Here is a 60,088-nt window from a genome sequence, read left to right on the forward strand (position 1 = left end):
ATAATGAGTCAAATCCTGGCCCCGTTTGGAGAGGTGTTCAGAGAGGGGCTGTAGGCACACAGAGGTTCTGAGGCAGCACTTCCCAACCCCGCTGTGCACCTGCCTTTTCCCAAGAGACCCAACCAGCTCCTGCCTCCCCCCGGGATCTCTGCCCTGCTGTGCCAGCCTGACTCACAACACGTCTCCTGCTCTCCACTTGTCACTCCTCTTAGTCCCTCGCCTCCTGTCTCACAGATTGGAATGTCACTGCTCGGAATGTTGGTAAAAAGAGCAAAAATACATCTTCCACCCCGCAGGAGAAACGGCACGGGGTGCAGCACTGCCCTGGAATCTTTCCCTGCTGCCTCCCCGGCTGTTCAGCCACCCCTGGCATCTCCTTGGTGCCACCAGAACACAGTTTGCCCCTGTCCTGCTCAGCCACAGCCACAGGACAGGGCTCAGCTGGGGTGACAGTGTACCCAGCGTGGCGATGGCAGCCCCACAGGGACGTGTGGCAGCTAATGGAGTCCCAAGTCTCTGGCAATGAAGTCAATGTTTCAGGCAGAGTCTGACAAACAAGAACTGACAGAGTGATTTCCCACAGCCTGAGCTCCTGGTGTTGGGGGACTCTGGAGCAGTCACCATCCCATCACTGTCCTGAGGAGCACCCCGGGGGGAGCCCTGTGTGGGGACTGAGGTCAGGAAGTCACTGTAAGTATTCCGACCTTCTGGTGAATTATTTGGGAATTTCTGGTGTAGTTGTTCTGCTCAGAATCATCAGGCTTGGTTAAAATGTAGGTTTTTATGTCCTTAATTCATCACGTGATAATTTAAGTGCTCTACTGATAGTAAATAGATGCAACACTTCTGGAAACCAGCTTCATTACCCCCCTTAGAAAGAACCTTGCTCCTTTTCGGGAGCTGCAGTGACATTTACTCACTGCAGCTGGCACGGTGACCGCGGTTCGACCCAAAACACTCCAAAGGAGGGTGCCTATAGCGTGGCAGCCTTAACATACCCTGAAGTGGTGCAGAAGTTGCCCACAGCCCAATTCTGTGTTTTTCTCTCCCTGCAGGTCCCGTGTCCCCTGCAGACCTCCCAGGGCTGTGTGCGCTGCCGGTCCCGCCCGCCCCGCTGTCCTGGGGGGTGGTACCAGCTGTGGAGCTCGGTCCGGGCCAGCCCAGCTGGGGGTGACCCCAGCCTGAGGGGACCCTTGGGTGCTCCTGCTGGGGGGTGACGGCTGCGGGACTGCCGGGTACGGCTGAGCTCTGGGGGGAGGTTCCTCTATGGCCCTGAACTGGTGACATAATGGGGATGGCCAAGGGGGTCTGAGGGCGGGACCCCCAGATCGGGACCCCCAGATCGGGACCTTCAGCAGAACAGGAACATCACAGCGAGACCTGACAGACCCAGATCGACACCCTCGGGCTGGGACCCCCCACGTCGGGTGGCCCATACCCGGACCCGATACCGGGTCTCGTACATCGGCACCCCGTACCGGGTCCCTCACCCCGATACCCGGTACCGGGCCCCTCTCTCCGGTACCCCGGTACCGGGTCCCTCCCCCCCGCGGGTCCCTCAGTCCCCGCCCTCGCGCCGCGGACTTGCGTGGGCAGTGCCTGTGCCTGCCGCCAGGGGGCGCTGCTGGGCGGTGCGGTGCGGTGGGGCGGAAGTGACGCGGGTGCCGGGAGTGCCGGCTGCCGGCGGCCATTGTCGGGGCGGGCTCTGCCGCTGCCGCCGCCGCCGCCCCCGCCGCCCCGCCCGCCGCCGTCCCCTTTGTCACCGCTCCGGGCATGCCGCCGGGACGCGGGCAGGGCGACCGCCGGGCCTAGAGCGCGGCGGCTGAGCCGCCCCCGCCGCCCATGGCCATCCCGGCGCGGCCCTAGCGCCACCGCCGCCGCCATGAGGAGGTGAGTGCCGCGGGGCTGGGGCCGCCACGGGCGGGTAGAGGGGCCCTGCCTGACCGGCACTGCCTGACCGACCCCTCCGGCACAGCGGCTGCCCCCGCCACGGGCCCTGCCCGGGGGACGGAGGGACGGAGGGAGGGAGGGAGAGGGGGCTGCGGAGGGAGCGCCGTGAAGCCCAAGAGGGAGAATTGGGGTGGGCTGCGGGCGGGCAGAGGTTCGGTGGAGGAGCGGCTGTCCCGGCGGAGCAGGACCGCGTCCCGCCCCGAGCTCCGGAGCCGTGACCGGCTGCAGGGAGAGGCACTGAGGGTTGGGGTTCCCCGGGGAGGGGGCAGCCGTCTGGCTCTCTTCGCTCCTTAGCGGCGTTGAAGCCCCCCGGCCGGGAGCTGCGGAGCTGTGCTGCCTCAGGACGAGCTCGGTAAGAGCGGCCGTGCCGTGCCAGCCTCCTGCTGAAGGTCTCAGCTCGGGCAGGGAAAAGGAAAGCTCCAGGCCAGGGTCCCTGTCCGGCAGATGAGCCGTCTGCAGGCGCTGCTCCCCCTGTCCGGGGTGGCGGGGGCTGGAGCGGGGCTGGGTGTTCACAGCCAGAGGCTTCGGATTTCGGGAGGAAACAACGGGGTGTCGGGGCTGTTTGCTGAACCCCTGTCCGGGCTGTTCTGGTGGCAGAAGGTCGCTAGAAGCTGGCAGTCACTTCAGCCTGCTCGGAGCTGCTTGTTAACCTCCAGGCTGAGAAAACCACATGCTGGGCTGTGAAATCTGGGCCATGAGTGTAAGCAGGGGAAGCTGCCTAGGCAGCCTTTCCAGCTCGGGTTGTCTGCAAAAAAGCTTTAAAATTACTTGTTTGCAGCAGTATTTTAACAGTAAATTGGGAGCGAACCACTTTATTTTTCCAAAATCGAGAGAAACTGATCTTGAGAAGGCTTTGAAAGCAAGGGTTTATGTAGGTGTGCTGCAGGGGTCAGTTCCTGAGAACAGTCTTGTTACTGATGGTATCTTGAGGTGGAAACTTTTGGATTCTGGGCTGAGCTGGCACTTCTGTGTAAAAGCACTTCTCTAGAAATGATGCACTGAGCTTTCAAAAGAGAACAGGTTCTTTTCCCAGATCTCACGTGTTTTTGTGTACGTGTTGAAGCTCATCTGTTGTGGATTTCAGCCTTTCATTTAAGAAAACTCCTGTGGTAGTACAGTTTGCTGTGGGCAATGGCATGTCTATTTTTAAATCTCCAGTTTTCTTTTGTTTCCTGTAACAGGATCTTTACCACGATCCTTACGCTTCATCTCAGAAGCAGTAGTGACCTGGAATGCAGCAGAGGCTTTGTAAATGCTCTCCAAGTCGTGTCCTTGAAGGTCTAGTGCTGTTTGAAGAGCACTGGACTGCCTTGAAATGGAAAAGCTGCCATCTGGGATGTGGAAAGCTCTCAAGTGCATGCCTGGTCTCTTTGATGGCTGTTTTGGAGGAGGTGCTACGGCTCTATTTTAGGGGAACAAAAAGTTCCTGTGTGCACTGTGCTCTCCCCCGGAGGTGTTAAGTGTGTGATGTCCTGAGAGGTTTGCTCTCCATCCCCGGGTTTTGTTTGCTGGGATAAGGGCTGCATTCCTGGGATAAGGGTGCTGCTCCTCGCCCAGTGGCACATGGTTTGGGAGTAGTTACTGATTGTAAATCTGTTTATCTGTCTGTAATGGCAGGTGTGTTTCCTTTTAGATGATTCTGTCTCCAGTTCAAACTTTAGGGACAGTTGCTGTGACCTGAGCTCTCAAGTGTTTTGGTTGGTAATCAATCGGCTTTTACAGGCCTGAGCCAGGGTTGGGTCAGAACTATAGAAGGCGAGGCTGTTGTTTAAATGAAACAACCTGGGGCAAGAGAACTGTTGCACATTTTTAGTTTGGTCTTATAACATCTTTTAAAATAGCAAGCTGAGAAAAAGAAATGGGACTGATCTGGGGCTAGTGATGTTCCCTGAGACAGTCAGCAGTGTTTGTTTCGGTCTCGCTGCACAGCCACTGTTAACTCCTTTTCTCATTACTTATTTTTGTATCTACATTAGGAAACTGGTGATATTTCTGTTGTGTAGCTGTTGAGGTTGTTACTTTTTGTTTATACTCTGCCTAGGGAATACTGTGTCTGTGCCGGTTAGTTACAAACTATTTGCATTCAGGTCTGGAATGGTGCATGCAGAGGTTCAGCCTCCCGTCCCTGAACTCCACTCACAAAGCACCTTTGGCTCTGTTATCTTCTTGGAGCTTGCAATTTAACAGCCTGGGAGAGGTGAGAATTTTTGCTATGCCTTACTAGCTCTATAGTTGATGTTCTGATGATTGTTTACACTATTCTATATTAACACACATTAAGCTGCTAGCATTTTTTCTCCTGAGGTGACCTGCTTGCCTCTTACACCATTTAGAAAGATTCTTCTGCAGGAAAAATGTGGATGTGTTGAGGAGCTGAGGTTAAAGGGGAGGCCTAAATATAGCCATTTCCTGCAAAATTTATCTGTACTTGGGACTAGCTCTCCAAATGCAGTTTTATGTCTTCCCAAGCCTACAGAGAGCCTTTCTTTTCCTGTTTTACTCTTTACTGGTAATGTAGTTGCTCACAGCTTGGCTGTGGTTGGGCAGTGGCAGTGCTGGTGTAAGGGAGCACACAGGAGCTGGGCCTGGGGAGACGGGAGGCCGTGAGGACAAGTCCCTGGACAGGGTTTTGCTTGCTGGTCTTTAGTCTGTCCAGCAGTGAGGGAATGGAGCCGTGTGTCATCTTGCCAAAACTGCCAGGCACAGCAAAAGCAGAGGCATCAAGTAGCTTATTTGGGAGGGATGCAAATGAGCCTGGGAAAGGGATAAAAATTGCGTGGAAAAAGCCCATCTCCTTCCACCCCTGCTCCCTCCTTGCTTTGCTCTTTCAGGAGCTGCTTGGGAGAGAAAGCAGAGGGCTGTTCAGCAGTGATGAAGCTCTTGGGGTAGGAAGAGAACACAGGCGGGGGAAAGAACACCAGCAGGGTGCTGTGGGTTGTGTTTGTGGTTTTTGTTGGGTTTTTTGGCCAGCTGGTACTCTGCAGTCATGCTTAAATTTAATAAAGCCTGATGCTAAAATAGGATCTAGGGACAGCCGTTGTAAAGTCATTAGGCATCCTTTTAGCCCCCTTGTCCCTGCCAGAAAAAAAAAACAACTCAACAAGAAAAGCTGCTTGCATTCACTTGCATTCCCAGGATGGGCATCTCAGTGTCTACTTTTGTATCTTTCTTCTAATGGGTATGATGGGCAAAAAAGCTGAGCCCTCTCACTTGAGCAGCTGTCTAGAGCTCCAGAAGGCTACAAGTAGTGGTGCTGAATGCAGTAGATTTCCAGGTGATAACTTCTCTCTGTCAGCCTCTTGGTGTATGAGAACTGATGGAGATCCCTTGGGCTGGATTGCAGGTTGGCCTTGGTGAGGGTGTGTGAGGGCTGGGGGATAGTTTGTTTGCTTTCAGACCTGGGGGTAGTCAAGACAGACAATTTAAGAGCATGTTAGTTACAAAGGTATCCAACACTGTCTGAAAAGGCACCTTTTAAGTCCTGCTGTAGACAAGTTCAGCAACTACACATTAAGGGCCTGAGTAATTTATAGCTTTTACATATCTGTGTTTATGTACCTGTAAAATAAGGAGTGACAGTATTTCTTAGCAGCATTGGAAAGCACTTGCATTTTTACAAAGTGTTTTGGGATCATGAATTTAGAAAATGCTGTTGGCTATGAAATGCATGGAATTCCATGGAAATGCTTTCAAGACATTATTTTTTCCCTCCACTATGTTTGCAACCAAAACACAGTTTTAGACTAATGCTTTCAAAAGCATAAAAATGTAGACAAATAGCAATAAGTAGCTGTAATGAAGCTGTTTTCTTTGTAGTGTTGGACCATGAGTACACACGTGACTGCTTCAGTTGATAAGTAATCCTTTTGCAATTGCATGGATTGCAGCTCAGTGTTCACAGGTTCCTATTTCAAAGTGATCTGCATTTGTAACTTTTACTGGTGATCTGTACATGCTCCTGAAATTTTACTCTCATAACAACATCTGCAGTGATCTAGCAATGATTATGAAGTATCACAGAGAGTGGCCTTTGACATTAATCCTGTGTGATGCTGGCCATTTCCTAGAAGGAACATCAAGAGTGTGCTGATATTCCCAGTGAAATAAGTGCCTCATTACTTTCTCTCACGTAAAAAAGTAATAATGTGTTTTAGAAATGTGGTGGTGTTCTTTGCTAGCAGTTAGGATGCTGACTTTTCCCTGGAAGGCCAGAGCTGACCTTATGATTCATCTGCTGGTGAATAGTCAACATCAAGTGCTGCATCACAGTCTTTGCTGTCTTTAAATAGGTTCCTTTGATCTGCTCTTTTATTCCATGCTGCATTCACCCCGGTTGCTGAACCGGTCCTGGCCCTGGCTGTGGCCCTGTGGCACAGTGGGGATGCTGGGCCAGCCAGGCTGCCTGCTGGGCCCCAGGGCCTCTTGCATGGAGGATTCTGACCAGCTCAAGTTAGAACATGTTTTGTGTTCAAATTAGTGTGCTACCAGCTTTTGAACACCTCTAAAGCCCCCTCATCTCAGCGATGGTGCTTTGCTTTGTTTAAGTAGGAAGGCAGCTTGAGTCTTGAGTTACAGAATGGTTGCTATGGGACATTCGTGAGGTTGTTTTTTGGTTTTTTTTTTTTTGTTTTTTTTAAAAGAAAGGAATTAGCTATGTTCTGAGGTCTGTGGGTGGACCATTAATTGCAGGGATCCAGATGCAGTTTTGAGCTTGGGAATTTACCTCTGACTGGGAAGCATGGGATCAGGGGGCAGAGGAGAGTGAAAGAATGACCTTTGCATGCTGTGTCCCAAGCATCAGCTCCTAACCTCTTCTGGAGTCAGCAGGTTGTTGTTGAGTTAGGTGAACACTTTGTTGTTCTCCTGTTTACCTGAAAAGGCAGCCAAATGGTTACTCATCCCCACAAGTAATTTTTGTCAGTGCACCTCCCCCTTGTGAAATGCTCCTGGCAGCCACTACTGCTAGTTGCCTGTAGTGCCTCTGAAAAGATGTGTATGGAAGTGTCTGAAGCTCGTTGTAAATGATCTCAAATGTGTTTTAGGAAAAGGAAGACTGTGGCTTGATCATGAGGAGCTTATTAAAAGGGAATACCTCCAGTCTGGTGGTTGTCCAGGGCAGACTTTGGACTCTCCATTTGCCCTGTCAGACATGAACAAAGATGGAGGCAGGAGGTGATGGAAGGGAGCACCAGCAGAGTTAATTTAGGCCTTTTTACAGAAGAGATGATGACGCTGCAGCTGTTAATTTTCTGTCCTCTAAGTACCTGGAAGATTCCTTCTCAGCATGCAGAGGCTGCTGATTGATTCCTCATTGACTGGAAGCTGGTAGGAGGACTTCTTCCTCCTCTTGCAGAGCAGTTGTAACTGGTTGTGTTCACTGGAGGTCAGGCATTTCTTGTTCTGACTGCAAGCCTTACCTCTCTGCTAATAAGCTGCAGAAGAGCCAACAAACACCTCTTGTAATTGCAGGTCTGCCGTTTGTCTGGCAAGTATCCTGTAACAGTAGGAGCAGGTTGGCAGCTTTTCCACAGCCGCCCTTGGCTGGGCGGGTAGCTGGGGGGTTAGAAGTGGCTTCCTTTTGAAGTCCTGCAAGCTGCTGCTCTCTGTGCTGGTGTTGCCTCAGCAGGCCCCCAGCCTGATGGCCCCGGGTTCCTGGCTCAGCACTCACTGCTGAGGTTGCACAACCCTTTGCCCTGGCTGCTGGTGCCAGGGAGGTAAATGGTCCTGCCTGGCCCTCTCCTGTGCTGTTCTGTCTTCTGCTCTGGCATCTCCGTGGCCATGTGATGAACTGGATAGGACATTAATTTGGTTAAAACTTAGTCTGTCTCTGCCAGATTAGTTGTAACCTGGATTCATTCCTGTTTGGGTTTTTCTTGCGTGCTGGTGCTAAGGAGGGGTCTCAGGGTACGGGTGGCTGGACAGACATGGAGGGAGGACCCTGTGTGCTGCTTTACTCACTGTCTGGGCAAACATGGAGAGAGGACTCATGGAGGGAGGACTCTGCTTTACTCAGTGCTGTGTGGGTGCTGTTTGCTGGCTGAGCCCCAGGCTCTGTGCAGTGCCTTGCCCTGCCTTGTCGGTGCCACAGTGGACCTGCTGTAGTCCCCTCCTCCCGAAGGCTTCTGTGCTGCCTGCTTGCTCCTGGTCCCGGTTGTCACACTGGAATACACTCCAGCACACCTTCTTGGGAGTTCTGAGCCCCACATCTTTTGTTTTACATCTCTAAGCCTGCCTGCCCTTCCTCCTGCCTGGGACTGTCACCAGCAGGGTGGGCAGCCGGTCCTGGGGGAGATGCTGGCACGGTGGCACTCCGCCTGTGTTACTCATCCCCTTAGGGGTGGAGAGTTTCCTGCCATGTCATTTAGTATTGAGTTGGAGGTAGAAGAGATGAGATCAAAATCTCCCTAGGAACAAATGTAAAATTAAACAAAATGTTTGTATTAGTCAGCCCGAAACAGACTGTGCTATTTAGGGCTCTCTGCTGCAGTGAAGTTGTCTCTTGTGTTTGTGTGGGTGGACTGCAACAATTAAGTCATTTTAAGCCTGTATCTTAAAAGAGAAAATAAAATTAAAAGATAATGGCTTGGTTTAAGAGAATAAATTAATTGTATCATGTTATGGTACAGCAAGAGATGGTACCTTGCAGATTGCTTATTCTTGTTAAAAAATTATGTCCGTGTTGCACCTTGAAACTCTCCTTGGCTTAATAGTAATTTTTTTTTTTTTCATTAAATTCCACTCTTTAGTGATGCTCAAGTGTAACTGCCTGTAGAAGCTGCAGTTCTGTGTAGCAGCCTGCTGAAACATCAACTTTGATTGCATGGGCTGAGCAAATCCCAGGCTGTAGGATGATTTGGCAACGGATTTTATGTGTCAGTCAGTTTTGTAGTATTATAATGTGTCACTCCTTATTTTCTATTGTCAGAATGACAAGATATGTGGCTTGTAGTGCACTAGTCTGACTATAAAATTGGCTCATCTATATCTTAGGAGTGGAAGTAAAGTAAATTGTGTGCTTCAAAAAAACTGCCTTCATTTTGACTTCTAAATACTGGCTCAAGGTAAATGATTATAAAAAAAACATTTTAGATTTACTCTTATCTCATGAAAAAAGTGCTGATGCTCATGAGTTAAAACAAAGGGGTGTGTGGTTCTGGCGATTGGGAATACAATAGAAGAAAAGTAAGTATTTGGAAAACTTAGCTGAAATTGTTCTCTGGACATTCATTCTGATGGAGCACTGATCTAAGTAACTTTTATTCCGTTTGACTCCAGTATTTTTTGACTGAATTGTAAAACTGTGTGTCCTGAGTCTAAATGAAATGGTAATGATAAAAAGATGCTTGCACGGCAGTTTTCCCTTTGTCTGCTTTTCATCTGGAGGTGTGAATGTGCTGTGGAACCATCTCTGCACTGAAGAGGCAGCACAGGGTCTGCTCTGATGCAGCTCTTCTCTCTCTGGGACGGATCCCTTTGCTGCAGTTCAGAGGCAAAGGGTTCCTGATCCTTTCTGTCCAGACTAACCAAACACACGGCTGTGTAGGAGCAGATGCACGGCTTTGCTTTGTGGTTATGATGAAGGTTAAATTATTTGAGTATTGGCTATTCTCCAACATCTTTGCATAATTTGAACCCTTCTCTGTCCAGAAAGAAACGTGCAAGTTATTTCAAGTTGCTGAGATAGGAGAAAAAGCTCCACCTGAGAGGCTGTGAAGAAACCTGGGCTATGTTTCCCCTGCCTGCAAATTCCCACGTCGTGCACGTGCAGCACCAGCATGGGCACAGCTTGGAGAGGGGCTGGTGGCCTCCTCTTTCTGATGTCTCATAACTTGGTATTTCCCTCATGTCTGTTCTCATGGGCTCTGCCCCTTGGCTTTTGTTGTTGGGACTCTGCACTTCTTGAACAACTCCTTGGCTTTGCGTTTTATGATCTCTCTTAACCTCACATTAGTTGATTGTCAATTAGCCCTTTACAAATGTGCCAGAAATGCCACGTAGACACTTTTGTGTGTGTTTGTGGACCTGGAGTGTTTGCATCAGCCTTTAGTAGAGAATAATCTAAATGAGTAGCATGTTCCAACTTGCCTAAAGAATAGGGTGGTTTTTTCTGTCTTTGTGTAGGCACTTTACACATTTGGAAGACTCATGTCCATACTTCTGAAGCAAACTTGTGCATAATTGTTCAGCAAAAAATCTGAAGCTGTTTAAACCCTTCCCTCCATACATGTTCATCATGATACAGATAATATCTTGAACGAGTGCATTGATATGACTGTTTCTAAATTATGGAAATAAAAACCTAAGCACTGTTAAAAATAATATTTGTAAGAGGTATACTGTATTTCTATGCCTTGTGAAAAAGTGTGGTTTGTTTTTTTTTTGGTGAGTGGAAAAGTCTTTGATTTCACCTTGTTAGCTGGGATTTGATCTTGAGTGTTGGTTAGACATTCAAATAAAACAATCATTGGACTTTACCGTGCAGCAGTGTCCAGGATTTAGAATGAACTTTATCTCGTTTGTCCACTAACAAGGCCAAAATAACATGGAGTTATGAGCCAGAAAAGCAATCTCACTTTTAGAAGCTGTCAGTTTTCTCCTGCAGTTACTGGAGACTCTGAGAAATGAGTTTCTGATACCGTAATGGAGGTTTGTTTTTGTTTTTTTCTGTCCTTAACAAAGGGTCTTCTAGGAGTAAAACTTTCTTTATTCCCAGTCTGGGGATTTGTGAAACTTTCACATGTAGACCACTTACAATTATGTTGGTTTAGTCCCTAATGTGGATGCTTTTTATTCTAAAAGATGCTCTACTGCATGCAAACAAGAATATTGAAAGCCCTGAAATGTTAGCATCTGAATAGTTTTGGCTTGGCTTTAAAATAAATATCTACTGGATGTAGAGCTCTGGGGAGTGGACCAAAGCAAGTGGAAAAGGTGAAGTAATTTGAAGTTGTTAAAAGAGCCACAGCACATCAATACAGTGGCAGATGGAGACAAAAGAAAGGGACTCTGAGAGCTTGTTTGTATTTTGAGGCTGTTCAGAGGGAAGTAGATGCAATTCAGAGGTTACAGTTCCTCTGCACAGAGTCCACTTGTCACCTTTCTTATTCTGCAGCATCAGTCCCTGTATGGCCTGAGGGAGCTTCCTGTGAGGCCCTGCTGCAAGGAATAGTGAGAAACTCCTGGCAGTGCCCTGGTACAAGGAAAACTATCTGGCAGCTTTTGAAAGGCTGTGGTGTTCATCTCCTGGTACTTGATGGCTCTCGTGAGACCTGGACGAAGAAACCACCAGGTTGAGTTTTTTCTGGCTGTGAAGGGAAGCAAGGGCTCTTCTTTGGACATGTCTGTGCCTTAAGATGACTGGAAGGAAAACAAATTGGCAAACCCCACTTTTTTCTGGAGAGGAAGAGAGTCCAACTCAACTTTCAGCTGCCTCTTAGTAGGAATGCTGGAGTCTGGTAGCTCAGGGTGAGTGGAGAAGGCCCTTTTTTCCCAGATGCTTCCTAGTTAAAAGCAGCTCATGGTCCTTTTGTTGCTAATGAGAACTCTGTGCTCCTTTTGCTCCAGAAGGTTTGTGCTGGCCAGGACCCTCTGCAGGCTGGACTTGGGGGTTCCTCAAAGGAGCAGGGCTCAGTGAGCATCTGCTGAACTTGTGCACAGAAGAGGTTTCTTTCTAAAATGCTCAGCAATGTGAGCACAATGGCAAATCCAACAAAACTGCAAACAGAGGTGAACAGCCAGCTGTAAAACAAAGTCTGATGGTTTGGTGTGCTGTGGGAGTGAAAGTGTACTCTTGTCCCTCAAAGCTGTGAAATTTCCTTCTGAAAACTTGACGGCTTTTTTTGGTGTGATTGTTGTTTGGTCTGTTTGGATGCAAAGGGAGGGATTGTTCTGGAAGTGAGCACATGGCAGAAGTCGGTGCATAAACGTGTCATGTACAGAAAATGTTCCTGCTTATCCTGAGCTCCTTCCTGTACAAGGTGCTTTGGGAACGGCTCTTCCAGTTTCTCTGGAGCTCATCTTTTGGAGCTGTACCCCTCCTGTAACAAGTGCAGAATTAATGGTTCACTGTTTAGTTTGATGTCTTAGTGTTGTGTTGTTGAATCTGTGCTGTGCTCTGGGTGGCTCCGCACAGAGAGGTGGCAGTGCCTTGGGGTGCCTCCTGTGCACCCTGTCAGCACTGCTCAGCAGCCCAGGAGGATGCAGAATGTCCCAGATTCCATTGGTAATGACATATTAATTTAAAAATGAATGTTGGACAAGCCAAAACCATGATTTAACTAACACTTGCAATTTACGTATCGCAATTGTATGAAAAATATGTCTGTTAAAGGTGTTGTTTGACAATCTGATGCAGTTCAGTTTCTACCCAAATGGTTCTTAGGGTTATGGTCTATGCAGTCATCTTTGATTCTAACAATGGGGGGAAAAAAGTATATTTAATGTTATTTTGGTTTTGGATAATAATGATTGGTCAAGAAGGCTCCAGGAGCTACTGTGTCAAGAAGCAAGCCAACACCAAAGGGGAAGAGCTCAGGCTTGTGTGGCTGGCCATGAGTTACAGCTTAGTGTTACAGTGGGCTTTCTCACACAGTAAGAGGAAAGCACAGCGGATTTTCTGAGATGGTATATGATCAGTTTCTGAGACACTGAGGAGATATTTAAGTATCTAAATGTTACACAGAGATTCTGTTGACTCTCAGTGTTGAAGGGCCACTTTTCTTGCAAACAAACCCCCTAAAAAACATGTCACGTTTCTTACAAGTAATTTAAAATGTTTAACTAAATGAACATAGTAAAGGCTTTACATGTGAAACATGCAAAGAATTAGCCTTTGGTTTTACTCTGAATTGTTTTAAAAACTGAAAACCCCAAACTTAGACCTCTGTGAAAGCATCTGAGGCAACGATGAGAATTTTGGTCCCAGAGCTGACCTGCCCCTGAAGTAATAGGGAGGTGGAGATCCTGAAGAAACAGACTTCTCCTTTGCTGTTGTATGCTTAAAGTATGCAAGGTAAAATTAACCTAAATGGTTGAACTGTTTTGAGTTTAATTTAATTTGTATTTTTGTTTGCTTGTTTTTCATAAAAGAACACTGTAAATGCTAAATAAAGTTTATTAAATGCTTGTTCCATCTGTGTAATGAAGATAATTTAAAGGTGATTAAATACTCCCTCCCAACCTAAGACATTCCTAAACAGTTCCTCAGCCCTTTCCTTGGGGATGCTGCACAGGCTGATGGGTGCTCCCTGTCCAAGGGGCTGGGGTGCAGGCAGCTGAGCCCCCACGGCAGGCGAGGGTGACAGGCTGGGCACGGGTGGGTCGGGATTCCAGAAAAGTGTTTCCACCTGATCCTGGAACTAAGAACTGTCTGCACCACCCCCAGGGCCCCAGACAGCAAGAGCAGCCCTGCAGCCACCCTGTCCTTTGCCTGATGAAGGGACTCCAAGAGCAGAAGGTTTTGATGATATTTCTTCCCACAGTCTTGTTGTGAGCCTCTTTGCCCGTAAAGGTAAACTTTTGAAACATCAATCAAAATAAATGTATCAATTTCTGCCACAACAGAAAGTGAACTGTAAAACCCAGGGGCCTGGGGGTTCCTGGTGTTACAGCATGGAGCTGCTGGCTCAGGACAGAAGTGACTGGGGCTGCCCCTCCATCTCAGCTGCTTTCCCTGTCCCCTCCTTCCTGTGCTTCCCTCACAGCATGCCTGCCCCTGCCTCTCCCTCTCCCTGCTGCTCCTCATGCTTTTTCATCTCTGCCCGAGTTCTTGGTTGGGGTAAGCACAGCTTTGCAGTGGTGGCATTAGGGACTGCCCTCACCCTTGCTGCAGGCCAGCACAGCATGCTCAGTGACAGTCAAAAGTCACCATCTTTCCTCCCATCCCTCTTACTCTTGACAAGATGGCTTTTTTCCCTAGGAAATTGTCTTTAAAGTCCATATTTAGTTAGTTTTAGCAGCATTTTAATTTCTATTGGACAATAAGTAACCTTCCTGTAGAAAAGAACCAAAAAAAAAAGAGGGCAAAATCAGATGTGAAGTTGTCTATTTGATTGTGGCTCAACTGGCTAATTTAAATCAACTTGGAAGTATTTAGATACCTACCAAAACCTGAAATGAATATTCCACTTGTGCAAATATAAAATGCTGTTTTGAAAATTTTAGAAAACCAGATAAAATGGTTTGGGGTTTTCTTTTTTTTCTTTTCTTTTTTTTTTTTTTAACTTTGTATTTTGCTTAGTTTTTCTATGACTCACAATTACTCGGTAGGGTTTATTTTGCATTTCTGTAGCAGTTTTTTTCCTGGTAGTTGTCCAAAGAAGCTTCCATCCCCTGCATCCATGCTGGGTGCAGAATTCCCTGTTAAAGTGGCTGCATCAAAAAGAGGAGTGAGACTGATCTTGGGGGTGTTGGATGTGCATTCTGTAGATTTTTCTGTGTGACCTAAGGAAGGCTTGGGGTCTGAAGGGGTTGGAGATGTTGGCACTCTCATTTTATGCATTTCTAAGAGTAAGATTTTTAAGGGAAGAGGCAGGAAGAGGGTGAAGATGGAGTAAAGTCTTAAAGTAGTATGGAAGGTCTAAAGAAACCTTTACCCTTCTAGAATAAAATCTCTCTAATGCCAGTGTGGTGTAACACAGCCCCTGGAGCGGTGCTGCAGAGAACTGGAGCAGTCTAAGAAGGATGGAAATACTCTATATAGTGCTAAAATAATTCTGTGCAGTGTTTCTTGCCTGCAGCAGCTTGTGCAGACTGGCTGGATTTTCAGGTGGCCAGGGATTGTTTTTTTCCTGGGGTGCAGTGCAGACCTGCAAAGATCCCCAGCTTGTACAGCCCTCCCCAGAACTGCTCATTTGGCAACTCTGCCCCTAGGAAGTTTACCACAAAATTATTTGAAGCCTTTTGATTTCTTTGCAGTTCTGCTTGTGGGAACCTCTGTGTTTTACAGCTTTGTACCATGGCTCAATCTGCCTGCACCGAGCTGTGTGGCTGCTGGTGCCTGTGTGGTGGTGTGACAGCAGCCTGGGCTGTTACAGGGGGGATGGCAGAGCTTCCACACCTTTCTCAGCATTTCCTCCCTACCTGTGACAGGTGAGCTGAGGGTGCCTGGGGACAGTCAGGTACAGACCATCAACAGAGCCTTTGCTCAGGATCCACGTTCCTGGCAGTTTGTAGAGAGCTGCCTTGTGCTCTGTGGCTTGCACGTGGTGCTGGTGTGAGGTTGTCTGCCTCTGGTCCCAGGGAGCTGTGGCAGCTGCAGGACTGTAAAGAACACAGACTGTAGGGAGATGTAGATGTACAGTGTAATTGCTGCTTGAGGAGAGCTGGGCACTACTGTGCAGTTGCAGGTCCAGAAATACATGGCCCTCTAAAACAGCTGCAGGTAAGAAGTCATCCCCATGTTGTTCAGAGGGCTCTTGTTAGCAGTTCTGTTCCTTGCAGCACTGCTTTCCTGTCTGTGGGTCAGTGTTACTCTGTGCTGGGTCTTCTCCACACCCCAAGTGCTGTGCTGTTAAATCCTCAGTGTCATTGCCAAAGAGCACAGCTGACTGGCAGCCTGGCTGTGCCCCTCAGAACTTCCAGCCTTCCAGGGTAGCTGAAGAAAAGGTGGCCAAAAGGAGACTGCATGGACTGGAAGGCAGACACCAAGGTGAAGGATAGGGGGTGTTCCAGAAAATGAAATGAAAATGGTCACTTTGAAGGACTCTTGAGTAAGTGAAAATGATCATGATGTTAGTAAGGGAACAGAAAAAGAGGAGAAATCAAGGGGCTTTTCTTTAAATGATTTGTGCCATGTGACTTTTGTCTATATTTCAGTTTAATGAATTGTTGTGAACTAGGTATTAATAAAATGCTGCATGGCTCTTCTAATTCAGGACAGAGAAGGTGTTTTTTGATTGTATAAATGGCTCTTCACAAAAACCAAACCTGAACAATGAAGGAGTTCATGCTTTTGTGGTTGGCTGGCTAGTTAGTTTCAAGCTCTACTAGCCTCAGTCTTGATCATCCTTGCTCTAGGAATCCATGGGGAATATTAGGTGAGCTTTCCTGAAAGTTGCAAGCAGACAAGAAGGAATTGTCATTGATCAGGCAGTCGTAGGGCAGTTCAAGCCCAAAGCTCTAAAGCAGAGGTCTTACTCATGCCCAGTGAATGTTTCACAAAGATTTGCAGAAGGAAAATCACTTTTGCACATATCAGTAGGGATGACTTGTTTTTACTAGCTCACATTGTCAAGTTAGTTCATATTATTCAGTCAGTTCTGGGAGTTTTGGAGAGGTTTTAGTAATTTCTGTGTTTATTCAGCCAACTGACATAGAAAAAGAATGTATTGCAAGCATTGATAAAGAGTGAATTTCTTCAGCTGTAATCTGCATGTTTGTTGGGCAGTCCTTGGCCCTGCCAGGAGTGCCAGGCTGACTGTGCCATGGGCTGGAGCCCTGCAGGGCACTGGGAGGTGGCACAGTCTTGCCCTTAGCAGAGCTGGGGGAGTGGGGAAGCTGTGGCACTGTCAGTGCTTCTTAGAAGACTTTGAGTTAATCCTTCTTTTCAAAAAGGAAATAGCTCATAAGTCAGTAGAAGCCTTGGGAGTAGGTGACAGCTGTGTGCATAGCAAAAATCTGCTAAAACAGGAGTAATTTCTGCAGTGTTGTGTAGAGGTGGTTTTTGTATGTACTCAGTAGCAAATTACCATTGGAGCATATGCTGCTGTTCCTTTCCCAAAGATGGCTGGAGTCCCCATGGGATGTCCTGCTGGAATTCCCATGGGATATCTGGCTGGAGTCCCCATGGGATATCTGGCTGGAGTCCCCATGGTGGTCACTGCTGTGGGGCTCAGTTGGTGGGGCTGCACCCCGGGGTGGTTGGCAGAAGCACAGTGGGCTCTGCTCAACAGGAGCTATTTTAATTGGTTTCCCCTCTGTGCTATGTTAAACTGTGGTGCCAAGGTAGAAACGTGTGACATAGGTTTTGTTTGGTGCTGGAGCCGTGGGCTCTGTTGTGTTTTGGTGATTCAGGTTGTTTGGTGTGACTGTTGGCTGTCACACCCCTGCATGGGGCTGTACCTCAGCCCAGATTCAGGGTGTCTGGGGGGTCTGTGTGTTACAGAAATGCAGGTTCCTGCACTGCCTGGCAGTGCTGCCTGGTTGGGAGGCAGGAGGGGAGGCAGAGGAAGGGTGGGTGCTACAGGAACCCCCATCCTGCTGGAGATGTGTCCCCGAGCTGGTGCTGGTGCTGGTGCTGGGCTGGCAGCCGGGTCCTGGTCAGGGCTCCCTGTGCTGTCTGTCTGTCTGTTGGGGGGAAGTTCTGTGGTGGTAACTCTGTGCTTGGGACTCATCAGTGCAGTAGCTGGTTAGAAAATAACCAGTGGTCATGACTTCTGTTAATTAACTACTAAGAATTAAATAAACGTTATTGGGAAAATCTAGTCTGTGTTTATTTGGCACGGCTTTCCCCAGAAAAGGCTGGTGCTAGTTGGGACATGCTCAATTTCTGGGCATGTCTGCAGCATGGTTTTATATTTTTTTTTCTCTGTATTGATTTTCATGATTCATTGAACATGATCTAAGCAAAAAGCATACTTAAATGACACTGGAGACAGCTGTCTGTTAAAGTGGGACGTTTATGTATGCTGAAATGGCGCCAGGATTTTTTTCTATTAGTTTATCAAGTAACACACACCAGTAATATTTCTTTGTTTAATTTCCTTTTCTAGGTCACTGGTATGTCACCTTTGTGTTGCTTAAAGAGCTACGGTAAATTTTCACTCTTAACATTTGTACCAGTTTTTTTCCTGTTATTTTTTTGATAGTCCTTTGAGGTTATTTTAAAGGGACTTTTTTTTCCCTCTCCCTCTAGAGCTGTTTTTGGAAGGTGCATGTGGGAAATTTGGATAAAGACAGAAACATAAGAAGTTCTGGAAGCTGATGTGTAGCTTTTTCCAGTTTTAATCTGTCTCTCTTCTTTGTATGGTGAGCTGAAGTTCCAGATGTTGTTTTGGCTTAGAGATAGTGAATGGGGGAAAAGTAAGCATTCGTAATGTTAGCAGAGTCAGACTGACTGGTTCTGTACCGACAGGAAAATTGAGAGATAAAACCTGCTCTAATGGTGCGTGTGCTGCCTAAGTAGCCAATAAAGCAGTGCTGTCTTCACTGGAAATAAGTCCCAGATTGGCAATGATCAGTGCCAACTGCAGGAGGAGACAGCTGCAGAGGCTGAGCAGTACTAATGTAAAGCTAAACATTAACTTAGTGGGATAGCAGTGGGGGTTGTTTGGGTATGCAAATGCTTCCCACCCCCCATTTTTTTTTCCCTTTTATCAGTTTGAAGTTAATTCTTAGCCCCCTTTCTTAGCTTCCCTGCCAGCTCCCATCTTGGCATCGTCCCTGATTCCCTTCAGTGGGGGACTGGGTGTTGGGCGGGGATGCCCAGCTGGGTGAGGAGCTGTCTGCTCAGGGTCAGATGGCTTTATGGCTCCTCACTACAGCAGAGTGTTTTCTCTTGGAGCACCAGTGTGGTTTTTGAAGCTCAAGCCCCTGATGAGCTCCGTTTATTGCAGGCTGCAGAGCAGTTCAGGAGTATGTGTGCTGGATTCCTTGTGGAGGGAAGGAAGCTGCAGGCTCTGTGTCTGGTGTGTACCAAATGTGCTCCATTCTGAAACCTGGGTGTGAAGGTCTCAGCTTCTTCTGGACAGCTTTGATCCACATGTGGTGGCAGCAGCTTCAGTAAAAGGACCAGGTTAAATCCACTGTGAAGCAGAACTGCTGAAATGCTTATTAGGAGTATGTATGATGACCAGGAATGCAATTTCCTGTACTAGTCTAGTCTATAGGCTTTATGTATTGCAGTTTATCCATTATCCATGTTACATTAAATATATAACTGTGCTGTGTCCTCTCTCTGTTCCTGACCTGTGCCTCCTGCCATGCTTATTTCCAAAATGTACATCATCAGATGTACCCTCATAGCTCTGGTGAGAATGTTCAATTCACTTCCCTTGCCTCGTACTCTAAAACTGAAAGTTAATAGTGCTGACACTGACTCACTAAGGGACAGAGCAGCCAAGCTGTTACAGCTCTTCTGGTATCTGAAGTCTTTTCTGTTTGCTACTTGGAATTTGGATAAACTTGTTAGTGTCACAATTGGGGTGATTTACTGAAGCAAGGGTTTGGCTTTCTGTTCTGGGTGGGTGGGAGGCAACTGGTCCATGTTGGTGTAACAGGCTGGAGTGAGTACAGTGTTACCCAGCTGGACTTGCATGTTAACATAGGCCAGGGCTGTACTGATTTTACCCATTTTGCCTTCTTCGTGCCCAGAGGTGAGACTGGGTGCCTGGAGCTGGCTGGCTGACCAGCTGTGCTTGTGTAAGCATTGCCTGATGCCACAGGAACACCATCCTTACAAACCCTACTAGACTGGGCTGTAGGAAAAGCTTCAGAATAGATGATCTGATGCATGTTTGCTGGGTGAAGATTCAGAAATAAAGTCTGGGGTGCAGGAGACTCTGGCTGCCTACCTCTTTGTGCCTCTCTGCATTCCTTCACTCTGCTGCCCGGAGGCAGCAGTGGGGTTGTCTTGCTCATGTGGTTCATGATTCAAGCCAAGCCCTGATGTTTTCATGCCTGGTCTGGCCTATTTTCTGAGAATAATTTTGGATGCCTCAGTCCATTTTATTGTGGTTTTCTTAGTGTCTAGTCCAGCTGAAGTTAAGATGATTTCTGGTCTAATTCAATGCTCATGGGCAGACATGGCAGCTCCTGCTTTATCTTGCCAACCAGGTTTCTGCTAACTTCAGAATACTTAGATCCACTCTGGTGAGAACATGAGGCTGTTTTTTGTTGCCATTTTTCTTTGAGTGGAAGGTTTTGCAGCATGAAACTCAGAAGGATCTATTTTGTGGCCAGGAGATTGGTGAAAACTCAAAAGATTCCTGTGGAGATAGTTCTGGCCTTGCTGAGTGATCTGGCTTTCCATTTCCACTGAGCAGTAGTAAGGACATGGAAAGCTTTTCATGCTGGTTGTTGGGCCTTTTTATCAGTATTATCACCTGAGATAATGTTGATGTGTGAATGAATCTGTCAAAGGTGATGTCAATAACTATCCAGGGTATCCAAGGCGTAGTGCCACGTGCCTTTGACAGTGCTTTTTGTCCCTTCTGTGGGGATGGTTTCCATATTCTGCTCTTTGTAGGAAGTATATTCACTCATTTAACTTGTGCCTCCTCATCTCTGAGGAAAATTATCTTATGTGAAATCCTGACATTGCAGGAAAGAAGTGGTGTGGCCACATCTCTGAACCAATAAGTGCTATCTTCTGTTCAGAATGGGCCTTGCTCCATTGCTTCCCATCAGTGGAAGGGCTGTTGACCCAAAGCATGTTTGGGGGTTGCCTTTTTCAGAAGCAGTTGGTGAAGGTTGCCTTTGACTTGTCTTCAGTCTGTTATATTAACAGTCCTGGGTGGGTTCCCTCTGTGGAGATGCTGAACATCCGAAATCACCAGTGGACATGTGCCACAAGCTCATTTTAATCAAGAGAGCATGATTTATTTCTGTGATCAGAGATGAGTTGTCCTTAGGTGGTCCTGTGTTCAGAGATCCAGAGCTAGCCTTGTCTGTAAAGGGAACTGCACCTTGCATTTTATTTCACATGTGCTGTTTGCAGGAGTATGTGTGAGGTCAGCTGTGGTAATTTAGCTGTTAAACAGTAATTTGATTGATTGATCTTGGCATCTGTAAAAGCAATTAAAAGGAAAGTCTGGGTAAATATCTGAAACAGTTTTCTGCAGATACAGCAGTGCAGTCAGGTCTGGCAAAGCCATGGCGATGTGTGAACTGGAAAGCTTACAAGTAAATAGGTGGAAAAGGGAGCACTCATATCAGCTGTGGGAGGATGTGTCAGAGTTTATGGATTTGGAGTAAATTTGGTGTAGGGAGAGGTGAAAAAATGCCTGATTTTTAGACTGCAGGCTGAGTATATGTCAGTGATGGAGGTAGGTCAGCTGTGACTGTGAGGGGGTAGTGCCATTACCAGGAGGGACACAGATGTTTGCCTGTGGGATCAAGGCAGTCACAGCTCAATCAGCAGCTGAGGAATGGCAGGGCAGAGTAGTTTGGAAAGATCTCAAGCTCTCTTAGCATACAGGTTAAATGTTTGCTGGGTTAGTGTTTGTGGGTGAGGCTGCCACAGGTAGGAGGTGAGCAGAACCAGAGAGCTGTGGAGGAGGTCGTGAAGCCTTCTGAAGCCTGAGGTGAGACAGGACAGCGTGCAGGAGCAGAGCAAGGGGGAAGGGGCATGGTGGAGGATGAGTACAGAGGGTAAAGCTGTGGTGTGAGGTGACCTCTGTGTTGCTGGTGTGGGAGGGACAGAAGTATCACTGGGGAAAAAAACCCAAATGTTCTTGTTAGGTTCTTAAACTCACCTGTGAGTTACCATGAGGTCAGTCATCCCTTTAAGATGAATGTGTGTTTCTGGGTTTGAGGTTCTGTGTGCTGCAGTGTCTGATTCACTCAGTGCCAGGGGAAGAGGAAAGGCTGTGGACCACCATGCCTGTAATATTGCTTGGGTTTCTCTGCACTTTGTATTTAAGAAAAGAATAATGCAGCTCTGGCCTGTCCAAACAGGCAAGACTGAATTGTAGAATATTGTTAAACTTCTGTGGTGGTGTAATATAATCTCTGAAGAATTTTATTTTCTGGTGCAGCAGGGTGTTTCCTTCTTCTCTGGGTTACTAATTGCATTCAGCTTTTTGGGCTTCACAGAAATAGTTAGTGAAAGAAGCTGAGGAGATGAAAGGCTGTTCAGCAACACGTGCCCACCGAGTGTTCGCTGTCTGTTCTCAGTCTGATTGTTCTAAAAATACGTTGTTAATGTGTCCGGAGCTCCCCTGGTGTCTGCTGGAGGGAGCTTGGAGCGGGGCACCAAAGGAATACCTGACTTTTCCAGCCCCCTCTCCTCCCCGGCAGCAGCTCCAAGCCCAGCACAGTCCGTGGGCAGGGAGCTGGGGGTGTGCAGCTCCCTCTGCTCCGAGCCCCTGCCCACGGAGCGGGGACACGCGTGGGCTGCTGCCCCCCCAGCACTGCTGGGTCTGCCTCTGCCCAGTTCGCTCTCCCACCCTTCTGTTTTTTACAGAATTATTCTTTTTTACAATAGCGTTACAGAATCGGTGGCTTTGTGAGCGTTTAAAACGTGTGTTTGCTGTGTCATGCTGCAGTTACGTTATTCTGCCGATGCAGTGAAATGGATGAGATTTTTTTTCAGCTATTTTGTATTGAAATACCACAAGTTGCATTCTGGTTAGGATGCTTGGGCTAAGGGACAGCAGTAGAGTATTGGTGAGGGAACAGCCCTGCGAAGAGAACTGTGGTGGTTGAGATTTACCCAGGCTGGCAAAATCCTGCTGGGATTATTGGTGTGCAAATGAGGGTCCTCACTGGTGGTGATACAGCCACAGAGATAAGGGCTCACCCAGCAGACCTGCCTGTGGCTCCCAGGGATCCAGCCTGATAACAGCAGAGGCTGAAAGTATAAAGCATTCACAGCTCTTGAGGTCCCTGCCTGTGTTAAGACAGAAGTTGACTGTAGAGGGACACTGCTTAATTAATGTATTTGTAGGCACTAGACTGCGTTTTATCTTTCATCAGAGATTGCCAGATTGAGAGATGGTCTGCCGGTGCTGTTCACATCATCTAATTAGACCCTAACTTCTCTACAAAAGGAAAACCCAAAAAACCAAAACTCACATAAACAGCTCCAGGTGAAGAAATGAAAATTTCAAGTCTATAAAGAAAAAAGAGGTGGAAAACCAGAAAAAAATAACTTTTTTGGATGTAAACTTCTACTGGTGAGACTGAAGTTCTGTATTTGTTTTCAGCAATGTTTTACATTGGCAGAAGTTTTCTACAAGAAACTTTTAACAGGTAATCTATGTAATATTTAAATAGTTATTATAAACCACTTAAAAATCTTGATTTGAGAATACTAGTTGTGTATAATTTGGGGATGTATCAGCAATTTCCCTCACATGGTCTCGAGAACTGTCAAGGACCAGGCTGCCAGGGGGCTCTTAGCTGGACCAAATCTGGATTGGGAGAGGGAGCTGGCAATGGCTTGATGAAAGGAAAAGGAGTAATAAAAATAGAAGCTTTGTTTTAGACTAAAACCAAGTGGAGGAATGGTTTGTTGAAAATATTTCTTTACTTGGCAGGTTGTTAGGATTTTGCTGGACACAGTATATTTTATTTGGAGGGCTGGAGAGGCAATAGATAAGATCCTCCAAGATCCTCCGGTCTGTCTTGCTAATTCTCTTGCAGGGACTGAAGCTGTGTTTTCACTTTGATTTGTTCATTATGGTGTTTTGTTTCATTTTTCAATCAACCTAAGGCTTTGGTGCCCCGGCAGGGCTGCCCTCTGGGATCAGCAGTGTTCCATCACTGCTGGCACTGGCACTGCAGGGCTCAGCCTCACACGTGTGGTGCACTGGAGACTTACCCAGTGCATGGTCTGGTTGATCAGAGGTCTGATCACCCCATGGCCTCGCTCTCACCACAGCCAAGAAGAGGTTGGACATCCTACTGAGAGCCACAGCAGTGTGCTGAGGAGGGGCTTGGACACCCAGTTTCAGCTGTATCTTAGATTGGCCCAAACTCGTTACAAAACCCTATCCTAATAAAACCTGGCTCTGATCCTGTGTCAAACTCCGCAGCCCTCCTGTGCAGGCAGGAGTTGAGCTCAGTGTTCCTGCCCATGCATCTTGTTTCCATCACCTGTCAGGACTGCTGTGCCCAGCTGTGATACCAGCAGTGTGCTGTGAAGTGTGTTCCTCCCCAAGCTCCTTCGTCACGTTCTGCACAGATAGAATCTCTAGTAAATAAAGTATTGCTAGCTGGGTGAAAGCAGGGCAAGGCTCAAAGAGATGGGCTTTGGGTAAGTTGAAAGTAAGTAGCTCTCACTGTGTGCATTTTGGGTTTGTGTGGTTGTCTGCTTTTTCCTGAAGAAGGCAGAAACAGTTCTGACCAGCAATTCCTGATAATTTGTTGTTTGGAAATATTGGGTTCTTATTCACAGCTGCTAGTTAAATCCGAGTTTTCTGTTGGGATTAGCTTGAGTTTGTGTCTTCTTTGAAGTCCTTTGGTGGGATCTGGCAGGAGATGCTGGCTGCTGAGAGGGAACATTCTGGGGATAACGTGCTGTGTCTTTGCAACAGAATCTGAAAGGGCGTTTTGCTTGCCTCTTGTGCTTGAGGTCCCAGTGCAAATTAAGTCACCAGATGCTGGCAGAAATTGTCTCCGCTCTCTGCAGGCACTTGGGATGGTCACGGAGTGAGTGGTTGTGTCAGCTCTGAGTTGTTTGGAGTAGCGAAGAAGTCCAAGAGACTTTGTGGCAGCAGGGCAATGGAGATTTTTTTCAGGGCAGTTACAGAATGCTGTGTTCCCCTCTGATAGGAACAGTCTCTGTGCCATTTAGTAACACCTGTGTAGCAATGAAATGTATCTAGTATAATAAAATAATACCCTTGTCTATGTGTGAAATATGTTAGAAGCCACAATAAATTCACGTGTATCTACAGTGTCTTGAACTGATGCCTCCTGGATGCCTGAGGCGTGTGTGTTGTGAGATGAAGCTGTTGCACACTTGACTTGTCTCTGAAGCTGCCTGCAAGCTCCTGTCTGCTACCTTGGCCCTGAGAACAGACCCCTGCCTGCTGCACACCTGATTGCCACAGCAGTGACAGCAGCCCAGTGAATGAGCATTCCCAAGGGAGGTTGCTGTGTCCAGGTCCTGCAGAGGAGAGCTGTGCCAGGGTGCAGTGTTAATCCTTGACAGCTGCCTTCTGAATTCACCCTGCAAGGCAGTAAATGAAACGGAAAGCTGTGTGTGTGGCTTCAGAGGCACCAGGGAGTTGCAATATATGTTGGGGTTTCCAGATCAATTAAAAAATGTCTGTGCTTACTTCATCATTTAAGTAAGGTCTCCACTGTGGGGTTGCCTAAGACACTGATATTGATGCAATGCCTCACACAAGCCCAGCTTTGACACTTGAGCTTTCTAATGAGAAGCCCCTTCTGCCTCCTTCAGCCCCACACCAGTTCTGCTGCAAGGTCACAAGTCCACCTGCTCACCAGCTGACCTGCATGGGCAACTTAGCATTATTTTTGGTCTGTGTCCCTTGTACATCCTGGACCTGTCAGCTGCTCTGCTTGTTCTCCAGGGATTATCCCTGTTCTGGGCACAGGAGAGCTCTGCCTTTTCCTCCATCAGTGGAGAGGCTGTGTGTGTCTGTGCCTCCAGGAGGGGCTGCTGCTTCTTCTGGCTCACTTCTTTGCCTAGGTAAGGTGTTTTTTCTCTCTTGGCTAAGTGGCAGTGTTGTCCCTCCATGTTGTCATGTCTGTCCCCCCATCCTGAGGCAGTGTTACTGATGTGCTGTCCCATGCTGGGCCATTGCTGCAGCTGGTGTGTCAGCATGGGCAGTACATGGATTGTCACTTTCCTGTCCAGGAGGGAGAACAAGCAGGGTTTAGTTCCCTAAGTGACATTCATGCTTTGGTACCTCTTCCTTTCCTTTTAAGAACCTAGGGAGCAGCTCCTCATGAGCATATCCAGAGCTGTTAACCTCAGAAGGAGTAACTGTTGTGGTGTTTCACATTGTATGGGTTGTTTTCCTCCGGGTGGTTTTACTCTTATTCAGCAGTTTTGTGATTTTGCCTTGTACATGAGGAGTACAGGAGGACCAGTATCTTGCACACTTCACTCCATCTGCTTTTGTGTCTCTGAATCCGAGACATTCAGCCTTTCAAGGTGACAATCTTTTGCAGATTTACTCGAGCTGAAGTGTATTGATGTGTGTTTGGAGCACTTGACAGTGGATGCCAAAGGGGAGCTGTGGCTGACTTCCATCTTGCTGAATTCTGGCAACAGAGTTAGACTTGGAGAAAGCAGTCCCCAAGGCTGCCATTCTCTGACACGAGGAATGCCTTTGTGTGGACTGTTCTGAGGCTGGTTGGTAGTTTGTGTGAGTTTCAATTAAAAAAAAAAAAAAAAAAAAAAAAAAAAAAGGAAGAAAGAGAAAAAGCTGTGAATTGCTGCTTTTAAATGCACATCTTTCCTTCTAAAGACACAGCTGTTGATGAATTTAGCTTGTGTGTGGCTATTGTGGATGGTAGAATTACAATCCAGTATTATGGATGTTTTCTTTTGATACAAATCTGGTGAGGTACATGCAAAATATGTACAGCCCTTGGGCTCTTGGCAGGCGGCCAGCAGGACTGTCAGCGATAGCGTGGGTGCTTCTGATCTCATCAGAAAAGTCTGAACTCCTCTAATGGTTCGTGTTCCCATGTCTGTGTCATAGGGAGATGAAATGTAATCTGAAATTTCTTCACTAATTGGACTTGCTCTTTTGTCTGGCACGGTCTTTGCTCTGTATCAGGGTGGTGGCATTAGAGACCAAATGCAGTTTCCCAACAGGCTGTGCTGGTGTCTGTGTGGCATCTCCTGTCACCCTGACTCCTGGTTCTTGCTGCAGCAGACATTCTGACAGTCCCAGCTCTGGATCTGAGGTCTCCTCACCCCCACGCTGCTGTCAGGACATAAAGGAATGGTTTAGCAGGAGATAAACAGCTTTTTCAGGAAGAAAAGAGAAAGCAACTGCTCTTTCCTGTGAAAGTGGTAAATGGGTTTTCAGGGTAGAGTCTTCAGAGTGTTGGGTCTTGATGGATACAAGCTGTAAGAATTCTATCTGAGCAATTGTGATCTGTGTTACACTGCGTGTCCTGACCAAGTATTCTATCTGCCATGTGATATGCTATTGTTATTTACCTGGGCTTAAGGAAGCAGTTTGTGTGATTCCAAAGCTGGCTTCTGAGCAGCCCCCAGCCTGCCCTGGAGCTGGGTCACCTCTCAGCTGCCCTGCACACAGATTTTGTGTGGAGATCTGGTGGCTGCCATCCTCACCTCTAGCGAGCTTCAGGTTTTGTAGTTCTGTGCTTTTGTAGGAAAAAATTAGAACCAAACGATCTTCGTACGTGGACGAAACTGTTTGCAGATGCTGTATCAGCAATTCTGGCTGCGCTGCACAGCGCCCGGCGTGGCTGTGGTGAGGTATGGTATGGGATCCATACATCCCGGCCCTCCTGCTCCCACTGCCCTCTCGTGGCACCGGGCACCCTGCGCCTCTTGGAGAGCTGTGAAGGGATGTGTCAGTGTCTGTGTCTGTGCTGGGACATACCCTGTGTGTTGTGTGCTGCGTGCTTTCTGGTTCCTGTTTCTTTATCTGGATCCCATCCTGCCCTTTGGAAGCAGTGCTTGTGAATTCAGACAGTAACTGGATATCAGATGGATTGCTGTGTTCCTAGCAACTTGCTATGGAGTTTTGTTAAAGAATGTTTTGTGCTTTATGTTAAAACTGGTATTTTCCTTCTCTCTAAATAAGTGGTAGGTCATTTTTAAATTTTTAGAGTGTGTGTGCTGGCTCTCACATTTTGAAGGAAAAAAATCAGTATTCTGCAAAGGTCAGCGGCTCCCTCCCCTCTCCTCCCCTCCAGTCTGCCCGGGCCCAGCAGACCCAGTTGAGGTGGTGTGACTGGGCTGTGTGGGCAGCTTGCCATCCTGCACAGACAGGAGTACAGGCACAGGAGTTTAATTGGTGATAAGTACACACGGGGTGGTTTTTGTTTTTTTTTATAGGCAGTTGTAAGTATGCACAGCACTTCCCAGTGTAAGCAGACAAAATATTCTTTGAGGCTTTGGGGAAAATGAATGTCTACAGGAGTGAAGTTTCATAGAAGCAGGGCTTAAATTCCTTAGGGTTTGGCTCTTTTCTTTGAGAGGGCCATATGTGTACTGTGAGAAGTGTGAAGTCTGTTAATAGTCTGGTTTTGTTGTTGTTTGCATATACATAGGAAAAATCTATTTATAAATGTAACCCTACCAAAGAGGCTTGCACAAATAGTTGCACTAAGGCAGGGCTTGATGCAGGTTATTGATGGAGTACTCTACTTGTTGAATACGTGCTGTCTGTCCCAACCTGTGCTGGCTTTCACCTGAAGCACAGGTTGGGGACACTGGGCATGTGGAACTGGAGGATGGGGAGCTGGTTTTATCACCCCATGTCAGTGTGTTACAACTCCTCTTGATGTGGGAGGTGTAGTCACTGTGGGGCAGCTGCTGCGGGAGGTTGTTTGCCTCTCCAGGAGGTGCAGTTTGGATTTCCTTTCTCTTATTCCCTCTGAGAAATACAGGGGCTTGTGTCAGTATGTATAAATATATTTATTTATTTTAGGGAATGGAAATAAACTTTCTGAAAAGTAAACGTGTACATGGAGCTTGCAGAGTTTTCCTGGTTTCCATGCTCTTGTCTGCTTCCTGTGCCTGAGGTTCCCCTGCTGTAGCTGTGGCCAGCTCAGGTTCCTGAGCTCAGCCTCCTCTCCTGACACAGCTCACGGCAGGTTCCTCCTGCTCTGCTTGCCCCAGCCCGGGGTGTCAGGAGGAAGGGGGTCTGCAAACCTACCTGTGGTGTGGGAGGGGGTGTGATGGTTCCCAAACAACAACCACTGCAAGTTTTTAGTTGTGTGTGGAGGCAGCAGCTCAGGGCCAAGGTCTGCTGCAGACCCTGCAACTGCTCTGCAGCATCCTGCTGCCTCATGTCTGCACCCTCTCTCTGCTGTCCAGGGCACTTCTTGTTGTTTGTAAAGCCCTTTTCCCTGTGCCTGGTGTCCCCGCTGTCGAGCCAGGCTCACCCCAGCTCTGCTGCAGCCTTAAAATCAAAGTTTTCTCCTCTTTGAACCACTGATGTGTTGAAAGAAAGAGGGCAGGTCTCAGGAGCCACCTTTGTCTGGACTTGCAGAGAGTTACCTGGGTGTGATGCTGAGGAAAACGCTGGTGTAAGCTGCTGAGGTGGAGTGGTGGCTGCAGGTGACAGAATTGCCCTGAGTCCCCTCCTGGGAGCTGTGAACCTCCTGGGGCTGATGGGCAGCACGAAGCAGCTCCGTGTTCCTGGGGAGAGCTTTCTTTTGCCTCAAACTCCCAGTGTCAGCTTGCTGAGTGCTGGTGCTGTCTGTAACTCAGGGTGAGGGTTAAATATTGGCATGTATTAAGAGCACCTCGATGCCTAACAGCAACAAAGGGATTTGGTGAATGGATGTTTGAAAGTGAGAGTTTCACTCTCAGAGTTTAAGTGGTGAGCACTGCCCGTTTTTTTTTTCTCTAAGGGCAAAAACTCTGAATCCTTGAGTTCAAATTTTTTGATCGTTTTAACTGATGAAGCAATTACTGAAACGTTTTTCGTTTTCTACAAAACAAATCCATGCCAGGAAATAAATACAGAAGTAGATGGCTTCAGCGTTCAGCACCAGGCACTTAAGCAGCCTGCTAATGACCTGAAAAGGCAGCAACAGAAGATATCTGAAAGAAAAATGGCAATATCAAATTTATTATCAAGTTTCATCTGCTTCACTAGAATTAAGTATGAAGAATGCTAATGACTTGGTGCCTTGGTCAAGGGGGGTAACCTTGCTTTGCACATACTACTTGCTGCTGCTTTTGACTGCAATTTTATGGTATGTGGTAAAGCCAGAGAGTCTCAGTAGGAACCAGATAGCACAGGACAGATGAACCCTTCAGAGCTATCTAGCCCTGCATGTTGGGTTAAATCCCACTGAAAATGGATTGTAGTTGATACCTCTGTTCCTTGGTAATTGTGATAACTGTGCAGAAAGTTTGTTTCCAGAAGCCTGTTCAATAATTTTTATTAGCAGAGTTTTTATCTTCTTCTGAAGACCAAGTGTCCTGGAAAAGTTTTAGAACACAAGAGAATTCACTCCTTGGTTTACAGTTCTAGAGGGAGCATGTGCCTGCATGGATTTGCTGGAAACAGCCTGGGATTTCATATCTGTCTTCAACAGCAAGGCAATGGAGCTGGGCCATGGGAAGGAAAACCCTTGGGAAGGCAGCTTAAACTGGGAAATTATTAAACAGTGTCCCCCTCAAATACGTCAGGCTCCTGCCATCTAGCAGTGGTTTCTGCTGGTTAAAGAAAGCTTTTCAGGTGGAGGTCTCTTGTTTCCTCTCAAAGCTCAAATAATCCACAGTTTTAAAGACAACCCAGTCAGTTCACAATAATTTAACTTTTTAATGCTTGGTTGAAAGAACATATCTTTTATTTTATGTGCATGCTTCCTGCTGTAAAGATTAATCTTTTCCTACTGGTGTGCTTCTGTATATGCACTGGACCTGCACATAATGTTTTTTTGTCTTAAAAAATAATCAGATTTAAGAAATTGCAGTATAATAATGAATTTTATAAATGGAGGAAATTCCTTGGGAAATAAGACACAGTAAAAAGGAAACCAATCCACCTTGGTTGTTCTGTGTTTTGTGTAAGGATTTGGTGAAGCCTTGGTTATGTTTTAGGACAGCAGTGAAGGTGTACTCAGCTCTGACATCTCACCTCTTTTGCAGCTCTGCCATGGCAGATGGAGTGATGATTCTTCCCGTGCTGCTGCTGCTGGTGTTTCCCTCCCTGAGCTGGCAAGGTGAGTGCTGGGGAGGGGGGTCCCTGCCTGGCTCTGCTCCCCCAGGAGCTGCCAGCACAGCCACCTTCCTCTTGGCAATGAGATGAGTGCTTTTCCATTTCAGTTTGCTTCCAAGGATATTCCTGGTCTGTGTGTGACACCACGTGTGATGGGCATAGGTCTCACCAGGGCCTGGGGAGGGACACGGGAAGCCTGCTTTGTGTGGGTCTGTGTAACCAGGGGGTCACAAGGGGGAGGCAGCCCACCCTCCCCTTCCAAAGCAGGATTAGTTATTTGACCTGACTGCTGTAAAAAGGAAAGTAGGTGCTAGGGCCTCAACGTTACCTTCTTGTTGAAAAGATGCCAATGAGTGAGTGATCATCAAGAGAAGGGTTATGAAATGGTGCTTAGGAGCCAGCAGGCTCTGCTGGGGCTCAGGTGGTAACCCCTGGAGCACAGAGCTGGGTTTGCAGAGGGTTTGGAAGCTGATCTGCTTCTGACAGACCAGACATGGGCCTGCTGCACCTTACTGGCATGAAAACATGTTTTCTTTCTGAATTTCTTAAAGAAATCGATGTTTTGGAGGAAAAGTTATTTTGTCTTCCCTTAGCACAAAATATCAAAAAAAAGCACAAGGCTTTCTTATTTTTTTCCACTGTGTATTTTGTCACAGATCATTGAGATATGGGACAGGTTGGGGTTTGGGGCAGAATTTTGCATTGGGCTTTTTTTGTTTAATTTTTGATAGGGAAAAATGTCTAGGTGTGATTTTGGGTAGCATCCAGGGACAGACTATTTCTGCATTGCCTCTAGTCTTCTGAAGATTAAAAAAAAAATTTAAAATTTTAAAATTTAAAAAATTAAAAAAAATTTTAAATTTTAAGAATTTAAAATTTAAAAAAAATAATTAAAAAATTATCTAAATTTAAATAATTTAAAAAAAAGAGTAATGCCACGACCCAACCCCAATGTTAGGTTTACAGTTGGACTTGATGTTAAGAGTTCTTTCCAACATAAATGATTCTGTGGTTATTGTTATGGCTGTTTTATGATCTCTGTTACTGTGTCCATTGAGAAAGTGAAAATAAAACTCTGAATGTGGTAGTCATCTCTACAAGCTTATTAATTTCTGTTTCCCTGAAATGGCTAAGGATCATAAAGGGAAGCTAACTGCTAAAAAAGAGCTGTCCAGTGTACAATTAAATGCACTTTGAAGGGAATTAAACTTTTCCAAGCCTGTTTTCCTTCATCTTCAGTTGATTAAGGTCTGAAGCCCTACAGATCCCAGCTCAGATCCTACTGATGTAAGGGGGGCAGGACTGCTGCTCTGAAATATTCTGGTCTCCAGCCCTGGAGTCCTTCACCTACCAGAGCCCTCAGCAGCTTTTCCAGGCAGACTTTGCCTGCGCTGTGTGACCTTTCCGGGAGGGTTCCAGGGTTTGCATTTGAAAAGTGTGATCCCCATCTGAGCTGGGGGAGGGATCTGAGGCATGTGGGGCTGTGTGTTGTGGGGCTCTGTGTGTTGTGTGTGTTGTGTGTGTGTGTCGTGTGTGTTGTGTATGTTGTGTGTCTGTGTGTGTCATGTGTGTCGTGTGTGTGTCTGTGTGTGTTGTGTGTGTCTGTTTGTGTGTTGTGTGTGTTGTGTGTGTGTGTTGTGTGTGTCTGTGTTTGTGTGTTGTGTCTGTGTATGTCTGTGTGTGGTGTGTGTGTGTTGTGTGTGTGTGTGTGTCTGTCTGTCTGTCTGTCTGTGTCTGTGTGTGTGGTGTGTGTCTGTGTGTGTGTGTGTGTCTGTGTGTGTGCCTGTGTGTGTGTGTCTGTGTGTCCCACGTGCCAGGTTTGCTGCTGACTGCAGTGTCTGTGCACGATGGGAATGTGGGCAGAGATGGGAATGTGGGCAGAGCTTGTACTCCTCCTGGCTGGGCTGGCACTGCCCCGAGCAGGGACACAGGGACACAGGAGATGGGTGATGCTGTCACCACGTCCTGTCCCTGCCAGCCAGGGACTCCTCAGTCTGTCTGGGGCTGTCTCAGCTCTGCCCATCCCAGGACAGATGGTGTTCTCCTTAGAGCCCTGTGCCAGTGTCACAGGAGTTGTCCCCCTGCACACCTGCACGTGTGTACGTGCTACAGGTGTGTTGTGTCTGTGCAGCAAGGTGCTGTGAGAGGAGTGAGGAAATGAAGTCTGTGGCTCCCTCCCAACTCAGGATGTTCTATGAAATCTCAAAAGGGAGGGAGGGTATGCAGTGGTGGTGTGCAGTGCTGGGAGGGAAGGATTTGTATTGTTAAAGCCTTTCTTTAAAAGGTACATGTATTTAGAGACTCTGCCTTTAGAAGGAAAAGTGAGACTCTCTGGTATGTTTTTAGTTTTTAACTAAAATTGCTTCAATATCTGCTGACCACATTACATAGTTAATGGGCATATTTTCAAGTCAAAAGTAGTTCAAGAAACTGTATTGCTGTAGTGCCAGTAAGAAAAAGTGGCCAAGTGCCTATTGTATTAATTGTTTTGATGGAAAATGCGTCAGAGCCCACCTCAAAATTAAGTTGTATTACTAGAAAGATACATAGTGTATTTCTCCTTGAAGAGAGTAAGTTTTTGTTATTTTCCCCCAATGGCTGTGATACAGGCTGGGAATTGGATATAAAATATAAAACATAACTGTCTAGATTGGTAACTGGTTGTGTGAAATAAATTTCACAGAGAAGTAAATGACCTGTCTTTGTTTGGTTGTGCCCGGGTTCTGGGTGCTGGGGAGGGCACTGCTGCAGCGTGGGGTGTCCTCTGTCCTCTGCCCTCCCCCAAGGGGATAAACACTTCCAGATCACCCACTGGAACCTGGGGTGTCTTGCTTCTTGTTCTGTTGAAATACTTAGATAATTAGAGTCAGCACTCTTAACTCTCACAAAATTAATAAGCAAACAAAACAAAGGAGCTTCAATTTTGGCACTTTTGTAATAATGAACTAATAAACCAGTTAATGGGAGGTTAATGCAAATCTCTCTGTTCTTGTGTGGCAAGTCAGACTTTTGTGTGTCTGTGCACAACATTATGGGCTAGAGGTGCAGCAAGGAGTCAGTGTTATGAAGCAGAAATAGATGGAGTGAAGATGTTTGGGTAATGGCAGTATTTTTAACCTTGGCATCTTGCCCTCCCGTGTTCCCTGGCTGCTGCATCCCTCTGCCCTGACAGCCCTCCAGCCTGGAGCTGCTGTGGAGCAGAAACCTCTCAGCCTGTGTGTCTGGGGACCTGATCTGCTGCAGCCATCACCCCTTGACTGCCACTGGCCCCTGGCATCTGCTGGCCAGCTCTGACCTGCAGACTGTGCTGAGGTCCAGCTCTGCCTCTGCTGTGAGTGTTCTGAGTGTGCCAGCAGAGCTCTGCTCTGCAGGTGATGGTGTCACTGGAATCCCCAGCCCCGAGCAGCTGGCTGTGTGGATGGGAGAGTGTTCTGTGGGTACAGCACAGTGCTCAGCTTGTGCCTGGTCAGTGAAGCATCTCCCTGCAGCTCACTGCAGCTCAGTGGGAGGACAGGGTCCCTGCTCTGGCTGGTGCTGCACCCTGAACAAGCAAAGCCTTCCTGTCTGGGGAAGGCTCAGCCTGCTCTTTAGGGGAGCGTTGGCACTGCAGGAGCATTGATGAGCAAAGGGCAGGCTGGTGTGTGGTGATACACCATGAGTTGGGAAAAAAGCTGAGGAAAGAGCAGTTTGGGCATAAGGAGTAGTAAGAGTCCTGAAGGAATGTGTCTCCTTGGCCAACCCAGGCATTCTTCACCAGAAATGTTTCATTTTTACAGCAGATAACTGATCTGTATTGGTCTGTGGTTATATCAAGATGTGCAGCAGTTCAGATGAGTGCAGCCAGTGTTACTCTGTCTCCATGCTCCATGCAATGGATTGCTGAGTGCCTCCCAGCTCCAGCTGCCCTCCCACAGACAGGCTGTGTCCTTAGAGCTGCAGTGCCTTTCTGCACTGCTGGAGAGGGATGGCAGGATTGCTCTGCATGGGATGCTATCTGCCTGTCCTGGGGCTGCAGAGCTCTTCCAAGAGGTGGCACATGAGAGGAGGTGGGTTTCTGCCAGCACTGCTGCTCGGGCTTGCATGAGGTTTGCTTGGTCTTGAAGGGTCCTTGGGTCGGGAGAAGAGGGAAGCATGAGGCTGGCTCAGGCTGCAAGCCAGGTTAATTTTCCTTGTGGACTTGGTACTGGTCCCAGATGGTAGGTTGGTTGACCCACTCTCTAGTAGCTATTTCTGCTGTTGTTCAATAGCTGGAATGGTTGTTACTGCAGGCTGCAGCCCCTCTCAGCTCTGTCCTCACAGCCCAGTGTTCCTGAGTGACAGCAGAAATGCCTCTCTGTCTGGGAGGGACTGAAATCCTTGCTGCCAGAGGGCTGTCTGGGGAGGCTGTCCCTACCCCAGGGCTGGCTCTGTACTTGTTAGGCAGGTTGGGACCATGCCTTGGGAGAAGTTCTCTGTAGGTCTCAGGCTTTGAATGCCTTTGGCTGTTCCAGATTAAGGGTTTGTGTGTTACAACACCAGTTGTGTGCTACTGCTGCTGTTGTGGGAGAAGGAACAGAACTCTGATTACAGAAATGTTTGGCATAACTTTGTTCTTTTTTTAAAAAGTTCCACAGAATTAGCAAGTGATCAGTTGGAACATGTATGACTGGGGTTGTGCAGATTATACCAGTACTTGAAATCAATGTGCCAGATGCTGTTTGATTTCAGGATTCTTTCCCTAATTTAGTTTTTGCTAGTGGTTCACAAATGGAGAACTAAATTTGTTTGGAAATGGAAAACAAACTCAGTTATATTCCCAGTGGGCAGCCCCTAATGATAGGCTTGAAAGAGGCCAGCTCATAGAATGCTCAGCTGCTATTCTGGGACCATCACTGTGTTTGTGGCTGGAATTTTTTCCTGTGTGTTGGAACTGCAAAAGAGAATGTAAATATGAGCTAAGATGCCATAAACATGTGTGTGTGCACAGGATGCATGTAACAGGGCAGTGACTTGACACTTTGCTGAAGATATTTGGAACTTAAGTTTCCTACCCTGCACTTTCTCTTAGGAGTTCTTCACTTTGCCAGAGCATCTGGGGTTGAAGGGAGATGTTGTACCTGCTGACAGCCTGTGCTGATTCTCTCTTTATGTTTTGCCTCTGTGGTTACCTGGACTCTCAAAGTACCCCTCCAAAGTTTGTCCTCCTGGCCAGGGTGGCCCAGATGGACTTTTCAAGCAGTCTCATTTAACCTGCCAGGTCCTGTGTAGCAGTCCTGGTCCTGTCCACTGTGAATTTTAACATCCTTAGTTTAATTTGGTTAGTAATTTTTGGAATGCTTGAGAAGAATTATTTCTCTATAGAAATATGATATGGATTAGTAAATCCATTTGAGCTTTGCAGTGTGTGTCAGATTTTTTCCCTCTGCTGAGTGTCCCTATGTAGATGAGCCCCCTGTGCTGTGCTGTGTGAGCAAGAGGTGATGCCAAATGTCTCTGAACTCTCAAATTTTGAGTACTTGGAGTGAGCAGGTGTGGCTGATGTGTCTTTTGTGCAAGCTCCTGTCTTTGTCTTGCTGAAACAGCTAAGTTAGTATCATTAGCTCCAACGTGGTGGTTCTCCAGCACTAGCTGCAAGTATTATTTATATCTTTCAACAGAAGGTTTTATTGTCTTAATGATTTCATCATCTCTGTGTAACTGAACCTATTAAGAATATGATGGGTTTTTTTCCCAAACTCTGGATCCTTTTTACAGATGAACTAAATATGGTCCACTATGAATGTGTGTGTGAAGGCATGTCCTGTGGGAATGGAGATCGTTGCCAAGGCCAGCAATGTTTTGCTTCCCTGAGCATTAATGATGGTGCTAAGGTTTACCAGAAAGGCTGCTTCCAAGTCTATGAACAAGGGAAAATGACCTGCAAAACACCTCCGTCCCCTGACCAAGCTGTTGAGTGCTGCCAAGGATACCTGTGCAACATGAATATCACTGCACAGTTGCCCTCTACTAAAGGTAAATGGTGACTTCTGAGAAAGAAGAAAGGTTTGTCTTTGATCTGATGCAAGGGCAGTGAGATGACTTCAGTGCTTACAGAAGGGTGTAAATCATAGAATCATAGAATCATAGAATCCTTGGGGTTAGAAGGGACCTCGAAAGATCATCTAGTCCAACCCCCCCTGCCAGAGCAGGGCCACCTAGAGTACCTCGCATAGGAACGTGTCCAGGCGGGTTTGGAATGTCTCCAGTGAAGGAGACTCCACGACCCCCCTGGGCAGCCTGTTCCAGGGCTCTGTCACCCTTACAGGAAAAAAATTTTTCCGGATATTCAACTTGAACCTCCTGTGCTCCAATTTACACCCATTACCCCTTGTCCTATCACTGGTCACCACTGAGAAGAGCCTAACTCCTTCTCCTTGACACTCACCCCTTACATATTTGAAAACATTGATGAGGTCACCCCTCAGTCTCCTTTTCTCCAAACTAAAGAGACCCAGCTCCCTCAGCCTTTCCTCATAAGGGAGATGTTCCACTCCCTTCATCATCTTAGTAGCTCTGCGCTGGACTCTTTCAAGCACTTCCCTGTCCTTCTTGAACTGAGGGGCCCAGAACTGGACACAATACTCCAGGTGCGGCCTCACCAATGCAGAATAGAGGGGGAGGAGAACCTCTCTTGACCTACTAACCACACCCTTTCTGATGCACCCCAGGATGCCATTGGCCTTCTTGGCCACAAGGGCACATTGCTGGCTCATGGTCATCTTCTTGTCAACCAGGACCCCCAGGTCTCTTTCACCTACACTGCTCCCCAGCAGGTCAGCCCCCAACCTATACTGGGACATCTTGTTGTTCTTCCCCAAATGCAAAACTCTACACTTCCCCTTGTTGAATTTCATCATGTTTCTCTCTGCCCAACTCTCCAGCCTGTCTAAGTCTCTCTGAATGGCAGCACAGCCTTCCGGTGTGTCAGCCACTCCTCCCAGCTTAGTGTCATCAGCAAACTTGCTGAGGGTACACTCTATACCCTCATCCAAGTCGTTGATGAAGATATTGAACAACACCGGTCCCAGTACCGACCCCTGAGGGACTCCACTAGTCACACACCTCCAACCAGATTCTGCCCCATTAACTACAACTCTCTGACTCCTTCCTTTCAACCAGTTCCTGATCCACCTCACTACCTGATCACCAAACCCATACTTGATCAACTTATCTACAAGGATGCTGTGAGAGACGGTGTCAAATGCTTTACTGAAATCAAGATAAACCACATCTACCACTCTTCCATCATCTATCCACCTAGTAATTTCCTCATAGAAGGCTATGAGGTTAGTCAAACATGATTTACCCTTGATAAAACCATGCTGACTGCTCTTGATGACCCCCATGTCCTTGATATGCCTGGAGATAGTGACAAGAACAAGTTGTTCCATCACCTTTCCAGGGATGGAGGTGCGGCTGACCGGTCTATAGTTACCCGGGTCCTCCTTCTTGCCCTTCTTGTAGACTGGAGTGACATTTGCTATTCTCCAGTCCTCAGGCACCTCTCCTGTTACCCATGACTTACTGAAGATGATGGAGAGTTGCCTAGCAATGACCTCCGCCAGCTCCCTCAGCACCCTTGGATGCATTCCATCTGGACCCATCGACTTATGGATGTCCAGATTACTCAGCTGATCCCTAACCCAATCCTCATCTACTACGTCAAATTCCTTATCTATCTTGACTACTTCTGGGGCTAAATGAATCTGGGGCTCATGTGGAAACCCTGCAGGAGTAAAGACAGAGGCAAAGAAGGCATTCAGCACCTCTGCCTTCTTTATATCCTCTGTCACCAGGGCTCCCATCTCATCCCTTAGTGGGCCAATATTGCCTCTAGTGTTAGTTTTACTAGCTATGTATTTGAAAAAGCCCTTTCTATTATCCTTAACCTGACTTGCAAGGTTAAGTTCCAAGGAGGCCTTAGCTTTCCTAATTGCCTCCCTACATCCTCTGACGACAGTCCTGTATTCCTCCCAAGTGACCAGCCCCCCCTTCCATGATCTGTAGATTTTCCTTTTCCACTTAAGTTTTCCCAGCAGTTCCTTTTTTAACCATGCTGGTCTCCTAGCTCCCTTACTAGATTTCCTAACCATAGGGACGCTCTGCTCCTGTGCTTGCAAATAGTGGTCCTTGAATACTGACCAGCTATCTTGAGCCCCTTTATCTCTTAACGCCCTGTCCCATGGGATTTCTCTTAACAGTTGATTGAGGAGGCCAAAGTTTGCCCTGTGGAAGTCCAGGGTTTTGGTCCTACTGGGTATTCTGTTCCTTCCACACAGGATCCTGAACTCTACCATCTCATGATCACTGCAGCCAAGGCTGCCATTGACCACCACTGCTTCAACAAGGCCCTCCTTGTTGGTTAGTATAAGATCCAGCAGCGCTCCTCTTCTAGTTTGCTTGTCCACCATTTGCATTAAGAAGTTATCATCAATGCACTGGAGGAACTTCCTAGACTGTGAAAGGCTGGCTGTGTGAGTCAACCAGCAGATATCAGGGTAGTTAAAATCCCCCATGAGGACTAGGGACTGAAGTTGTGAGGCTGCTTTCAGCTGCCTGTAGAAGGCCTCATCAACCTCTTCGCCTTGATCAGGAGGTCTGTAGTAGACCCCCACAACTGTGTCACCCACACCAGCCTGCCCCTTAATTCTTACCCACAGACTTTCAACTTGCCCCTCATCAGCCCCTGCACAAAACTCAACACATTCTAGTTGCTCTCTCACATAAAGAGCAACTCCACCACCTCGCTTCCCCGCCCTATCTTTCCGAAAAAGCACATAACCATCCATGGCCACATTCCAGTCATGTGGCCTATCCCACCATGTCTCTGTTATCGCTACCAGATCATAACCCTTAGCCCGTACACTGACCTCTAACTCTTCTTGCTTATTCCCCATGCTGCGTGCATTAGCATACAGACATTTCAGGAAACAAACAGAGCACACTGGTGGGACTAAATCCTTCCTAGACCAACTGCCTTTGGGCCCTGGTTTGTTCTTCTTGTGTTTGTCCCTAACAGACCCAGTTTTCTCCCCTTCCCCCTTCACATCTAGTTTAAAGCTCTCTCAATGAGCCCTGCTAAGTCCTGCCCCAAAATCCTCTTCCCCCTCTGGGACAGGTGCATCCCACACAGTGGGTCCTTTCTTCTTTGTTCCCCCCTGGGAGCACAGATCTGGTGTCAGCAGGCTGAGGGACCAGAACTGCTGGGTGGGGTTGGAGTGCCCACTCAGGGCCAGGGCTGAGTGTTCCCCTGGGGGAGAGTGGGAAACCCACAGCAGCAGTGGGTTTGTTCTGAGGGGCCAGGCTTGTGGTGGCAGCTCCACAGGGAGCTGTCTGCCAAGGTCAGTGTTGGTGTCAGTGTGACTGGCTTTAAAGACTTTCTCTGGGAAGTAGCAAATTTATTTGCTTCTCTCTCTCTCTCTCTTTTTTTTTTTTTCCCCTTCTCTGCTTTCCAAGGGCAAACCTTTCAAGGAGAAGCTGCAGGTTACAGTGTGGAAACACTAATCATCGTTATACTGGCTCCAGTGATAGTGTTGATAGTTTTTTCTGCAGTAGCAGTGCTGATCATACGGAGAATACAGAAAAACCATATGGAGAGGCTCAATTCTAGAGATGCAGAATATGGCACAATTGAGGGACTCATTGCATCCAACGTTGGAGACAGCACGTTGGCAGTAAGTAACCTGTGTGCCTGGTGAAAATGTGGGTGAGCATCCTTCCCTTCCAGACTCACCCTTTTGGTACACTCCAATCATTAGTTTGTTTTTAATTAGCACACAGGCTTGGTTCTACATTACTGCTTTAAATCCGATGGTTTTGATGTGTTCACCTGAACTGGGCTGGTGTGCAGCTGCTTATCTGTCTTGAAGCACTGAGTTCCAGCTCTTATCTCTGATCTGTACAAGACCATTCCCATTCCATTTGCAAAGCCTTTTGCACTTCAAGTCATTTAATGTTACTTGGAAACAGTGATAAAGACTGAGAAGAAGAATAAATCAAAATTCTTTTTAAAAAGAAGTTGGGGAAGTTGCAAACTGTAAAAGCTTGCTCTAATGGAGCTGTTTTGTTCTCAGCTGTCAGCCCCTCTTAGCTTTACCTTGCAGTGCCTCTGATGTGCCTCTTGAATGCTGGTGGTGTAAAAAAAAAATAAAGGTAGTTCTTTTTTTCTAAATATTCATCTGAACAGTAAGTCTTTTGTAAATTCCAGATTTTTCTTCTCCATTGTGTGTTTTAAATAAATTAAATAATTGGTTTTGTTACAGATTAGATTAGTTTACATTTAGGATTAGTGTCCATAGTGTAGCAAATTCTTAAAGCCCTAAGCTTCCAAGTGGGGAACGTAAGAACTGTAACCTCTTCAAATCTTGTTTTTACAGTCTCTGCAGAGAAGTTTTGGTTTCCTTAAGGTTTTTTTTTCCCTCTGATAAAAGCAGGAAGGAAAATGAGCTCTGTTTGTATTGGAAAGCAGAAAAACAGTGCTGTCATTCTTAGATTATCTGTTTCTTCAGCACTTGTTAAAAAATTGTTGGGAGAAATGAGTTTTCATCAGATCTGGTTAAAGCCTGGTAGTGCAGATTTCTGTAAATACTAGAAAGTTGATTATGCTTTGGCTCTTTTATCCTATTTTCCTTTGATTAAAAAAATATCTTAGTAGTTCAGTGTTAATGTTTAGAACTAGTGCAGAAGTCCTAGCCATAAAAGTGGCTGGGTATTAGCACTTTGAAAGGCTAATAGGATTTTAACATTCAGTTAGAATCTCCCTCATGTTTTTTTATAAGCTTAGAGAGTTAGGTCAGGTTTATGTGCACTAAAAGTACTAAAAACTGATAAAAATGTTTAAGAAAGACGATTTATGGTGTGGGCAGTGGGGGTCATGGGCTGCTGTATTAAACAAAATGGTTTCTTTCTTAAATAAAATTATACTGTAATGCCAAATAAAAGAGAGAGTCATAATAAGAAATCTGAAAACAAAACCATTCTCAGGTTGTTTGCTCTTCCTTGTTGCGTGTAAACTTCCCAACAGAAAGTGGGAAGAGACTCCCCTCCAGTCTCTTCTGTGCATGGGATGTTCTTTGAAGGAGTAAAATCTTGCTAACAGCATTCTCTGTCCATGCCATGCAGTGATGGCAACAACATGTCTTGATCCTGAGTGATCAAATGCCATCACCACAGCCATCAGGGTGCCAGTGAGCTTTAACTCAGCCTGTCCTGCCAAGTGCTGTACCTTAGTGTATTCCAGCAAGGGGAAAAATGTAGTTTCTCATAGGTTCTAAACTTCTTTTTCCTTTGAACAGGATTTATTGGATCATTCCTGCACATCTGGAAGTGGTTCTGGGCTTCCTTTCTTGGTACAAAGGACAGTGGCTCGCCAGATCACACTTGTGGAGTGTGTAGGTTAGTGTGAATCTTGTCTGTGTTTAGTGCCAAGGCTTGGTAACAAATGCAGAGACAGTTTTCTCTCTTGTCCTCATTATCTGTTTTTCCTCAGTTGCTTGCATAACATCTGGAACTTTTCAGGGTTCCCATTGAAGAGCATACTTGGGTTTGGGAAGAGAAATGAAAAAACTCCTTTCAGATCTATGCAGAAGAAAGGGACAATTATCATCTATGCTTTATGATTTTAAAATTTTTTCTCTAGTAAGGGGACATGAAAAACACAAACTAGGCTTGTTTGGGTACCTTGTAAGCAAATAAACTATGTTTTTAGAAAAGCAAGCTCAATTGGAAGTTTGAAACTGTCAAACAAACATTTGTTCATTAAATGGTGTTTAATTAGAAAGCTCTAGAGTTAGAATAGGATCATCTGGATTTGAGATACCAAGTTGAAGCATCAAGCAAAGTGGCTACAGTGGCATTTTTAAAAAGTGTTTCTGTGCTGTTTGAGTGGAAACATGAATGTTTTGTAGATTACTTGCTCTGCAGTGTTGCTTTGGGACTGTGCAGGCAGTGGTGTATTGTTGCTGCTCTTTTCCCCCTAAAAGAGAGAATCTCTCTATAAATTTTTACCTAAAACTCTTCTGGGTCATTAGTTTTTTTAGGACTTTAGTATTAATTTTAAGAATCCATTAATTTTTGTCTTCAGCACATATATATATATTATTTATTAAGTGGTGCTAAATTTTAATTTAGCAATTTCAGGAAGCATTTGGGTCACAGTTATCCTGAGGCAGTCATTGACCATGGTGCCATAACAGCACTAAAGAGGTGAGGAAGGTGTGATAATGATTGATTCTATGAGGAGAAAAAAAAAAAGACATTTAAACGTTTTGTGCTGCTTCTTCAGTGATTTGAACTCTGAATGGGTTAACACTTTCCTGCAGTCACTACAAGTTTTAACTCATTAAGGGGTTAAGTCAAGCCCCAGACTTGGGGGACATCACAAAGAGATGAATCCATAGGGATACATCTCACCAGTGTTTCTGTGCTTCTGGATTTTGGGATGTATGGAGTAGGCACAAATGTTCACACCTGCATTAAATCCAGGTGTCCATCCTCTGGTGCTCTGCAGTTTCCCCTCATTAGAAGGTGTAGAATATGATATGCATGATGAGTGTGCAAGGGGTGATCTGTGTGCTCAGAGCTTGCAGTTGGAAGAAATGGGAAAAATCTGTGACAGGGAAGCATGGCAGGAATGTAAAAGCAGTAAAAAGTGTATGCAGCACCAAAGTCCATCAGTGAGAAGTTTGTGCTTTTCCCACACAGGAAAGGGCCGCTATGGAGAGGTCTGGAGAGGTCAGTGGCAAGGAGAAAATGTTGCTGTGAAGATCTTCTCTTCTAGGGATGAAAAATCCTGGTTCAGGGAAACTGAATTGTACAACACTGTATTGCTGCGGCATGAAAATATTTTAGGTAAGTGGAACAAGCGTATTTCTGTTTTAGTGCAGCTGGAGTAAAGGTGAGTTAACTGAACAGTTCACTTGCAAAGCACTGCAGGTTTTGATGGCTGCAATCTGTGAGATTAGGATTTTGTGTTTATGATGAAAAGTCGAAGGGTAATTTTAAGAGGGAGACTTGCAGGATGGTGCTGAAGTCTGAGTCTCAGCTGGAGAAAGCGTTGTAGCAATCATGAATCATTGTCCTCCTGCAGAAATATTCTAGCAAGAAGCAGTCAGCTACATTAATCAGTTGTTGGCAGCACAGTGTGTAGAGAGGAGTGGAGGTGGTGCAGACCAGCAGGCTAAGAATTTGGCCTTGCAGCCTGTGTTGCAGGGCAGCCAAATGGCAGAAGAGGATTGCACATTGTGTTAGCTCGAGAAGTTCTGGTAGTGTAGGGCTTTTTATAGCTTTACTTTACCAGGGAAGAATGGAGAAAAGGTGAGAAGTTTGTAATGAGATTTAAATATTTCAATACACTGTGCCTGAATAGACTGCAGTATTAACCCATTATTTTCTTGTTTAACTGTTCTCCTCAAATTAACCTCTTTTGGTGTTTAAACTTCAGCTATAGTTGTCCCTTTATGATGTATCTCATTTCCCTGTAAAACAAATGTATGATGGTTTTGAATCTTCTGCATCCCTTGTACCTTCCTGTACACATCCCTGTGTGCCTAGCTCTGAGAACTTAGAAAATGTCTGAAAACTTAGCAAATTAGGTTGTGAGCCATGGTTGAAGTTTGGGCATCCCTTTTGATTCCCCCTAGAAGTGACCTTCTCTCACTGATGTGCCACCTTTCAGGTAAAAGCCAGCAGGATGTTTTCTGTGTGCTGACATTACCTCACCCACAATCTGTCTGTTGCCAATCAGTTTACTTGAGCTCCTTGTTCTTTGTTTCCTGTCAGAGAATATTCCTTGGCTTTATAGCTCACCCTGCTAGACATTCGTCTAATGTTTCCTGAAGCGGTTTCTTTGTTACTAGAAAAAGCATTTGGTGGCCTCCAGAAAAGTGAATTATTGAACTTTCCTTCCCAAGAGAGAAAGTATCTTGGCTGAAATTACATTACACATTTCCCATGCTCCTCTGTCTGGGTTTAGTCTTTCTTGATAACTGTCAAATTTGTTGGCTATTTTATAGAATTTTTTTAAGATGTGATATTAAACAATATCACAGATTACAAAAGTGTCACATTGTGCAGAAATCTGACTTCAGGAGATGAAGTAGTGGGTGTTCTTTCTGTCATATTTGGGCTTTTAATAAACATGATTTGTTTTTCTGGCTTGAGAATAAAACTTCAGTTCTTCCCAGCTGAAGATGTTGAGGTCAACAGTGTGGTGATCCAGAGTAAGTTCAGAGGCAGCAGAAAGAGCCGCCCCTGAATTTTGGGTTTATTTTTAAGACGAGACATTATTGACAGCAGTTCTTGAGGTTCATACATTTCAAACAGACATTTTTCTCTCTATGGTCCTAAGAAGTTGTTGTGTTTGATGTGACTGACAAAACACACAAATCCATTTTTGTGGATAGACTTGTAGTTCAGTTATATGTCCAGAATATGTCAACTCTTGCCATCATGGTAAACCTGCAGTCTGTTTTCAGTGCAGCACAGCTGTGGAAAAGTTTTAATTAGACTGTGAGAGGGGCCTAGGAATAGTGGTTCTTGGAGAGGAGTCTTGAAGAAGCTCTGTCGCTTCATTTCATTGTTTCTCCTTTTCCTTTCTTCTCTTTCTAGGTTTTATTGCATCTGATATGACTTCCAGGAACTCCAGCACCCAGCTGTGGCTGATCACCCACTACCATGAGATGGGCTCTCTGTATGACTACCTGCAGCTCACCACCCTGGACACGGTCAGCTGCCTGCGCATCGTCCTCTCCATAGCCAGTGGGCTGGCACATTTGCACATTGAGATCTTTGGCACCCAGGGGAAGCCAGCCATCTCCCACAGGGACCTGAAGAGCAAAAACATCCTCGTCAAGAAGAACGGACAGTGCTGCATAGCAGATCTAGGTGGGACATTCCGTGCTGGTGTGCTCGGTGTGTTGGGCAGCATGTAAACGTGTTGGGTAACTCCAGCCGGGGAAGTTTTAGGGGAACTTCCCTTCAGATAACCCTCCCACGAGGTGCTGTCACCCTGGAGGTTCACGACATCCACTAGGTGGCACTTAGAGCTCACAAATGTCACTGCTGCGGAGGGGACAGTGCAGCCTCTGCCTGCAGGGGCCAAGCTGACATTTGGGGCCTTTCCTTGGGCTCTGTTGTTAAATTCCAGTCACAGATCCCCAAAGGCAATAGCTGTTGGCCTTCAGCTCGGTTCTGCATCAATGAATGTCCTGCCACTTGCAGTCAGAGAACTAAGCACTCTCTGTTCATGCTGTGTGGGTCCATCTATCTTGAGTCTTTAGCCAGATAACTCAGAATGCCCCAAACTGGGTCCCCTGTGACCAGCTGGCTTTAGGCTTTAAGCTGGTAGAGTGCTGAGGAACAGTTACAACAGTTTGGCTTGTTCACACCTCAGGGGCACATCTGACAATATTTTTTTTCTTTGAAGAGAAGGGAGAAAATAGCAGTAGAACAATAGTGTTGGGGATTATTGTCTAGACAAAGAGTGTATTTGGGGATGGGGTTTTTTTCCATAAAAATTGCACTGTGTAGTTCCTACTGCTTTTGCCTGAGGGACATGAGATACAGGGCTTCTTTTGGTGGTAAAATACCTGTTGTATAAATTGTGAGATCCTCTGGCATGTTCTTCATTTTTTCCTTATCTATAAAGGAGACTTACCAAAGAGTTTGTCACTTCTGCCATATAGCCATGCCCTGTTTTTCTGTATAGCTTTGTCATTTTTTTCTCCCTCTGGTCTCCTCTGTTTGAACATGAGCACCAAACATTAAAAGTGGCACTTAGAGACTGGTGAGTATGTGTAGGTGGAAGGAGTCCCTGCAGCTGTGCTGGGCTTGGGTTCTATTGATCACACCAGGTTCTGGACTTGTGATGTGCCTGTTAAGAATAGGGGTCAGCTCTGAAAGAGGAATAAAATCCCTCTTCTTCCTCTTGAGTGTTAATGGCTGTCTGAAACAAACACTGGTCTTTGTAAGGAAGGTGCAGGAAGTGCTAACAAAATGAATTTGCTCCATTTTTGTTTCTAACAGATACTCCAGTCTGTTCAATCCGTTTTTATTCCTGTCAAGATTTTTTTCAGAGCTTCTCTGTCAGCATTTATGCCCCCTTAAATTAAATGTGAGTTGGTATCTCCTGAGGTGAAGCAGTGCAGGATCTGGATGCCACCATGATGAGAACCTGATTACAACATTGCTGTCCCCTGACCTGATTGCAACACTTTCTTAGTTTGTAACGTGCTGGATGCTGACTTGCATCCCTCAGCCTTAAACCTTTGACCTGTCAATCTACTGAGTCTGTTTGGCCCAATTTGGATGCAGTATTAAGATTTTTATCAAAGAGTTCTCCAAAGTCTTGACATCTCCAGAATTTGCCAAGAAATTTGTTTTCTAACCTTTGTTTCCAGTGTGCAAGGTTTTTTAAAATATTATAATATGTATATATTGTATTAATTGAAATTAATAGAAATACAAATACAAAAAAGTGTGTAAGTGTGTGCATATGTATGTATATACATATAGATACATACAACAAATATTTTTATCTGGAAAACAGACTTTCCAGATTGTCGTCTCAGCAGTTATGGGAGTAGTAGATGGTATCTTTCTAGAAGTGCCATTAGCATTTTCTGAGCAACTTGAAAGAACTTGCAGCAGATTTTAGTGGCAGAAAATGTTTTCTGCATTTTTATTATGGTGAAGAATTGACCATTTTTTGGAAAGAAAAAAAATGTTTAAGTTAATTTTTTGCAGGACAGAGTTAAAAAGCTTTTTAAGTTTCATCTAAAATAACCTCATGTTAAATGTGAATGGTATATGTTGTTCTTACAGGAGTTGCTGAGGCAATTAGGGAGTCTTCTATTGCTTAGTTACGTCATGCACCTGTTGCTGTTCAATTTGCAGTGCTCTCTGTTTACCATGGCAATATGAGTACTCTGTGTTTCCAAATTTGCAGTAATTTAGTCCCTCACGTAATGTTCTTTGCTTAAATGTTTAGTAATTAGTAGAAACCAGGTAGAGTGGTTTTGACTGAGTCATTTTAGATCAGCTTGATGATGTTTATTTTTCAAGATACTGCAAATATGGTGGTTTTTTTATTTTCCAGCTTTATTTTCTAACTTGTGTACATCCATCACGCAGTGTTTTTCTTCTCTCTTCACCACAGTTCAGATATATCCACCTACCCAAAAGCTCTATAAATAAATTTGAGCACTATGTAAAATTGTTTTCTTGTAAGAAAGATGCTTGGCCTTCCGTGTATCCGTGCCTGGAGCGCTGGTGACATCCAGTGGCTGCAGAACACTTAATGACAACGTTTTGCAACAGAGCAATAACGTGCTTAATGGTGATCCTGGAGGAGATAATTGGTCTCAGTCTATGGACACAGTGGCTGTTCTTGATAGGAAATCTGGAGCTGACCCAGTTGGCCTTTGGACAGTTGGACTCTCAGCTCCTTCTTTTTCAGCAAGTGTCTGGGGGGTGTCACTGCTCACATCTCATTTCCAGTGTGTGCTGCTGCAGTTTCAGAGGGGACTAACAGTGGTGTGGTGTTTTCTGTCCTCCAGGCCTTGCAGTCATGCACTCCCAAAGCACCAACCAGCTGGATGTGGGGAACAACCCCCGCGTGGGCACCAAGCGCTACATGGCTCCAGAGGTGCTGGATGAAACCATCCAGGCAGACTGCTTCGACTCCTATAAAAGGGTGGACATCTGGGCTTTTGGGCTGGTCCTCTGGGAGGTAGCTAGGCGTATGGTTAGCAATGGTAAGTGTCTGGGACTCCTCTCCTTGCTTCTAGAAGAATTCAGATAATTCGTAGCGAAGCAGCTGCTGCCAGAATACACCGGATGCACAGTAAAATGTTCCCAGATAGATCCAAAGTACTTTGATTTCTGCCACTTTGCTGCCTGAGTTGAAGTTGTTGTATATAAAAATACCAAGTCTCACCTAGTTATCTCTTGCAATGAAAGATCCAGAAAATGGGACCTATTATTTAAATATTCTGGTGCTGAAGTTTTGATACGGGTGTGTTGCTGCAGTAGCTGCAGCTGACAGACAGACAGCTTACCTGAGCGACATTCAAACTGCTGGGCTTGGATTGTGCTGGGCTGCAGACCTGCCAGAGATGACAGCTTTACTGGATCAGGAATTTAGGCTGAGCTCTGCCACCATGGAGACACTTTTCCCAGTAGTACAGACACACTGGTCATGAAGTTGTGCATTGAAGGTGGTGGTGATACTAATTCCACAGTACCTGATTCCAGCTGCTCAGGGTTTCTCCCTGTTGCCATGAGTAATTAGATTTCCTTGCACTTATTTGAAACAGGGAACGTTTTCTCTCAAATCCAAGTGTTCAGCTGTGTGGAAATCATTACTTCGTGGGGTGGTCACTCAGATAATCCCCTCTGATTTATAGGCAGACTGGCACTGGGAGTGAGCAGGCTGAGGTCGTGTGCTCCTGTGGACTGGGTGGTGTGTCCTGGGTGGGCAAGAGGCACTGGTCAGCTGTGTCTGCTGGACAGTTCTGCTGCTGCCCCACACTGATGGACATTTCTTATCTCATTTACTGGGGGGAAACAGAGTCTATCCCAGTGAGTCAGACAGTTCATGGAGACACTGGAGTTGTTGTTATCTGATTAAGTCTGATACTGTTAATTTTTATTTTTAATGTTTATTTTTAATTTTTAATTTTTTTTCTTAAACTTACCTAATGGGCCTCAATGTGACACAGTGATTCTCAGAACTCTTCTGTTCTGGCTCAGTCTAAGGTAGAAAATATGGTAGTAATTGCTTTTGCCACAGCCAAGAGAACTTGTGTATCATCTTAGTGTTGTAGGAGGAGCCACTCAGCATTTTTTTCTGTACATGAAAAATGTGATTAACGCCCCCAAATCAGTATTTTTCTCTCTTCAAATAGGCCAGTTCCCTGTGTGGTGGATGTTCAGTGCTTTTGCATGTGCTCCCTTCCAGTGCACGATGCCTTGCTGCCTCTTTCCTTCCCTGGTGCCTGGCACTTCCAGTCCTGTTCCTTGTGAACCTTCACGATCACTCCTGGTGCTGTGCTCTCCTTCACTTCTGACACCAGTGCCAGAAGCTCAAAGTGTCTGCTCAGAGCCACCCCTGGTCCCTCTGCAGGCTGCGGCTGCTGCTCGGGTGTCTGTGCAGCTCTTTGCACTGGATTCCTGTGGACACAGGACAGGCTGACACTAAAGTAATGAGAAATAAAGGTGAAAGAACCCTGATGAGTGTGAGTTCAGTCGATGTGAGCAGCCAGCAGCCAGCAGCCCCAAGGAGGGGAAGCACAAAATATTGTAAATTACAGCAATTGTGTTAAAACTGCTCAGAACAGGGGGAGCTGCAGGCAGTGCTGAGCATCCCTGGGGTGTCCCTGGTGGCCCCGGGCAGTGGGTGAGGGCACCTCTGCCACAGGTCAGAGCAGCTCTGCTGGCTGGACAGGCTGGCACAGAGGTGAGGGGTCTGGCTGGGGCTCTGCTGAGCTCTCCTGGGCCCAGAACACTTGGCTGGGTCCATCTGAGTGCTCTCAGGCTTGGCTGGAGGGAAGGCTGGAGCCAGCTCATTGCATATTTATTACTGTGTGTCTTCTCTGAAGTAGCCAGTCACATCCTCTGTACTGGGGAAGGACCACCTGAGAACAGTCAATTAGAGCCAGACGCTCTTTACAAAGATGTAGCCACGTCTTTGAACTGTCCTGCTGTTTTCTGAAGGAGTTCTAATGTCCTGAAGAGCCTTTTCCTTTCCAACTAGTCATCACAGATTGGGATTTACAGATTTTTACAGAGGATCCATGGGATTTTGATCTTCAGTACAAGAAAACTAAATCCCAACCACTGCAGCAAAGTTTGAGAACCTCTTTTCAACTTCAGTATATCCAAAGAACAGAAATTTTCCTCCATTCTTCTTCATGTCTGTCTGGCTGTGGGACAGCTGCCAGTCAGCTAAGAAGCAGATTTCAGATTGTTCTGCCCATGTTTCTACCATTCACAGAGGCCTCACTTGCTCAGTGTTTTTCCAAGCTGCTGTCCCAGATGCCTCTCACTGGACACCAGTTTTTTAATTAGCTGCTGAAGAAAGCTGAGCTCTCTATAGGTTCATTTGTGAGCTTAACCACTGATGAAACAGCAGTGCTGCATGCTGTGGAGAGGAGGTGAAAGGCTGTTCAGCCTGCCAGTTCTGTGTAAGCTGGGTCACAAGCTGTGAGAACACACACACACAGACTCATTTTTCACTGAAGAATCCTAGAAGATGCATTCAGCCACTGGGTGCCACAACCTTTCAGGTGTTTGGCTTTGTGCTGGCAGTTATCTTATGTATATCACAGTTTTAATAACAAGAATTAAAATTATTTGAAGTGCCAGCTTGAGGGTCAATAGATGCTGAGATTCCTATTGGGCCCCTTCATGAAATGATCATGAAATGATCATGAAATGATGTGAAGTGTGTGGTAAGCCTTTTAAAAACCACAGTGCAGACCTTACTTTTTTTCCATTAGCTAGCAGGAATCTCAGTTTTGTGGTAGTTAGTAAAGCTCCACACGTTATATATAAAAGGTGGCCTTTCAGAAAGTCAGTGTTCCTTGTCATCTCATCTCAAGCATCTACAACATGTATGTAGTTCTTATTTAATGTAATGGTAATCTGTGCCAATTAACATTTCCTCTGCTGGCAAGTGCAATTCTGTTGAACGGCTGCTTGACTCTGTGGTGTTACTTTTTAAAACGTTTTGGTGCTTCTTAGCCATATCACCTGTTCTCTCTTCCTGTGCAGAAATGCAGTTGCACTGTTATGGTCATTAAGTAGTGTCTGTCCTCTTTGTGCCTCACTAGGTATTGTGGAAGACTACAAACCACCATTTTACGACCTGGTTCCAAACGATCCCAGTTTTGAAGACATGAGGAAGGTGGTCTGTGTAGATCAGCAAAGACCCAACATTCCCAACAGATGGTTCTCAGACCCTGTAAGTGGGTGCTCCTGGGGGTTGTCTGCAGGAGACAGGAGCTGACCTGTCCTCTTGTGAAATAGTATGGATGTTATTTTCAGTTATCACTTGGAACTGAAATGCTCTCAGGGATACCTGTCAGGAGTATTGCCCATGCTGATTCCAGAAGGTGTGGACCTTCCTCTTGGGGCAGGAACAAAGCACTATGAGCAAACTTAAGATTATAAAGTCAGAGCTGCTCACGGATGAGCCTTTTCATAGCACGATTTAACAGTAACTATGTTAAAACTGTTCACCAGCTGGTTTGCTCCCTAGTACTGGAGCTGTGAAGGTTGGTTTGAATCTGTATGGCTGGTGTGTGCCAGCAAGGGTGAGAGCTTTTGGCTGTAGAGCTGTGCTGCTGCACCAGCCAGCTGTGAATCCAGCTGTTCAAACCTCTGCTGGACAAGAGGAAATGGCAGGCAGGAAATCTGCACCTCCTCTGGCTTCCTTCCTTGAGTCAGTTTGTTGAAAAGAGATCGTGTGGAGCATTTTCTTAATTAGAAAAAACAAAAACTTGATTGTATAAATTTACGCTAGGTTGTCACTCTAGGAAGCTCCTTGTCTGGTTATTCTCTTGGTTTAACCAGTTTATCAAACCTGAGGGTTTTTTTCTTAGCTCGTGCATTTGGCGTACAGCAGTGAACTCTCTGTAGGCTCTGAAAATTGGGTATTAATAGGGCAATAAAAACTTCTTGTGTTAGTGCTTGACCCAGCCGGGTGCTTTCTTGCCTGTTGGTTTGTGTCCTTACACACATTTTGTTTTCTGTTCCTTCCCCAGACACTGACATCTCTTGCCAAGCTGATGAAAGAATGCTGGTACCAGAACCCCTCAGCCAGACTAACAGCCCTGCGAATCAAAAAGACTTTGACCAAAATTGATAATTCCTTAGATAAACTGAAAGCTGACTGCTGACCTTCTTCTCGTGGTGCTCTCCTGATAGGAAGGCATTTGTCTGGCTCAGAAGCAGCCTGCCCAGAGGGTTTTTACCAGTGGTCCCCATGTGGCTGCTCACAGAGGCAGAGCTGGTACCGAGCCGTCTGTCTGGGAGACATCGGAACCGTGTGGACTTTGCTCAGTGACTACAGTGGGCATTTCACAAATGGTCAAGCTGTAAAGACTCATGCTGGATGTACTGTTGCAAAGGTAGTGGCCTGAAGGAAGACAGAGAAATCCTAAGACAAGATCAGGGCATTAAATAATGGCTTTGAACAGCTTTTTTCTTTTTTTCCTTTTTTTTTTTTTTTTTTTTTCCCTCCATTTTTTTTTTTTTTTTTTTCCTTTTCTTTTTTTTTTTTTTTTTTTTTTTTTTCTCCTTATCCCTCCCAGGGTGAACACATGGAAGTGGTAAATTTTAATCAGCAATATTGCCTGTGCTTCTCTTCTTTATTGCACTAGGAATTCTTTGCATTCCTTACTTGCACTGTCACTGTTAATTTTAATGACATGACTTGCCAAAAATATGATTGGCTGTATACTACATTGATCTATGCCTGAATAATAGGAAATGAATTTGGTAAACTGAAAATGTAACTGTCAGATTTTAGCTGCATTTTACATGTGTACTGATGTTTACAATAATGCTGAACATTAGGAATTTCTCGTTTATACAAAACTTGCAAATTATTTATTACTAGTGCACTTGCCAGTTTTTTAAACTGTAAAATAAGTGCATAAAGTTAAAGCTTATTTTTGTGGCCTCTTTCATGATTTCTTACACAGATGTTTTTGTAACACTATAACCTGAAACATAAATTGTTTTCTGTATTATCATATTACAACTCGATAGTCACATTTTAAGTGCTTCACATTTGTAGGTGTGTGGTCTGTAACATATTTTCAGTTCAGATATGGAACATATATATAGCCATTACCCACACAACATTGTGTCTAGTATCTTACTGATCTAGAAAAGGAAAGCAATGGAGGAATTAACTAGAATTTTAGGTCATGAATGCTGTGGGGAAAATGCATTTTATTTCTTCTAAGCTACATAATATGCATTTAAACTCTGCCAGAAAAATAACTATTTTGTTTTAATCTACTTTTTCTATTTAGTAGTTATTTGTATAAATTAAATAGAATGTTTTCAAGTCAAACAACAGTGTTTTAGTTCTCTTCCTGCCTGTTAGCAACAGAGGGGAACTCGCAGCAGTGGCACCTCCAGCCAGGTAGGGCCAGGTCAGTACTGGGGGACAGAGGGACAGAGGCTCTTGGCTGTTTGTCCTCTGCTGAGCTGGATCCCAAAATAGTGCAGCAGGGAACTGGTGTCCTCTGCTAGGGTGACACCAGCCCTGTCCCTGCAGCCTTCTGTGTGTCTTGCAGAAGGTGTCATTCCCCAGCCCTGGGGAAGCATTCTGGGGGTACCTGAGAACTCTCTGCCCAGCCTGTGCCTCTTGGTGTGCTCATTTCACTTGTTCTGCCAGGTGGACAAGTAGCCAGGAAGTGTCAGTGCCCTGTCACCCTTGGGGAAGAGCTCCTTTACTCATGGGTTTGAAATCTTCCAGGCAACCTGAGGACCTGGGTAGTAATTAGCCACGCAGACATGATTCCTCTCGGGGTTAAAACATTTCTCTGAGGTTCCCTTCTGTGCTCTAAGCCAGCCAGATTCCCCTCTCCTCTGTGAGGTCACCTCTCAGCCTCCTTGCCCTCCAGTCCTCCCTTTCCTTTTCTGCATTTCTGGTGTAGAGCTGACAGCCAAGTGTGTGGGGCTGAGGCTGCTGGGACCACAGCTCTGCAGAGCAGGACTGGATTGACACCAGGTCTCTCAGTTATACTTTATAAGAATCAGAGCAGATCCAGTGCTGCCAAGAAACACAGGGAAAGCAGGATCTGATTAGTTTTTATTGCTTCTTTTTAGCAGGAAGTCAAGGGCTTGGCTGAGCCCCATTGCACAGGCATCAGTGTCTAAAATAAAGGGGCAGGGAAGCAGTGCTGGGGGCGGGGGCAGCAGGGATGTCTGGGCTGCAGAGGCAGAGAGTGGCTCTGCAAAGGGATGGATCTGGAGGTGACAGCCAGTGTGCAGTGTCTGGTTTGAGTTCTCACATCTCCAGCATTTCCCAGTAGAGGTGCTGAAGGAGAGAGAATTCATCACAGTGCTGCTGAGCAGCTCTTGTGGCCGTGCTGCCTGCCTTTGTGCTGCCTTTCTCAAGGGCACAGTGAGTCACAGCATCTTCCTCCACACCAGGGAAGATGGTCATGGCAACTGCTTGATCCAGCTCTTCTTTTGCTGCACTTCAGTGTGAATTAAAGATGTGCTCTTGGCTCTCCCTGTTGATAAAGCAGGGTTAACCAACTAAAGGGTAAAAATACAAACCATGAAAATGCCCCAGTAATATCCCATTTATCCCCTGTTAGGTAAAGAAGATTATCCAAGCAAGCTACTAGCAGGGTAAAAAAGTCTGTCCAGTGCCTGGGCTCCAGGACATTCCCTGGTGTGCATGGCAAGGCTGTTCTGATTGGTGCTGATGATAGTAACTTTCACATATCAAAACATATCCAGGAATAATTGTAAACAAAATTCACATTCATGCCCTGCTAATGGAGTATTTTTGGTGCAAGTTAGCTATTGCTTGATTTTGTTTTGGGTTTTTTTGTTTAGCTAGGTGACTTTGCCAAACTTGAATCAGGAAAAATGAGTGGAAAACAATCATAGGATTTAATTTCTTAGCAATTCCTTATCCCTTGGCTTAGGGGTCAGTCATTCAGCACTGTGCAGTGGCCACTGAGGACAGCCAGGGGCTGTGCTTCCAAAAACCAGCAGCAACAGCAATGTTCTGAGCAGAGCTGGGGGATGGTTCACCTGGGAGCAGAGAAGGAGAAATAGTTGAGCAATAGCTGCTGAGGGATTATCTGTTGTCTGGTTTTTAACCTCCTTTGCAAAGGTCTGGACAGGCATAGGAGAAAAAAGTTGTTGCTGCTTTTCCCCTGAAGGTGTCAAGGCTTGGGCAGTGAGGGACAGTTTCCAATTGATGTACAAGAAGATAACACCTCCCATGCTCTTTCCAGCATGTTTATTAATTGTATAAAATCTAATCTTCTAAAGAGCTTTAGAATGCTCATAGATAATCTGCTGCACAAAGGGCATTGCTGTATTTATTCCTATGCAGATGTCACAAGCAGTTCCATAGCTGAAGCTGAATTGTTCATGTGTCTGGATTTTGCACTGTATGGAGCTGGGGTGCTGTCATTTACACAGTGCTTGGCCAGAGATCAGAGCTCGAGTTAGAAGAGGTCCTGCCTGTAAAAAATAAATAAAAGGATGCATCAGGGCAAGCACTGTGGTGTGACTGAGCTCTCCTGTTGATAGGAATGGCCACCCACCAGTTGTGGGAAGAAGGCTGGACAAGAAAATGAAGGACTTCCGATTAGGGGGGGAGGTTGCTGCTTTTTCCTCGGATTTTTCTTTTTTCTGTGCAGAAGGCTTGTTTATTACTGGCCAGGAATACCTTGTACTTTGAGAGGTGTCCTGCTGACAGCTGCCAATGGCCAGCAGCTCCTGTTAGTGCTGCTGTAGTGAAGTCACTGAAGGCTTCATCCCACTTTTCTTGTGGGCCTTCTGTGCTGGAATTTTCCACAAAAAATCCATATAAAATCTTCCAGAATTAAAAAAAAAATTTTATTGAACTGAATTAAACATTTGATTGGGAGGGACAGGGAGAAATTTTCTTCCCTGTCTGGGCAAAATGTCTGCTGAGCAGAAAGATCAGCCTTGGTATAGTGGTTGGTATTGGAGAAGGGAAACAAAGAAGTTACAAGTGCTGTTACATTTATATAAAAATAAGTTAAATCTTTCTCAAACACAGAACACGTTTACATTTCAAAGCCAAGATTTGAGTGGGAAAAGTCAGCATTTTACCAAATGTAGAGTTGATGATGTATTGTGAGAGATGGTCTCACCTGGGATTAGCACATTTCCTTTCTGCCCAGCTGGAAGGAGAAATCTCAGCACACTTCTGGTGCCTGGACTGGGAAATGGTGCCAGGAGCCCAGCCAGAGTGTGCCAGGGGAAGCAAAGAGCAACCCCACAGGGTTTACATCAGCCTTGGCCCATCGTGGTGGAGGAAAGCTGCAAGAAGGACATCTGGTTCTCATGGAGGAGGAGCTGGGACCTTCTCTGTGGAAAGTGCAGTTTCTGGTTAGGGACTGGTCTCGCTGCGGGCTGCGGACTGCAAAAGGGATCTCCCAAGGGGTTTGGGACATCTGCTCTTTGGGTTGGCCTCTTCTGTACCAGCCAGGCTGTGTGGAGCCCCAAGAACACGTTCCTCTTGGGGACAGTGGCCTGTCACTCGACACACCAAGGTGCCTGCCCCCTGTCAGACTGGGAGACGTGGTCGCTGGATTTTGGTTCTTCTAATAGAGGTGTTCCCTTTCCAGTGGGGCTGTGTCCTGCTGTGGCTCTGAGTGTGCTGATGTTTGTCCCAGCAACGTGTCCAGGGCTGGGAGTGCAGCCCTGACAGAGCAGCAGGGCTGGTGTACACCTCCTGCCCTCCAGTTCCCTTCAGGAACAGTGGACTAAATGTCTCTGAACTGCCTGAGTGATGAAGCTTCTGATTTGCAGATGCTGCAGAGTGGATTTTAAATGTTACCTGATGTCAATAATTACTGATTTGTCTTTCTAGCTGCAGCCCCCCCCCCCCAAATGCTGACCACCTTTCCAGTGCAACCACTGAAGGCTTCATTGTCACAGCAGCCCTGAGCTCCTGAACTCAACAACACCAGCACCATTTTATCAACTCCACATGACCATTACTATGCTAAAACCTGTGCCCTTCAAAAAATGGAAATCTTACGATGTGCACAGCTTCTACACCTGTATTTTTTTTTCCTGTAGGCATCTTGGAAAGCTTTTAATGTTTTAATTGTTGTTTTGTTGTTGTTGTTGGCTTTCATGGCATATAGAAGGAGGCAGCACCCTCTGCCCTGGTGACTTTAGGGGAGGAGGAGGCAGAGTGCAGAGGTTACAGAGCCACAAGGACTCAGGTCAGTTCCTGTCTTAATCCAGCACTTCAGGGTTGCTTCTTTCTACCTGCAGCTGCTGGGGGATGTCTGTGTACTTCGTTTTGTTTTCCTTGAACAAAATGTCGATAAGTCTTAGTTATGTCCTGATGTGGAGCAAAACAAATTACAAAACTAAGTTCTTGTTTTCCAGCCAACCCTAGAAGTACTTCCAGTTGGCAGAAGTTTTTATGGTGTTACCCATTTCCAAAGACTCCTAAATCCCCAGAACAGGCTATTTCTGTCCTACCATGAACCATGCCATGCAAACATCTAACTCGGGAGCACGTTTGCCTCACCACAGCCTTAAAGCATGGTGTGTTTACTTTTCCCCTCTATCTTTTCTTGTTCTTTTGGTGTTTGGTGTGCCAAAGGCTTGATGGAGAATAGAGACAGGATGAAAGGTGAGTGAGTAAGTGTGGGCACCTGGGGACCCAAACCTGCAACTCACTGAGCACTCAGGGGAGATGTACCTGGCTGTGCTCCCATCTCTGCCCCACTCTGGTTTGCATTGATTCCTGAAGCATGGGCTGAACCCCTGCCCCATTAACACAGACTTCTGCCTCGGCCCAGGGTGGTTTCAGCAGAGCTGCTGCTCACACCTGCAGGAGCAAACCCTGACCTGAGGGAGGAGGGAGGGCTTCTCCTTCTCCCTGCTTCTCCTTCTTGCTTCTGGGCTAGCAAATACAAAACTGAGAATTCTGATTTAAGCTACAGAATTGGAATTCACATCCAGATTGTTGTATTTTCTACTCATTTTGCACCTCAAGAAGTTCACCAAATTCATGGCTGCAGAGTTAAACGATGTTGTTAGTCTCTGAAAAACAGAAAAAGGCCAATCCAATGTTCAGGGCCTGAGCTTGGGGCAAAGGCATTTAAACATCTGTGCTGCACCCTGAGGTGCTGGCATCGACAGTGTCTGGGGCTGAGGGCTGGAGGCAAATACAGAGAACAAAGTGGAGAGAAGGGTTGGGGGACTATGAATGTGTTTGGGGCTTTTTTTTTTTAAAATCAAACTCAGTTTCAAAACAATTTGAAAATGTAAGCAGCTTGTAATTCTGTATCAGTAATAAACATGTAATTACATGAAAGCTATTGAAGAAGGAGGTTAAAGCTGAAATCTGAAATGCATTGCTCCAGATTTCACAGGCATCATATGATACAGAATATAACAGCAGAGGAAGCCCCAGACCATTAGTTTTTAATGTCCTAGATAGATGGAAACAAAGGTTTTGAGTGTGTTTTGAAGGCACATCATCGTTAGTACTAAATCCTGCAAAGGGATTTGGAGAGCTGCAGTCAGAGCTCCACTCTTCCAGAAGGGAAGCCAGTTGCAATTTTTTCCCCTATTATTTTATTGTTCTGACACCCAAGCCTGCATTATTTTTTAAATTAGATCTTGGCATGTGTTTTCTGGTCACTCTATTATTTATAAGGCAGTAAGGTTTATAATATGCTGCAATGTGGTGTTTCAGTATGATGCTGCATAGAGTGCTATATATTTACTGTATTGCATCCACTGTTTGCCATGCAACAGCCAATGTGTTGGGCTTAACTGATCACAGGGGGGCATGGAAGTCTGGAATGCCATCTCTGGATATATCTGAAAAAAAAATATTAGAAGGACAGCTCTTTTTTGGTCTTGTTGAATGGTTACTGAATCCTGGAGTACTTGGATTTCACCCCTATTGTATTTGTAGCTTGGTGTCTTGGGTCCCAAGGGAGGGGATGTCTGACCCTCAGGATACCCCTGAGGCCAGGAGCCAGGGAGGAACTTGAGGATATGGCCAGTGCTATAATCCTGAATAAACACTGAGGACAAGTATGTTCATAAGTTCAACAGATGGTGGTGGTGTCTTTTGGTTGGTTGGTTAGTCTGGGGTTGGGCTTTGGTTATTTTTTGTTTGTTTGTTTGTTTGTTTTGGGGGGTTTTGTTGTTGTTTTTGGTGTTTTTTGGTTGTTTTTATTTTTCTAGGCATCTCATAATACAGTTATGGAACCTCTGCCAGAGCATTTGGAAATAGCAGGTAGAACACGGTAGGCTGCAAGAAGCTGATTTGACAAGTCACTAACTTCAGTATTCAGAAAACTGGAAAAAGATCCCTGTGAGGAGCTGCTGTCTAGGGAAGTCTAAAAGGCTCAATACAAATGTCATAATAATAATAAAGCATAACATGACAGTAATAGAAATCTAGAGATGCAGCTGTGTGAGAAGTGGGAATCCTGCTCGTATTTATATTTTAAAATTCACAGGGAAATGGACCATGTGCAACATCTCCTTGGGCTGCATCGTCTGCTCCTCCAGTGCTTTTAGAATACCCTTGTTTGTGTCTTGGTTAAAATGAAATGGATTTTGATGTTGGTACCCTAAGTACTGCTGGGGCCTGGAGGTCACAGTGTCATGATGGCTTTAACCACTGCAGTGCTGGTGTGTAGTGTGGGGTCTGTGAGGGCCTTGATACAGAACAGATCATAACAAGATCCTGAAGAAAAGCAGAATACAGTTCAGAATTCTGCTGTGAGGGGGAACTCAGGCACAGCCTGGTGAAGCAACCACGGGAAAAATGCTGAAAACTACTCAACAGGTATTTCATCAAAATTTTACAACCAAGGAGGAGAGGA

General features: G+C 45.9%; 1 protein-coding gene across 4 annotated transcripts; it reads left to right on the forward strand.

Moving 5' to 3' along the window:
- Positions 1 to 1,808: 1,808 nt before the first annotated feature.
- ACVR1 (activin A receptor type 1) lies at positions 1,809 to 53,568 on the forward strand. Of its 4 annotated transcripts, XM_030454054.1 has the most exons (12): positions 1,810 to 1,890; positions 4,038 to 4,147; positions 13,334 to 13,459; positions 30,398 to 30,471; positions 36,201 to 36,458; positions 39,942 to 40,159; positions 41,780 to 41,879; positions 43,188 to 43,334; positions 45,093 to 45,368; positions 48,041 to 48,238; positions 51,317 to 51,447; positions 52,250 to 53,568. In XM_030454054.1, the coding sequence occupies exons 4-12, from the start codon at positions 30,405 to 30,407 to the stop codon at positions 52,382 to 52,384; spliced, it is 1,530 nt and encodes a 509-aa protein (XP_030309914.1). In that variant the 5' UTR covers positions 1,810 to 1,890; positions 4,038 to 4,147; positions 13,334 to 13,459; positions 30,398 to 30,404; the 3' UTR covers positions 52,385 to 53,568. The 4 variants fall into 4 exon arrangements, with proteins under 4 accessions (XP_030309912.1, XP_030309914.1, XP_030309913.1 ...); XM_030454053.1 differs by lacking the exon at positions 13,334 to 13,459; XM_030454056.1 differs by lacking the exon at positions 4,038 to 4,147 and having other exon boundaries at positions 1,849 to 1,890.
- The last annotated feature ends 6,520 nt before the right edge of the window (positions 53,569 to 60,088 follow it).

The sequence above is a fragment of the Calypte anna genome, chromosome 7 (assembly GCF_003957555.1).
Source record: "Calypte anna isolate BGI_N300 chromosome 7, bCalAnn1_v1.p, whole genome shotgun sequence".
NCBI lineage: Eukaryota > Metazoa > Chordata > Aves > Apodiformes > Trochilidae > Calypte > Calypte anna.

Coding starts and splice junctions, on each gene's coding strand:
- ACVR1 (XM_030454052.1), top strand. Junction 36,459..39,941: donor ACAGTTGCCCTCTACTAAAG/GTAAATGGTGAC, acceptor CTGCTTTCCAAG/GGCAAACCTTTCAAGGAGAA. Junction 41,880..43,187: donor CACACTTGTGGAGTGTGTAG/GTTAGTGTGAAT, acceptor TTTCCCACACAG/GAAAGGGCCGCTATGGAGAG.